The 72,089-nt window shown below is 44.6% G+C and overlaps 1 protein-coding gene across 1 annotated transcript; it reads right to left on the bottom strand.

Annotated features, from left to right (window-relative positions):
* Window positions 1-17,616: 17,616 nt before the first annotated feature.
* On the bottom strand, window positions 17,617-52,797 carry TTC9 (tetratricopeptide repeat domain 9). Its single transcript, XM_069596921.1, has 3 exons — window positions 49,546-52,797; window positions 21,218-21,400; window positions 17,617-19,232 (listed from the first exon to the last, which is right to left on the bottom strand). Exons 1-3 carry the CDS (start codon window positions 49,952-49,954, stop codon window positions 19,153-19,155), a joined length of 672 nt encoding a protein of 223 aa, XP_069453022.1. The 5' UTR covers window positions 49,955-52,797; the 3' UTR covers window positions 17,617-19,152.
* Window positions 52,798-72,089: the final 19,292 nt, after the last annotated feature.

Below are 72,089 nucleotides of genomic sequence, written 5' to 3'. Positions count from 1 at the left end.
GAAGACAAAATCCAAGTGGTTTGGCATTTACAGACATGCATGAGCTTTGGAGATTCAGCTTCATCCTTCTGGGGCCACGTGATATTAGGTAAGTTACTTAACTTCTCTGAGTCAAGCCCCTTTGGTTACAAATAATTGAAAACCATTCAGTTTATCTCGATCAGAATAGAGCACTTAGTTGGAAGAGTAAGAGACAGTCTCAGAAAACCTGGGAGGCCAGGAAAAGCCACTGTGGACCATGGTGTGACCTCTTTCTTCCTCCTCTTCCTTCCCCATAGTTGTGCTCTGCCCATCTGATTTTCAGCACATCTGATTCTTACTTCTTTCTTGCTTGGACTCCATGGTACCCAGGACCACACCTGATGTTCCAGTCCTCCCTTTAGGAAGGACCTTATAGTAATGCCACTATATCCACATCTATATTTCTGGGAAAAAGAAACTGACCCTGCCACAGTGGGGTCAAGTTTCTGCCCTGGCCTGGGGAGTGTGTGCATGCTTAGTATCAGCATGTCAGCAAGGACGCACCTCTGTGGGTAGATGGCAGGATCTCAGAGAAGAGAAAGAGGTGAGAAATCACTCAGTTGGGTGTTCAGGGCAGTCTCTAAGCTTTGGTTTTATCATATAAAAATGGGAATGATATTACCTACCTTGTGATGATGAAATGAAGTACTGTTTGTAAAGTGCTTATCATTGTGGCTGACATAGTAAAGGCTGCCCTTTAAACAACTGCTCTTAACCAAGTTGAAATTCACTGGACTTGACAGGAAGATCTCTGAGTTGGATGGGCCTGAGTAGGAAAGGAGGATCAGGCTAAAGGACGGAGTATGGGGATATGAGGCATATGTCTTCATTCACTGCGTATTGAGAGAGACAGAGCTGGAAACAGTCAGAGATGGGGATGCTCAAATATTGTTATTTCAGGAGGCCTGACTCCTCATTCCCAGCTGGAAGGCAGGTCAGAGATGCCATGTCATAGGCAAACAAACAACCCTTTGCTTCATTCATCCACAGAAAGTTTGGTCAGAGACCTGGGGAAGAACTAGTCTATTCCTGAAGAGCCAGGTTCAATTTTTTAAAATTAATTAATTAATTTTATTTGGAGGCTAATTACAATATTGTGGTGGTCTGACAGAATGTGGTCCACTGGAGAAGGGAATGGCAAAACACTTCACTATTCTTGCCTTGAGAACCCCATGAACAGTGTGAAAAGGCAAAATGATAGGATACTGAAAGAGGAACTCCCCAGGTCAGTAGGTGCCCAATATGCTACTGGAGATTAGTGGAGAAATAACTCCAGAAAGAATGAAGGGATGGAGCAAAAGCAAAAACAATACCCAGTTGTGGATGTGACTGGTGATAGAAGCAAGGTCCAATGCTGTAAAGAGAAATAATGCATAGGAACCTGGAATGTTAGGTCCATGAATCAAGGCAAATTGGAAGTGATCAAACAGGAGATGGCAAGAGTGAACATAGACATTCTAGGAATCAGTGAACTAAAATGGTCTGGAATGGGTGAATGTAACTCAGATGACCATTATATCTACTCCTGCAGGCAGGAATCCCTCAGAAGAAATGGAGTAGGCATCATGGTCAACAAAAGAGTACAAAATGCAGTACTTGGATTCAATCTCAAAAACAACAGAATGATCTCTGTTCATTTCCAAGGCAAACCATTCAATATCACAGTGATCCAAGTCTATGCCCCAACCAGTAATGCTGAGGAAGCTGAAGTTGAATGGTTCTATGAAGACCTACAAGACCTTTTAGAACTAACACCCAGAAAAGATGTCCTTTTCATTATAGGGGACTGGAATGCAAAAGTAGGAAGTCAAGAAACACCTGGAGTAACAGGCAAATTTGGCCTTGGAACACAGAATGAAGCAGGGCAAAGGCTAATAGAGTTTTGCCAAGAGAACACACTGGTCATAGCAAACACCCTCTTCCAACAACATAAGAGAAGACTCTACACATGGACATCACCAGATGGTCAACACTGAAATCAGATTGATTATATTCTTTGCAGCCAAAGATGGAGAAGCTCTATACAGTCAGTAAAAGCAAGACCAGGAGCTGACTGTGGCTCAGATCATTAACTCCTTATTGCCAAATTTAGACTCAAATTGAAGAAAGTAGGGAAAACCACTAGACCATTCAGGTATGACCTAAAACAAATCCTTTATGATTATACAGTGGAATTGAGAAATAGATTTAAAGGACTAGATCTAATAGAGTGCCTGATGAACTATGGACAGAGGTTTGTGGCATTGTACAGGAGACAAGGATCAAGACCATCCCCATGGAAAAGAAATGCAAACAAGCAAAATGGCTGTCTGGGGAGGCCTTACAAATAGCTGTGAAAAGAAGAGAAGCGAAAAGCAAAGGACAAAAGGAAAGATAGAAGCATCTGAATGCAGAGTTCCAAAGAATAGCAAGAAGAAATAAGAAAGCCTTCCTCAGTGATCAATGCAAAGAAATAGAGGCAAATAACAGAATGGGAAAGGCTAGAGATCTCTTCAAGAAAATTAGAGATACCAAGGGGACATTTCATGCAAAGATGGGCTCGATAAAGGACAGAAATGGTATGAACCTAACAGAAGCAGAAGATATTAAGAAGATGTGGCAAGAATACACAGAAGAACTGTACAAAAAAGATCTTCACAACCCAGGTAATGATGATGGTGTGATCACTCACCTAGAGCCAGACATCCTGGAATGTGAAGTCAAGTGGGCCTTAGAAAGCATCACTATGAACAAATCTAGTGGAGGTGATGGAATTCCAGTTGAGCTATTTCAAATCCTGAAAGATGATGCTGTGAAAGTGCTGCACTCAATATGCCAGCAAATTTGGAAAACTCAGCAGTGGCCACAAGACTGGAAAATGTCAGTTTTCATTCCAGTCCCGAAGAAAGGCAATGCCAACGAATGCTCAAACTACCACACAATTGCACTCATCTCACACGCTAGTAAAGTAACGCTCAAAATTCTCCAAGCCAGGCTTCAGCAATACGTGAACCATGAAATTCCTGATGTTCAAGCTGGTTTTAGAAAAGGCAGAGGAACCAGAGATCAAATTGCCAACATCTGCTGGATCATGGAAAAAGCAAGAGAGTTCCAGAAAAACATCTATTTCTGCTTTATTGACTATGCCAAAGCCTTTGACTGTGTGGATCACAAAAAACTCTGGAAAATTCTGAAAGAGATGGGAATACCAGACCACCTGACCTGCCTCTTGAGAAATCTGTATGCAGGTCAGGAAGCAACAGTTAGAACTGGACATGGAACAACAGACGGGTTCCAAATAGGAAAAGGAGTACGTCAAGGCTGTATATTGTCACCCTGCTTATTTAACTTATATGCAGAGTATGTCATGAGAAACGCTGGGCTGGAAGGAGCACAAGCTGGAATCAAGATTGCCAGGAGAAATATCAATAACCTCAGATATGCAGATGACACCACCCTTAATGGCAGAAAGTGAAGAGGAACTAAAGAGCCTCTTGATGAAAGTAAAAGAGGAGAGTGAAAAAGTTGGCTTAAAGCTCAACATTCAGAAAATGAAGATCACGGCATTTGGTCCCAACCCTTCATGGCAAATAGATGGGGAAACAGTGGCAACAATGTCAGACTTTATTCTTTTGGGCTCCAAAATCACTGCAGATGGTGATTGCAGCCATGAAATTAAAAGACGCTTACTCCTTGGAAGGAAAGTTATGACCAACCTAGACAGCATATTCAACAGCAGAGACATTACTTTGCTGACTAAGGTCCATCTAGTCAAGGCTATGGTTTTTCCAATAGTCATGTATGGATGTGAGAGTTGGACTGTGAAGAAAGCTGAGCCCCGAAGATTGATGTTTTTGAACTGTGGTGCTGGAGAAGACCCTTTTCCCTTGGACTGCAAGGAGATCCCACCAGTCCATCCTAAAGGAGACCAGTCCTGGGTGTTTATTGCAAGGACTGATGCTGAGGCTGAAACTCCAATATTTTGGCTACCTCATGCAAAGAGTTGACTCATTGGAAAAGACTCTGATGCTGGGAGGGATTGGGGGCAGCAGGTGAAGGGGAGACAGAGGATGAGATGGCTGGATGGCCATGAATGGACATGAGTTTGGGTGAACTCCGGGAGTTGGTGATGGACAGGGAGCCCTGGAGTGATGCGATTCGTGGGGTCGCAAAGAGTCGGACACAACTGAGTGACTGAACTGAACTGAACTGAATGGTTTTTGCCGTACATTCACATGAATCAGCCATGGGCGTACATGTGTTCCCCATCCTGAAACCCCCTCCCACCTCCCTCCCCACCCCATCCCTCAGGGTCATCCCAGTGCTCCAGCTTTGAGCACCCTGTCTCATGCATCAAACCTGGACTGGTGATCTGTTTCACATAAGGTAATATACGTGTTTCAATGCTATTCTCTCCAGTTTAAAAAAGTCATCTCTGGCTTTCAGTGAAGCTGATCATCTAGATATCAGTCTTCATGTTTCTGTCCCTCATCAGACGCAAGGTTTTCAAGAGCAGAGACCATGCATCTTTCTCACTTCACATTCTTGATGATAAGCATGCAATAGTGTGGGTGATCCTCTAGCCTTTCAGAAAGTAACTGATGTTAATTGAATGCCAACTCTGTGCTAAATACCATTCTGGTTGCTGGAGAAGCAACAGGGACCCTCATGGTATTTGTATTCCAGTGGGAGAGGAAGACCATTAAGTAAGATAAATTAACCCCGATGGTCCTGTGGTTGGAACTCCGTGCTTCCACTGCAGGGCGCAAAGGTTCAGTCTGTGGCCAGGGAACTAAGATCCTGCGTGCCATAAGCAAAAACATTTTTAATAAAAACTGATCAAAGAAAGATAAGTAAAATATGTAATATGTCACTGCTGCTGCTAAGTCACTTCAATCGTGTCCGACTCTGTGCAACCCCATAGATGGCAGCCCACCAGGCTCCCCTGTCCCTGGGCTTCTCCAGGCAAGAACACTGGAGTGGGTTGCCATTTCCTTCTCCAATGAGTGAAAGTGGAAAGAGAAAGGGAAGTCGCATAGTCCTGTCTGACTCTTTGCGACCCCGTGGACTGCAGCCCACCAGGCTCCTCCATCCATGGGATTTTCCAGGCAAGAACACTGGAGTGGGGTGCCATCACCTTATCCGTAATATGTCACAGGAAGGTGCAAAGGAGAAGAAGTAAAACGGGGAAGAGACGTAGGAAATATCACCTTTTGAGTGTTAGATTTTAGAAGGGGGTAGTCAGGAAGGGCCTTATTAAGAAGGTGTCTTCTGAGTAAAGACCTTGAATGAAATGATAGAGCTAGTCATGTTATTGGAGTGAGGGCAGGGAAGGGGGGTTCAGAGAGAATTCTAGATAAAGGAAACAGTCAATGCAAAAGCCCTGAGGTGGGAACCAGCGATGAGTCATAGGGAGACGAGTGTCACTGGAGATGCAGACAGGTGATGAAGTCAAAGGCTATAGATCCAGATCCTGTCAGATCCTGTTGTTCATAGTAAATGGTTTATAGTTCAGCATTTACTCTGAGTGAGAGGGAAGCCATGGAAGGTTTTGAGCAGAGGAGTTACCTGATTGGAATCAAGTTTTAACAGAATCACTTTGGAACACACTGAGGAAGTCAAGCACAGGGGAAATGGATCTAGTTAGTGTTGCTAAGAGGGTAGAGATCATGTCTCGGACCAGAGTGTTACTAGTAGAAGTGGAAAGAGGCAGTCAGATTTTGAAAATAGAACTGATGAGATTCGTTCAGCTTAACTACTGCTGTGCTCTGATAGCAGTGACAAATTCTAATTCCAAGCCAACTGTAACTTGGTGCGTGGTCTTTCTTGCCATTCAATCCTTCCCATGCCTGTCTCCATCAAATGCTCAGGGGTCACCCCCTTTCCATGGCGACCTAAGACACAGAGAACTGCTAAGACCTCTAAGGTCACAGCCATGGCTCCTGGGGTTGGAAAGCTCTGAGGCTGAGTCCCCCGACGAGGAGGCTTGAGGGATATTTTTATTATAGTGACAGCTCTCTTTCAACTCAGTGGCCTGACAGTGAATCCCCAAAGTCACTTCTTCCTTCTTTTCTTAGGTTTGAGGTACAAACTGAGGGGTTCCAGGATGGAATTCCTACCCTAGGAAACAAGTTGCCAACCTAGAAGTGCATGGAAGGCCCAGGGTCACTAAGAAGTATGGAGCTTGGACTCTGAAAGAAATGAATTTGAGTCCCAGCCCTGTCACCATGAGCCTCCCTCTCTTTATAAAAGGTTCAATTAGATGAGCTCCTTTTAAGCTCTAGAGGCCTGTGAAGTTTATGCAATAAAAGCATTTTGTTATCTGAGATAGTTATTTCTCTGCCTATGGTTTCTTCAGAGTGCTCATTCTTTTAAGATTTAGCCTCCTACAAATCAGAACTCGGTGAATTACATTTTCCCAAAATGGCCTGATGACAGAGGACGCCTTCAAGCTAGATTACCAGGCTAAGGCTTGGGAAAGCTCATTGCCCTGTCAACGGGCCTCGCTCAGCAGCCTGAGTGGAAGATGCTCACCTTTGAGACAAGAAGGAGTAAGTCAGCAGAAAGGAGGGATGAGAGCAGGTGATGCTTGCAGAGTTTTGATTTCTTGTTGCCAGTTGTCTTTATCCTCATGTCTCATATGAATTGTGTTTCAAGAGGCAGATGAAATTCCTCTGTCAGCTCCAGGGCTGTAGCAATGACTGGTTTGCTGGTGACTCTGTAGGGGTTATCGGAGGAGGAGTCACAGACCATAGAGTTGGTTTTTCCCAAATGAGATTAAGTGACTCAAGTGCTTAATCAAAGCCTCTTGCTGTAGGGGGGCAAAGGCTGTAAGACTAGGTGATTTCATGGGTGAAACGCAACGAGGCAGCAGAAGAGGCTGAGGGAAGACCACCTTTCTGTTAGAGCAACTTTAGGGCCTAGGTTTTCCTTTGTCTTTTAAAAAAAAAATTTATGTACTATCTCATATTTTAATTAATTAATTAGGCTGCATAGGGTCTTAGTTGTGGCAGGCAAGATCTTTGTTGCGTCATGTGGAATCTTTCACTGAGGGGCAGGGACTCTCTAGTTACAGTTCCCGGGCTCAGTAGTTGTAGCACCTGGGGTTAGTCGCTCCAAGGCATGTGGACTCTTATTTCCCTGACCAGGGATCAAACTTATGTCTCCTGCATTGCAAGGCAGATTCTTACTCACTGGATGACCAGGGAAGTCCTTTCCCTTGCCTTAAGTTTTGTGCAGGAGTAGGTGGTGCAGAAGTATTTCTAGCTATTCAACTTTTTTGTTGCTCTTGATCTTTATTATGAACTCTTTCCCCTGACTATTAATTGCTGGAAGGCTGGTGGATCACCCACACTACTTACTATATGCCTGTCATCAAGGATGCAAAAGAGAGCGAGACACATGGGGACAGAAACCTGGGGACTGACAACTAGACGATCAGCTTCACTGAACAGCCAGAAATGGCTTAAAAAATTCAACCTGGCTGTTCATAGAATAAATTAGTTCTTTTCTAAGTTGCCCAAGCATTCTGTGGAAGAGAGTCTTTCTTGGTTTAACTAGTAAGATGTTCTACTGGTTAACATCTCTTATCCCACACTTCACAATATAAAAGCTCAGAATTTTTCTTCGAAATGTCTGTGCCATTCAGCTTGCTCTGTGTTCTTATAAGTAGGTTATCAGCCAAGTGTCCCTGGCTCTCAACCCAAGGACAATCCCCATTGTTTCAGCAGATGAGAAGAAACTGACTGTATGGATCCTTGTTCCCTGACTCATACATATGATCCCCTTTTGTCCCCAAGTGCCCATTCCTCACACTTCTATCTTCCATTCTACTGCTGCTAAGTTACATCAGTCGTGTCCGACTCTGTGCAACCCCATAGATGGCAGCCCACCAGGCTCCCCCATCCCTGGGCTTTTCCAGGTAAGAATACTGGAGTGGGTTGCCATTTCCTTCTCCAAGGCATGAAAGTGAAAAGTGAAAGTGAAGTCGCTCAGTCGTATCCAACTCTTTAAGACCCCAGGCTCCTACCAGGCTCCTCTATCCATGGGATTTCCCAGGCAAGAGTACTGGAGTGGGGTGCCATTACCTTCTCCAATCTTCTATTCTAGTCTGGTCTAATACACTTCCATTCACTTGTGTACTAGCATTAACCAATTGCAGAACCTCTCAGCTGTTTGAAATTTACCCCAAAGCTGCTTTTGCTGCTGTCTTCTTGCTTGCTTCTCTCTTAGAAGAGCAGTCACAGGGCCCCACAACTCAGGCAAGCCAAGGGGTTGGAGAGTGAGGGTCAGAGAAATGAACCACACAAAGAGAATGGGCGGAGCTGCCCAATCATGCCCTGGGTTGAACTGTGGTCTTCCCAGCAAAGCTCTAGGTTCTAGTTCCTATCCCCGACAAGACTCCAAAGGTCAGAAGCCAGATTCCAAAGGATTTTACCATGCTTCTAGAAGGAGAAACTATGTAGAGGCCTGAATAACTAAGGGAGTTACTGAGAGGGTAAAAAGCAGGCAACTCCAACCTGTTCCATTCTAACAAATACCTTTGGTTGAAAGCAAGAGATTTCCTCTTGTTTAAGTGGTACCCGGTGGAATGGTTATTTTTACTTTTAAAATACTGAATTAAAGGAAAAATCAACCTACATGGCCAATAGAGAGGGGAAAACAACATGTATGAAGCATATTTTGTCCAACTCTTTTCTCTTAGAGTTGGATAAAGGTTCAGGAAAGGAGGTTAGATTTTTTTCGGAGAGATCCCTCTCTGGTCCCAGTGGACTAAACACACTTAGAGTTGGATAAAGGTTCAGGAAAGGAGGTTAGATTTTTTTCAGAGAGATCCCTCTCTGGTCCCAGTGGACTAAACACACTTTTCTTCTTTAGCGCTTTGTGAACAAACATTTATTGAGTGACTAGGATATGTAAGCATGGTCCTCCTGCCTAGAATGCCCTTTCTTCCCCCACTTCCCTCTCCAGCTTGAGCCTAATCAACTGCCATTTATCCTTGGGACCTAAGCTTTCCTAAACTTTTCCCTCTTGATTAAGTGGTAAGGCTTAAAATGCAAACTTCCTCAAAAAACTCATACAGGTGGAGACACTGAGAAATATTTTCAGATCTTCTAAAAGCCACCTTTGATGTGGAGAGAGTAGAGAACACAGGAATACAGAAGCTCTTGAAGTGAGAAGGAGGAGGGGGCTGTAAGATGGTCCTGTGGAGGCCAGCAGAGAGGGTCAGGAAGAAGAGGCTAGGGATCTCAGACCTCAATCTGGCCAACTTCTCTAGTGTTGAAGATGCTCAAAGGTTAAGCCAGACTTTTAACCATCATTGTGATTTTGATTTGCATTTCTCTGATGATTAGTGATACTGAGCATCTTTTCACGTGCATGTTGGCCATCTGTATGTCTTCTGTGAAAAAAAAAAAAATCTGTCCAAGTCTTCTGCCCATTGAAAAAATTGTGTTCTTTGTTTTCTTTCTGATACTGAGTTGTATAAGCTGCTTATAAATTTTAAATATTACCCCCATCAGTCGTGCCACTTGCAGCTATTTTCTCCCATTCAGTAATTTGTCTGTATTGTAACAATATCTCCAGGTGATTCTTGGGCACAGAAAAGCTTGAGAAGCACTGCTGTTCACCTATCTAGGTCCCTGACTCTCCATGGGGGATGTGTGAACTGCTGGGATTTTTAAACTCTATGCCAGGATATAATGCCATCAGCTGATGCTAAGAACTAGATTATATTCTACATTGAAATTAACTTTATACTTTAGTGGACTCATCTTCAAATAAAGTTCTTGTATAGAAATGAGCAGCGAAAGGGAACCACATCACCAATATGCCTTTGCCGTATCAAACATTCCTGGCTTTGGCATATAGACACAGTTTAAATCAGCAATATTTAGTATGAGGTTTTTTTTTTTTTTTTAAAATCACCAGACATAACTCTACTGTCAGTGAATTCACTAGACATTTCTTAATGCATACCTTCTATTCATAATCTTATTCAAAATTTTCTTATTGGTACCTGCCAACAGACGCAGGAAACCAATGGAAGCAACTTCTAGCAGTCCTAAAGAGAGACTCGAAGGTCTCTGTGCAGCGAATCCCAGAAATGAAGACCAGGCTAGCAACATGCTTGGTTTCATCGGTGCTCTGTGCCTCAGTCTCTCAACTGCAAAATGAGCAACCTGATTGACAAAACGAGTTTTCGTTTCTCTCAGCTCCCTTTCCTCTTCTGTTTTACCCTTCGTTTTTCTGAATCTCAGAACACACTTCAATTAAGATCTTGGTTTCTTTTAACTAGAGGCTGGTGCAAACCTGGGCAGGTCTAAGATTAGACCCGGGCTAGGAAAGTAGGGCGTAGTGGCTTAAAGGTAGCTGTGGCTGCGAGCAGAAGGAGAATGGAAGAAGTGAAAGAATTCAGCTCTTCTACAAGTCCAGTGATGGCTCTGATGGTACCTAAGAGGCCTGAGTAACCTCATGAGTGCTCAAAGGTTTCAGGCAGATCCACTGGGGATGGAATGTCAGTACCTTGCTTATACTAAATTATGTTTCCCCGACCAGAGATTGAACCTGGGCCGTGGTGATGAAAGCCCAGAATTCTAACCACTGGGCCACTAGGGAACTCCCCTGGCATACCTTTTTAATCTCTTCATTTCCTTGTCATGGAAGTTTCCATCAAATATCAGTCTACCATGAACTTGCAACCATGCCTGATGGTCAGACACTCCATTGCCACTGTCTTTATGTCTATCCCTCCATCTTGTCCAGAGCTCTGAAAAAGGAAAGCTTTCTCACCTTTGACTGATATGCATATTTGACTATTCATGGCTGTGCTGGGTCTTCGTGGCTGCGTGGGTTTTTTCCTAGCTGTGGCAAGAAGGAGCTGCTCTCTAGTTGTGATCCGATGGCTTCTCTTGTTGCAGAGCATGGGCCCTAGAGTGCACGGGCTTAGTAGTTGCAGCACGTGGGCTCAGCAGATGTGGTGCACGGGCTTAGTTGCCCTGTGGCATGTGGGATCTTCCCAGACCAGGGATCAAACCTGTGTCTCCTGCATTGGCAGAAGAATTCTTTACCACTGAGCTACCAAGGAAGTCTCCAGTATGTATACTGATTCATGCAAATTAATGAAACAAATACACGGACCAGAAAGGATGGATTCTGTTTGTGTTAGCTAGCTTTCTTACTACATATTTATAGACTATTAGAACTGTCAGAAACCTTTCAGGGAAGCCCTTTCAATAGTTCAGCAATTCCCAAATATGACTCTATGAACCACTACCAGAATTTTCTTGTTTTTGCTCACTCAGTCTTGTCTGATTCTTTGTGACCCCACAGACTGCAGCAAGCCAGACTCCCCTGTCTTTCATCATCTCTTGGAGTTTGCTCAAACTCATGTCCATTGAGTCAGTGATGCCATCAACCGTCTTGTCCTCTGTCGTCCCCTTCTCTTGCCAGAATTTCAGCTTCTTAAAAATGCTATTTCCAGGACCCCACCGTCTGTATTTTCTAAATGTTGACTGGGTGATTACGATATCCAGACAGGATTCTGACTTTTATTAACCCATTTATACATGAAGATAAAGTCATTTTCTCTTTTTATTTTTACCTTTTTAAGGCTATTAGAAAATGTAAAATTATGCAGGTGGCCCACATTCTATTTCTTATGGACAATGCTGTTCTAGAACAAAGAGCCTGAGAACAGAGGGGGGAAAAAAACTATGGAATATATCAAAGGTCCGCGTGACATGATGCCTCTGGGGCTACATTCATGAAACCTAGCGTAGAATTTTCACCTACTGTGGAAATCACAAGTCTTGAAGAGCTTCTGATTGAGCTCAGAGATAACTGGTGTACTTGTCCCTACTCTGCACAGAGGGGGTTTAATCAGATAGAGTCTGCAGAGTTTTCTGTGGCTTCTCGGCCCCTGAGCCTATACGGGCAGTATAGTGACATTACCTGAACCGAGGCATGAAACCCAGAGAAAGGGTAAAGAAAGACAGCTCATAATGACAGCCCCAAATCTTTTCATATTGTATCCAGGAAAAGGAGTAACAGCGCTTTGCCACTGACCCTGGTCTGAAGTTGACTCCTCTCTCACCACTTCTGCCCCTCCAATTGGCACTCCCTCGGGAAAATATTCCTTGATCCTCCAGGATTGCTATAGATGCCTCTTCTCTTGGTGTTTCTATAACATTTATTACACAGTTTTGAAGTTGCCTGTTTATTTTTCCTTCTTCCCTATAGACTGAGTTTCACAAGCAGAGACAATACCTTGTTAACCACCTATACTAGAGTGATGGGAATGATAAGTTCTGAGCGAGAGGGTGATTGCATGAGTATTATTTTCCTTCTTTCATTAGAAGAGAGTAACATCACAGCATTACATTCAAAGAAGAAAGTTGCTTTGTAAATGTATGTTGATTCAGTGGACAGAATATAAATTTGTTGTTAGAAAACTGATGTGAGTTCTAGTTCTGGCTTTGTTCCTTACTAGCTACGTGACCTTGAAGAAGTCACTTATCGTCTCAGGACTTGATCCCTCATCTATAAGATGAGAGTTTGAATGATCAAACTTTAACATTCTTTCCAGCTCTAAGATTCTGTGAGATGTTGAAGACAGGGCAAATCTGGCTTTCAATTGTTGGCTTTTTTCCAGACAAGCAATTCAACAGAACAGCTGAGATTCCCAACCTTTTGCAGGGACCTCTACCTTCTCCCCCTTCTCTGTGTCTTAGCAAATATTAATAGCCAAGGGCCTCGCTGAATGTGGTTTTTAATAGAATCCAATTTCAGTCCATTTAGAGGGAGACTTTTCATGCTGACTTGGTAATTTGAACTCTGTCATGCCTGATGGACTGAATGCATTTTCCCAGTCTGTGCTGCCTGCCCTGGGCTGGTGGGGAGAGCAAGTGTAGGCAGTGGGAGTGGGCAGCAGGGGCATCTTAATCTAAGCAGCTGCAGATCAGCTATTTTGGCCTCACGGCCAGCTTTGTCTTTCCTGTTCTGAGGCATGTGACCAGGGCACTGGAAGGAGAGTGGGCAGCGGTTATCCTCTTTCCTGACAATAGCCTTCTCCTTGCAGCCTAGAAGCTGCCAGCCTCTGGGAGCAACTGCAGCAAGAAAACTATGTTGATCTTTGGATGTGACTAGGAAACACTGGGTTCTGAAAGCCATCAGAATTACTCCAACCGATTGCTGCGGAGTCTGATATGCTTGGAGAAGGCGTGCGATGGAGGATGGGGCTTCCTCTGCTCCCCTAACCCCCAAGTAGCTGTTCTATTTGATCAGAGATTAACCCACAGGACTGTTGAAAGTCTCTTTTCTTCTAGAATTCAGTCTGGGAAAATACCCAAGCTAAACATACAGGTATTAGTAGCCACACTGTAAATGAGGAGGACTTTCCTGGTGGCTCAGACATTGAAGAATCTGCCTAAAATGCAGGAGACTTGCTTTTGATCCCTGGGTGGGGAAGATCCCCTGGAGAAAAGAGTGGCAACCCACTCCAGTATTCCTGCCTGGAGAACTTCATGGACAGAGGAGCCTGGTGGGCTACTGTCTATGGGATCACAAAGGGTCAGACAGGACTGAGCATAAAGCGAGGAAGAAAATATAAATGAGGAAGCTGAGGCTGGGGAGGGGGAGGATATTACTGTTTATGTCATGTTTACTCTGTGCCAAGTACTGACCTAGAAGACAGGTATTTCTTAATCCTCCCAACAGCCTTTCAAAGGATAAGACAGTATCCCCTGTAAAGGTCAGGAAAATGAGGATCAGAAAAGTCAAGTAACTGCCCCAAAGTCACACAGCTAGTAGACACCAAACTGGTGTTGAAACAAAGCTCCACCTGTCTCTGCCAAAAGACATCCATGCTGAAAGATCACATGATTTGATAGCGTGGAGCTGGGTGTTCTGATTTTCTGCTGGTCTATTTCGGCCCTGGCTCCTTTACCTGGCTGGTCAGCAGAAACTCTTTAGGATGTTAAAAAACTTTTGTATCTTGAGCACCATCTCCATGATTCAGTGGATCTAAGGCTGAGACTGAGATTATGTATTTTAAAACAGCTGCTTCAAGTGATTCTGATGTTTTGGAACACATAGCGCTAGAATGTGTAGCTTCTCTTTTGAACCAAGTCTCTTAAGATTTCTTCAGTTCTTAGAAGGACAGATCCAGTCCAAGTCTGCACTTACTTCAAGTGATATTTGCCACTGAATCCATCATTCATTTCAAGTTCAATGCCCATTGTTTACTGAACATTTACTACGTTCCAGGCATTGTGCTATGCATTCAGCTGTGAAGATGAATAAACCACAGTACCTGCCTTGAGGAACATCCAGGTAGTGGACTAGAGAAACAGACATAGGAAGTTCTAATTCCTATTTGTAGCAAATGCTAGGCAGAGGTAGGCTCATGTTCTTTTAGGAATGCAGACTAAGGAGTCAAGCAGACTTGCAAGCAGTGAGCCTTGACAAGTCCTATAGGAATTAACAAGGCAGAGTGAGTTGGAGGGTGAGTCACAGCCAGCTAGGTGGCTTTGGAAAGCATGGAAAGGCCAAGAGACCTGAGAACAATGGGTTCAGGGAATCACAAGAAGCTATGTATCATTGGAATGCAGGGAACTTTGGCAAGAGGACCAGGAGGTGAGTCTGTGTGAGAAATCATTTGAAAGACCTTGTGTTTTATGCTGCGTTTGGCCTTTGTCCTAAAAGTGATGAGGAGTCAATAAAGATTTTTAAGCTGAAGTGACATAATCAGATTGTGCTTGGGAAGGACCATTCTGATAGAAATGAGAGAGTGAACAAACAGTAGGCAGAAGAAGCTGGCAACAGAGGAACAAATTAATTGCAGAATTGAGATTTATATATGTCAAAAAGCACCATAAACAAAACTTGAAAGCAAAGCACTTGGAAAGCATATTGGCAATGTTTCTTGCCAAAAACAATATTCTTAATAAAAGTACATATTGATAATAAAGATAAACATACCAGTATCAAATAAATAGAAAAAATCACAAATAAAGAAGTACAAATGGCCAATAGGCACGTGAAGGTGCTATTCACTAATAAAGGAGTGTGAATTCGTGTAATGTTGATACACTGTTATTTTCCTATCAAATTGGTAAAGATTTGATAAGTGATAATACCCACTGGTAGTGAGGGTGCAGGGAACAGGGCACTCTCAAGCCTGCAAAAGAAGAGTACTTTGGTACAAACTTTCTGAAGGGCAGTTGGTAACGTATATCAAATTTCTTAAAGATAGCCAAATAATTTCCTTCTTGGATTTTATCCTAAGGAAATAGTCCTAGATATGTGCAAAATTTAGCTACGAGAATGTCTGTTGCAACATTATTTACAGTAAAGATTGGGAACAGATGAAATAGTCACTATTACAAGATTGGCTACCAAATGAAGGTCCACTCACCCAGTGAGGATGCTATTGAAAAAGCTTGGGAGATGCACAAAACATGTTATGTTCATGATATTGTGAATGAAGTACCACAAGGTGCAGAAAGGGTGTCCAATATGCTGGCAATTGTGACATAATAGATACAGACATTTGAAAATGCGTAACTGTCTCTGCAAGGAGATAGAAGTAGTTGAAGAACTAGAGGCTGGCAGATAGAGTGGGAAGGAGATTTACTTTTGATGCTAGAGCTTTTCATACTTCTTGAACTTTGTACCTGTGTATGTATTACATATTCTAAAATATAAATACACATTTTGAAAAGTAGGTTATTAAGGAGTATGTACAGTATGATCCAGTTTCTGTTTAAAAAGGATGTGCATGTGTACATTTATACCAAAAAGAAACATTCAGAAGGATAACAATATCTGTCTCCAGCAGTAGGATTATGGGGCAGAATTTGTCTTTTTTCCCCCCTAATATTTCTACCATACACATCTGAGGCTCTCATAATACTTACAACAAAAGTGTAATTTTTTTCTCCAAAGTCTCTATCACCAAAGTCCTAGCAGGAGATGACAAAGCAGGTCAAATCCAGAGTGAGCACTCCAAGTTCAGCTCAGTTAGTGACATTTGCAAACAAAACCTGTATTAAATCATAGTCTCTGTTTGGGGGCAGGATGAGGAGAAGGAAGCTGAAGGTTTGGTAAGGTGAACAAACCTCATGTTGCTTACCAGCTGTCTGAAGTCTCTGGACAAATGCACAGAAAATTCAGTCCCACCACCTCAAACATCTCCCCAGGCAGCTTCTTCTTTGGGATCACTGAACTGTGGGTCACAGTGAATGGAGTTCCCAGCATGCATGTCTACGTCACTAGACAAGCAGACGACCTGGTTACTTGCTCTATGAGGACCCACAAGGTTGTCCTCACCTAGTTCTAGGAAGGATGGCAATAATCTTAACATCATCTGTCCAGCCCTGCCCCAGCTCTCGGTGAGGCAAGACCCTCTCTTGCTCCACATTGAGAATAGCTCCTCTGAGTCCGTCCTCACTGCGTGAAGACCAAAGAGAGACTCTGCCAATGTGAACTGGTTCTGCGGGCCACCTCTGACCTCATCTTCAGATCCTAACGAGCAGTCTGCCAATTCACAAACTTTCTGGGATGGAGGCTTGGAAAGGGGGGAGGTTTGCGCGTTTGCCTGTACTGTGAGTGCGGTAGCATGGTTTTGAGTTGGGGTCACGTGAAACCATTTTGAGGGAAGAGAAGAGAGAGAAGGATATGGTTGAGGTTGGGGATTACATGGCAGCAATAACAGCTTTTTCCCATTTCCCTTCTCCAGAGGCTGAGCTACCGACAAGCAGCTGCCAGCCCCTGGATATTTCTAGCACCTTCTTGCAGACCCCATTGGAAGCCTTTGAGGAACTGTGTGAATACAACCTGTGCTGCTGGCTTCTATCCTGAGCAGTGATCAGATCCTGCAGTGCCGGAGCCTCTGATTAAATAAATAACCCATAATTAACGTTGTGTTTCCTTTCATTCTCTACCTATAATTGTGACTCTTTCCCAAAGCTGGGGAGGGAGTGAGGAGTGCTTGGTGGGTTGTTGGGATACACACTGGCCCATCGGCAAGCAGAATGAACAATACACGGAAAGAACTGCTGGCTCTCAGCTGTCTTTTCCACCACTAGGGAGTCAAGTGCTAGGGACCTTTTTTCAATTAGGGCTAAATGACAAGAGGTGGCCCATGTACCATCATTGGCATCATCAGGGCTTGTCACACACACACACTGTCCTGCAAAGATCCCCTGGAGAAGGAAATGGCAACTCACTCCAGTATTCCTGCCTGGGAAATCCCATGGACAGGGGAGCCTGGCAGGCTACAATCCATAGGGTCACAAAAGAATCAAACACGACTTAGTGACTAAACAATAACAACTATCCAATATAATATTGAATTGGTCAAAAATTTCATTCCATAACATCTTATGGAAAATCCTGAACAAAACTTTGGCCAATCCAGTACTTTTCAGGGCAGCAACTAACTACAGAGTAGTTAACAGCTGAAACTCTGGAGTCAGACAGACTCAGTTCAAATCCTAGCTATGCCAATTAAGGCCATGCAACCTTGGACAAGTTTTCTGTTTTTCAGCTTCCTTATCCATCAAATGGGAATAGTAGGGTAATTACATGAAAGAAATGAGATTATACATGTAAAGATCTGAGGAGAATGCATTTAATAAATGCTCACTATTAACATTATTGCATCTGTATGTATTTTACTCTGTACAGTATTGTCTCACTGATCACACAAAAAATACATGAAAGTGCTTTGAAAATCTTAAAGCATCATATACATTAAAGGTGTCATTGGTAATAATCTCCTATGACTATCTCTCAACTCTTCCATCTCCTTGAAGACCGGGACTACATCCTTCGTCCCAGGGCATATTGCACAATGACAGGCAAACAACAAGCCCTCAGTAAATGTTTCCTATTTGACTGAAGCTACATGGCATCGCAAAAAGAGCGTAGGTATCTGGAGACGAGGCTGGGATCAAATGAGTTTAAGGCAGGAGAACCAGTCTGCAGTCATCATTCACTCAGTCAACAAATGTTTGTTGAACACATTCTACGTGCTAGATATTGAGTCCAGATAATTTCATCAAAGAGGGTCTTACAGGGTTCCCACCCAGCCAAGTCCCTGGGCGGTCTCCATAATCCCAGCCTACTCTAAAAGCACAAAGGCGCAGCCAGCATTGTGACCACTGGACAAGCGGCCCATTGCTCTGGGGGAAGCCCCATCCTGCCTGGCTGTAAGCAACTCTGACTGAGGGTTGGGGGAGGGAGTAAAAGGGAGGGAGTGGGCTGCTTCCAACAGAAGTGACAGGGACTGCTGCCTGTTCATTTATTTTTATTCACACTTAACTTCGTCTACAGTTCAGTCTCCCAGTCTATACAATGCTCTGTCCCCTAGATGTCACCTCTCCCTCCCCCCAGCCCTACGTGGTCAGTCCTTGGCCCACTCTACCCTGACCTTCTGCAGTCACAGCTGCCTGCTGGCTGGGAGTCTGGGGGAATGGTATGTGTGGTCACCAGAGGGCATTGAGAGTGGGTTTCGATGGCATGTGAATCCTGGCGGAGTCTCAGATCCCCAAGGGGGAGAGGAGAAAGCACAGAACGAGACCACGAAGGAGGGAGGGAGGCAGGGGCTGCGGGTTCTTGGGGGTGGGGAGCGGGCGCGTGTGTGTGTGCGCAGAAATCCAGTGTACAAATTCTCAGACTCTGTGGGCTTAACCGATGCTTCTGGTGTCTGTCTGGCTCCTGGATTCATCACAGTTGCCGTGAGATGCTCCAGGCTGTGAAGAAGCTGTGGAGGGGTCCAGCCCGTGGGCTCCATGTCTGACGCCTCTGGGAGGGTCCACCTGCCGGGCTCTGCCTCTTGTCAGGAGTGCTGGCCCAAGTCAGAGCTGTAAGGGCACTGCCAACCTGTGACAGTCCTCTCTGGCTGTTCCTGCCAAAGCCAGGGCTCTTTCAGCGGCTGCCCCTACTGAAAGGAGGCTGTCTCCACTGTCAGGGCAACCCACCAGATTCCAAATCCGCAGGTCTCCTTCTGTGCCCACGGAGAGTAGATACGGAGGTGAGGGGTAATAGGAGGAGGAAGTGAGGAGAAAGGACCAGAACCCAGGGAGGGGCTCTCCACCACGCGGTGCTTGGATGTCCTGGGCCAGGCACGGCTCTAGAAAGGTGTTCTGGTTACATGGCTTCCTTCTCTCTTTGGGAGCATCTGCTGAGCTTCATCTCCGTCAGCTGGATATATCGAATCACATTGGTGTCTGTGAGGAGAGAAACACACCTTAGGGAACAGCTGGTGAGGGGACTGGTGGGTCTACAGGGGATCAGACCGAAGCTGCATCTGCAGATCATGGACAGGGCAGGCTCACTCAGCCAAGGTCCAGGGCAACCGAGAAGGCAACTGGAGTGCAGTTCCTCTCCTTCCCTGCCTCCATGGGGACAGGTCCCCATGATCCAGAGGACAGACGGGAAGGAGAGGAGAGAAGCGAGAGTTTCTTCCCTTATTTCTGTGCAGCAGCAATCCCAGTGGTCCTCAGTCAGCTCAGTGAGTTGAGACTTTTAGTTTGGAGTTAGCTACTGTTTAATCTCAGGCAACCTACCAGTTTCTTTGAATCTCCTGTCTCATCTTGCAAGAAACAACCTCCATTTTTGAGTGTCTACTTTGGGTCCTGTTTTTAACTTTCATTGCCTCAATGAGCCCTCATTAGAATCCTGTAAGGTATGTCTCATCATCCTGATTGTGATGAAAATTAAAACCGGAGAGATTAAGTCAGATGCCCAAGGAGATAACACAGTCACTGCACCCGACTCCAAAGGCTGCCTCTCCCAGGGATTATAAAACCTTTCTCATAAGACTGCTGGAAGGATCAAAATAGATGTCTAAAAGTGCTCAATCCAAATGATCAGTAAATACTGACTGCAATTTTTTTTAATTGGAGAGTTTAAAAGGACTTGTGCTTCATTGTCCGATTTTGCTCTTCTAGGCAACCACCTGACCACAAATAGAAGAATTCCCCCAATTCCAATCCTCAAGTTAGTGAGTGGGGAAGGACAGAGAATAGCTGTTTAGCCCCATACACACCAGAATATAAGAGTTTCAGGGTTGTCTGAGATGTTTACTTCCAGGAGTAGAAAGGAATCGTGTATAATATTCCAAAATGCCAGGCAGGGCATTCAGAATAGTACTGACATATAGCAGGTACTCAAGAAAATTCTGTTGAATGAATCCCATTCTTGGTCCTCAAGTTGCTTATAGCATAGTTGGGGGAACACAAATTATATACAGAAAACAAATCAACAATGGATAAAGATATTAGTGTTCTTTTTTTTTTTTTTAAAGAAAAAAACCAGTATATTGGGTATTTGTAAATTCATTCTAACAAGATTCCTTGGAAGGAGAATTGCATTTAAAAAAAATCAGCCATATGAACAACCATGGCAACAGCAAGTCAAAGTCAAGGTTTAAAACATGCCTCCTCAGAGAGGGTGTTCCTGACCACCTGGTCTGCAATAGCACCCACTTTAGTCTTGATCCTTTGACTCTGCTTTATTTTCTTTATAGCACTTATTACTATTAAATATTATATTATCAATCTGTCTGTTTACTGTCTGTCTTCTTCCTTGAAGGCAGCATCTTTGAGCATCATTCCCTGCTATTTGCCCAGCACTTGGAAGAGTTCTTGGCCCTGCTTCAGTACATATCTGTGGCATATATAATGAATGGTGGGGCTGGTGGCCGTGACTTAAGTGAACGGTACAGATAACGCATGCTCTGTTATCTGGGATCTGCCTGGAGGAGTATTCTTCCTGGAAGAATGTTGGGTTTACCCTCCAAATTACCCACTTGTATTCTGTCTTATCAACCAGAATGTGAACTCCTCACGTATAGGAACTGCGTCTTCTTACCTACATCCCTGGCAGCCAGCACAAATCTTGGCACGTAGTAAGAACGCAGTATGGATTCAATAAATAAGTAAAGAGGGATGGATTCTGGGATGGAAAAAATGAAGAAATCCATATCCTATTTAATCAGAAGAGGTGCCCAAGCTCCCTGGAACTCAGATCCCAAAGGCACAGACTCTATGTGCTCTGCTTCTTCCAAGACCTAGCACACATCTGATCCCTCACTTGGCCATTTCTACCTCTGCCTGGCCCTGCCAGCCAGAAAAAGCTGACCTTGGCGGTGAGATGATCTGGGAGCTGCCCCAGGGGGCTGTTGGCAAGAAAAGAGCGATTGCTGCCTTACCTGTTGGCTGTCGGGTTCTTGCCTCTTTCAGGTAGTAGAGTGCTTTGTCATAGTCTCCAAGGTGGTAGAAGGCCACACCGGACCGGTAAAGGGCCTTGAAATTCTCCCCTTCTTTCTTCAGGACTTTGAGGCAGTACTCCTTGACTCGCTCATAGTTCACCAGCTCAGCCTGGAGCAGGCAGGCTACAGAGGAAGGCAGCAAAAAGGGAAGGTGTCATCAACACAATAGCGGCAGCCTCTGAACGTCTCTCTTTGGTTCTTCCTCTCGGACCAGTAAAGGTATATATATCACAGGTGCCGGGGCTTTACAGTGGGCTTTATGCCATGGAATCTGTCATCCTGGGTTCTAGGATGCAGTTTCATCTTCAACAAGCCGTATATCCTTCACAAGCAAGTTACTTGGCCTTGCATTATGGGTTGAGTTGTGCCCCCCGCTGAGGCTGGCCAGTGCCTATGTGGGGCCCCTTCAGCCATCTCTGAGTAAACCGTCTCCCCTGGAAGCTTTCTCTCACCAGCCATCAGTTGCAGGGCCAGGGTCAGGGTGAGGAAGCCTGCCCCTGGAGACTGAGCACCCTGGGGCGGGAAGGGGGCTCATTTGCCTCACCCTAATCCCAGCCCTTCTGAGCTCCCTTGGCCTCCTTTCTACCACTCAAGCCTTTAGCAAGCATTAATGGAAGACAAAAAGATGTGTTATACACACTGGAGGGATGTTTCAAAAGGGGGTGGGTGGCATGGGGAGCAGGCACCTTCTTCAAAGCAAATAAAAGCAGAGACTTCGGAGGTCAAATTGCTGCTTCCTGCCAAGACCTGGCTGGTGGGATGGGGGAGGCTGCCGATGCCCTGGTCCTTTGTACCAAGGTTTCTCCCACCATGGAAGAACCATCCTCTGGATAGAGGCAAGTCATGGATTTTAATCTTTAGGGGATCTAACTAGAGCTGTTTTGATTCCTTAAATAACTTCCCAGGGATCTGAACTGATTAAGAGACCATCTTTCGTCAAGCATTTTGGACCAAAAAAAAAAAAAAAAACAAACAAAACCCAAACGAGAAACATCCTTTTGCAGACTGAGTGGAAGGTATGAGAACCAGGAAATGGAACAGAAGCAATCCAGATTGGGAAACTGCCCCACCAGGTTCCGCCAGCCACAAAGGCGGAAAGTCAGACTTGTTGATGGCAGCAGCAGGCTGCTAATCCCGTGGGCGTGGGTGGCGTGGGTGTGGGCGGCTGTGGTCACAGAGAACACGGAGCTGCTGGCACGGTAGGGTCAATCGTGCTAAGCTGATGCCACCGGCACGCTCCCCTCTCCTCCCCTAGCCGTGGGGTCAAGGCCCCTCTGCCCCCTGCCTTGCCCCCACGCTGCTGGAGTCTGCCCTGGTGCTCACACAGCTCTGCGGATGGAGAGGAGTTCTGTCAAGAGCCTTGAACCTCACTGGCTGCTTGCTACCTGTGTGGGACTTGGCTCCAAACGCTGCCCCCAGGGCTAAAGGGGTTCCTATCTGAAACTTCTCTGTGTCCCATCTCATGTCCTCTGTTCTCTGCTGAGAGTCTTCTTCCGGTCCAGCCCTCCATTCTCAGACACTTCTGTCTGCTGACCCGAGCAGTCAAGGCAAAGAACCTTTGCTTCTTTTAAAAACAGGTTTTGAATGTCTAAAATTGAGGGGGAAGCTAAAAGGCCTGAAAACGGGAAGTCCTTCCCCTTCCCACCTTGGGTGAAAGAATGATAGCAATCAATTTCCAGGTCTCATTCGGTGAAAATGTCTGGAATTCCCCTGCTGATTGGGTGTGGGCTGTGAGACCTGGCTGTGGACCAGGGTCCAGACCATGTAGGGGGTGGGGCCAGGCAGGCTACAGGGGTGGAGGCGCTACTGGCACTAGAGGCAGAGCCCAGGAAGATGGAGGAATCTGGGGTTGGCTCTAATTCAGATGGGCTGCCTTTCCAAACATCTGGATGGAGATGGGGAATCCAGGTAAGAAAGAAAGGGTGGCAGGCCAGAGCTCTTAAGAAGACCCAGGGTGGAGGAGGTAAGACAGTTTGGACTGCACTCAGCCCTACCTACAGGTAATTTTTAGGCACCTCTCTTGTTTGGGTGGGGAGTTATCTGGGGTGCATATAACAAGCCTATTGGATAAGTAAGACGAGATGTCGGTAGGCACATTTTAGAGCTGAAGAAGTCGAGAAAGACAGGTTGACTAGCAGTCTCTTGATGTCCCCTCCACATTCCTCTGCCTGCTACCCAGGGCCTGGGGGCTACAGGAGACCCTTAGAATAGATCTAAGGGTCTACTGTCCCCCTGCCTTTCCTTCCTCTCAATTATTAATCTCCTACCTTATGTCAGAGGTGGTACTCATCTTTTCATCTTCACAGCAACTCTAGGAGACAGGTTCTATGTTATGCTTCTTTTACTGATGATGAAATCCAGTTCCAGAGAAATTAAGTAACCTGCTGGAGGTGGCAGAATTGTGATATCCTCCCCCTTCCACCTGGCTGCCAAGACCGTGCTCTTGTCCCAGGTATCTGTGGGTCTGCATGTGAAGCCCTTAGAAACCACGTCACCTGGTAAAAGGGCACCTGTGTAAACTGGCCTCCTCTGTGTCCCAGGGTCAACAAAACAAAAAGTGATGCCTAACTTCACAGAGTACCGCATAGGGCCCTGGGATGAGGTGATGGACCTAACATTCCACTCCATCCTGGAGCTGGTACACCGCGGTGGAAAGCAGATGGTACATTATCTCAAATACTCCCATGTGCCAAGTGCTATGAAAGAGAAGTGATGAGTAGGAGCCTCCTGAGGGGGGAGGGGCCCTAAATCAATATCAAGTGTCATGGAAGGGCTTCTTGGAAGAACTGGTGTTTAAGCTGGGTTCCAAAGGTTGAGTGTTTCTCAACTTCAGCACTATCAATATTTTATTTTTTGTTAGTGGGGTGGGGGTGGGGCAGTCCTGTGCATTGCTGGACGTTTAGCTACATCCTTGTGTTCTACCAACTAGACGCCACTTGTAACAAGCAAAAAAATAAATATCTCCAGATATCACCAAGTGTCCCCTGGGAGGGGCAGGATCACCCTTGTGTGAGAACCACTGATCTAAGTGGAAAGGAGAAGGGAAGCCCTGTTCCTTTCTATAGGGAACAGGGCTTCCCTGGTGACTCAGACGGTAAAGAATCTGCCTGCCATACAGGAGACCCAGGTTTGATTCCTGGGTTGGGAAGATCCCCTGGAGAAGGGAATGGTAACCCTTTCCAGCATTACTGCCTGGAAAATTTCATGGATTTTTCATGGAAGAATTCCATATAGCCTGGCAAGCTACAGTCCATGGGGTTGCACAGAGTTGGACACTGAGCAATTAACACACACATGTGGAAGAGAGAGACAAAGAGAGGGGAAAGGAAAGGAAAGATAGGAAGGAAGGGAGGCAGGGAGAGAGGGAGGGAGGGAGGCAGGGAGAAAGAAAGACTGATTACACCTATTTGAGGAGCTTTGAGAAGCCATGCCCAGCTGGAGCAGAGAGACTGAAGGGAAGGGTAAGAGGGAATAAAGCTAGAAAAGCAAGATGAAACCAGGACACACGGATCCTTCTGGTTCATGTTGAGGGTCTGGGATTTTATTCTTAGGGCAAGAGTGTATTTGAATGATGGAATGATGGTGACTAGGTTGACTCAAATGGAGGCAGAAAGGCAGGAGAAAGGGATTAATATAAGTGGCATCCAGGAGTTAGAAAGGACTAGCATTAGGAACCCCCTGAAATAGGTTTCCTCTGCTGTTACACTCATGTGCTTAGAGCCCTTTATCTCAGGAGATTTTAGACTGCCATTTCGGATTCATTGATGATCCATGAAAAGTTTTCTTCCACATTGTAGCAACTTGATCTCTGTTTGAATTAAGGTTTAAAGTCTCTGTGCTCTACTATGGAGAAGGCAATGGCACCCCACTCCAGTACTCTTGCCTGGAGAATCCCATGGACACGGGAGCCTGGTGGGCTGCAGTCCATGGGATCGCTACGAGTTGGACACGACTGAGTGATTTCACTTTCACTTTTCACTTTCATGCATTGGAGGAGGAAATGGCAACCCACTCCAGTGTTCTTGCCTGGAGAATCCCAGGGACGGGGGAGCCTGGTGGGCTGCCGTCTATGGGGTCGCGCAGAGTCGGACACAATTGAAGTGACTTAGCAGCAGCAGCAGCAGCAGCAGTGCTCTAGTATATAGCAGGGATCAATATGCTAAAGGGTGCTGGGCTGGGAACCAGAGGGGCTGGATTCACTATTACCACTAGCCAACATTATGCAGATCACTTTCCCTTTCTGGGCCTCAGTTTCCTACCTGTAACACAAGGACTCAACCTCATTGAGTAATCTCTACCATGCACTTCAATCTAACAGCTTATGAATATAAATGCTTGCCACCTAATAGAAGGATGAAATTGTTTCACTGGTTCCTCTTCCAAAGGAATTCTGTTCTGTTACTTTGGGCAGGCATCTTCTGTAAGCAATGACCATCAGAACTGGTGGGAAGGGCAAGAAAGGGCTTGTCTAACACAATTCCGCCACTTCCCTGTGGAGATATGTTTGGGCACAGAGACTAGATGATATTCCGACGAGGTCTTCCCAAGCCAACGCCCCGGATTTTTTCCTGCAGGATTTTTCCCTGCAGGGAATGAGTGCTGCCACTGTTGGCCGGTCTCCGCAGAGGAGATGGTGGACATGGGAAGGCAGGTCTCAGGCTGGATGGAAAGGGGGCTTGTCCTTGCCTGTGACCTCAGTGAATATTTGGATCTGAAGATGCAGTTATTAGGTGGGTAGGGAGACAGGTGGAGATGGGCCTGGGCTCCCAGACCACCTTATCTATTGATAGAAGCCCTTTTGAAAGAAATATTTTGGACTTTCTGGTTTGGGGTCTTCTGACAAGTTTGAATAAATGCTGCATCCCGGAACCAGCCAAGCAGGGGAGAATTAAGACAAGCTTCCCTTCATACTCGGAAAGGAGTGCCTTCCCTGAGCCTAACCTGGTGACAGCAGTGGTGGCTAGTGCAACTTATAAGAGACAGGTAAATCTGGAGGACAAGAGCTGGGGTTGTAAATCCTCAGCCACGCCTCCCTTGTGGAGATTCCTCTTCCACTGCCAACCTTGGGGAGTTAGGGTATGGTTTTATAGAAAGAGCTTGGCAGGCTTTCTTAGCTCCATAGAGGAGGCTGCAGTAAAGCATGTTAGAGAATCGGGAACTTGAAGAACCCCTTTGTACAAGCACTCACACATTCAGACAGAGGAAATCATAAGTTAGATGTTGCCCAAGGCAACCACACCGAGACCTCTGGCTAAAACATGTCAGGCTCTCTTGGCTCCAACACTTGTTTTGCTTCTGTTTTTTCTGGTGCATGCAGGGCATGGTGACAGCCTGGGCAACATGCCACTTGTTGGCATGAGATGAAGGAAACTAGATGGGAGGCGGAAGACCCAGTTCATGGAGCCATTGGTTTCCTTCTGACAGTTGATTCACTGCTATTTGCCCTTACCTGCTGGACCAAAGGGGAGCATGGGCTAGACAGGAGCAAAGGAAAGACCTACCAAGGGCCAGGAGTGAGGAGGAGGAGCCCACTCCCCAAGGCTGCCTCGCCATTAGGAGTTGAATTGTGTCCTCCCGACAAGGTATGTTGTCCAAATCCTCAACACCTCAGAATGTGATCCCACATGGAGAGACGGTCTTTATAGAGATGCTCAGTCGCTTCAGTCGTGTCCAACTCTTTGCAACCCCATGGACTGCAGCCCACCAGACTCCTCCGTCCTTGGGATTCTCCAGGCAAGCATACTGGAGTGGGTTGCCATTTCCTTTGGCAACCTTCTTACAGAGACAGTCAAGTCAAAATGAGGTCAGCGGGATGGACCCTAATTCAATATGACTTATAGAAAGGAGAAATCTGGGCACAGAGACAGACCCACACAGGAGAGACGATGTGAAGAGATACGGGGAGAAGATGGCCACCTACCAGCCAAGGAATGCTGAAGGCCACCAGGAGCTGGAAGAGAGGCCTCGAACAGATTCTCCCTCACAGCTCTCGGAAGGAACCAACCCTACCAACACCTTGGTCTTGGACGACTAGCCTCCGGAACTGTGAGACAACGCATCTCTGTTATTTTAAGCCACACAGTTTGTGGCCTTTTACGATGGCGGCCTTAGGAGACTAACACACCTTGCTGGTCTCTTCTTTTGGAAGTGGGCCTGAAAAGTGGCTGTTACATTCCTGGGGGAAATTTTCCCAAACCAAATGATCTGAGCCATTTTCAAATTGATTTCAAGGGGCGCTGGCATAGCAGTCAAGTGGAAAGAGCTTGGATCTGGAGAGAGGAGACACTCAGGACATTTCACAGCTGGTCTAGGTCACGACCACCCTGAACAGGCTCAGGGGACTGTGCCAGTGCTGGCTGCAGATCAGGGCAGCATCTGGAGACAGAGTTCTAGGCTGGAGTCCAAGCTCCAACACGGGCTAGCCCAGGCCCTCGGGCAGGTTACTTCATCTCCCTCGGCCTCCTTCTCATGCGTTAAATGAAGATAATAATACCTATTTTGCAGGAACTCCTGTGATGATAAAATGAGGTAATTAACGTATGTTATATGCCTCACACAGCGCCGGGCACAAAAACTGATTGTCATAAACACTCGTTCTTCAGGAAATCACTGGTCAAATGTGGTTTCCCCAGCAACATGTATGTTAATCAGAGAAAATTTCCATTCCGAATCCTGCACACACACTGCAGGAAGCTACAGCTTAATTTAAAGCAAATTTTCAAGAATAGGTGAGACACATTTTGGAAGGTAATTTAGAGGGTCTTCTTTAGCATCTTGATTCTTTTTTTAAAGAAGGAATTGAGGTGAAGTTGACAAAATATTTTGCTGGTTTCCGGTGTACAACCTAGTGATTTGATATTTGTATACACTGCAAAATGACAGAGGGTCTTTCTATGGCATAGCAATGGAAATTTAGCGTGTGCAGTGAAATGATGGGTATTTTTACTTATTAGACTTCATACCCAGGACTGCTACGACCCACCCAATTTCACCTTTCCATAAAAGTGCTGATTTTCCGCTCAGTGTACATGAATACTTAAGAGTTCTGAAAACAACTTTCTTCTCTTGATTCTTTTTTTTCTTTTTGGACATTTATGTTGCCTCTAAATTGTAGATACTGAACTAGCTTTATGATAAATATACTCATGGAGGTTTTGTTTATGGTAAATATAACCTATAATCCCAGGGTTATAATTACTAGGCCAGGGTGTGTGACTGCATGGCCTTTGCCACGTAACACACTGATCTTTCCCCTCGACAGTGGCTGTTTAGTTAAAGCTTTGGGCCCTCCCAAATGCCTAGGAATCTTCATTTCAGAAATCATCTATGTTTGGCTTGCTTTTATTTCACTGGGTTGTGGGAAGGGCAAAGAAGACAGCTGGGAGGAGATGGGCCATCTCCAGTTGGCACAGAGAATTTAAGAGCAGACCTGAGTTACTAGGGTGGAATCCTGTAACCCACTTTTTTTTTTTTTGATGCTGACTACTCCTGGCCAGTTGTGTGGCCTTAGAAAGTGACTGGCCCTCTCTGAGACTCAGTTTCCCTGTCTCTGAAATAAAGATAGTGACTCTGTCAACCTCACTTCTCTGTTCTGAGGATGCAGTGAGAAAGTGCGCCACACAGCTGGGTGCAGGGCTGCGTGCTCAGTCGTGGCCAACTCCTTGCAACCCTGTGGCCCACAGCCCTTCAGGCTTCTCTGTCCACGAGATTTTCTAGGCAAAAATACTTGAGCGGGTTGCCATTTCCTACTCCAGGGGATCTTCCCGACCCAGGAGCTGAATCCCTCGTCTCCTGTGTCTCCTGGACTGCAGGCGGATTCTTTACCCACTGAGCCATGAAGGAAGCCTGGGCGCAGGGCCAGACCCATGGCACATGCTCGTGGACATGAGCTGATTCAAAGATCAGCCAAAAATGCTCCACCCACAAACCTGTGCAGCAAGGGCAGAGCCTAACCCTAATTTCTCATTTTTTGTTTCCTGGTCTTGGATGTACATAAACTCACACTTGACCCAAACGTTTCCCATATCTAGGTTTGATGCTTAGTCTTACTTACCAGTTTTCTTTTTGAAAGTGTGTTTGGGGGGGAGGTGGGTGGGTATACGCAGAGAGCATAATAAAAGCAGCTTTGTAGCCAGAAAAAGAGGCTTAGGGAAAGAATGGGGAAGGATTCTGGGACTATTTTCTTTTCACTTATAGATTAGATAGCCTCTGAATCCACAGTTGGTTGTACACTCCCCCCTCCACCCATCTACACCCTTAAACTCCAGACAGGAATCCTGCCTCCTGCCTACTCTCAGCCCTTCTCTCATCACGAGTGGATGATTGGAAACCACCATCTGTATTTCACTGATAGCTTTATGGATGGCGTAGCAGACAGACCCGAAGTTGCTGGGCTCCTCTGGAGTCCTAACAATTCGGGAAAGCAAGGAGCTCTTTTCAGAGCTGCCAGATGTGGCAGAAAAATGAACAGGTCTGGTTTCTGACTCTACAGAGCATGAGATGGTCTTTGAGGGAGGAGGGAAATATTTTTAGTAGAGAAGTGGCTGGCCAGTTTCGGTGCCTCTGAGTTAGCTGATTCAAGACAATGTCCCCACCACTGGCACTCACCCGGTGTCCTTGGGTTAAAAGAGCTTGCCTCTCAGAGATTCGGTTTTGAATCGAGTAAAAATAAAGATCAGGCAGTAAAGAATCCCCTTTTAGTGTGGGAGACCTAGTTTCGATTCCTGGGGTTGGGGAGATCCCCTGGAGGAAGGCATGGCAACCCACTCCAGCATTCTTGCCTGGAGAATTCCCATGGGCAGAGGAGCCTGGTGGGCTACAGGCCATAGGGTCACAGAGTTGGACACAACAGAGCAACTAAGCACAGCACAGCACAAAGGTAATTACAGCTGCTGTCTACTTTGAACGGGGGCTTCCCGCACGGCACTAGTGGTAAAGAACCTGTCTGCCAGTGCAGGGGACATAAGGAACATGGGTTCAGTCCCTGGATTGGGAAGATTCCTTGGAGGAGGCCATGGCAATCCACTTCAGTATTCCTGTCTGGAGAATCCCATGGACAGAGGAGCCTGGCGGGCTACAGTCCATAGGATCACGAAGAGTCGGACTGAAGTAACTGAGCGTGCAAGCACATAGGCACACACAAACACACACACACGCGCACGCACTACTTTGAAGGCTTGTGTGCAGGATACGAAAAGTCAGGGTTTCTCAAGTGCCAGACATCTGACAAGTGTTTCTTATTAAATCATCCGTGCTAACTAATCATCATTAGTTAACATGGAGATTCTCAGGCCCCATGTCCAGCAATGCAGCTTCTAAAGGTCTAGGGAAGAACCTGTAATCCAGTTTTTTGCCTTTTTTTTTTTTTTTTTAAATTCTGGTGGGTTTTTTTTTTTTTTGCCACGTTGCACCGATGTGGGATCTTAGTTCCCCATGGAGGGATTGAACCTGTGTCCCATGTGTTGAAAGTGCAGCATCTCAACCACTGGACCACCAGGGAAGTCCTTGTAATCCACAGGTTTAATAAGTCCCCTGAGGGCACCTGCAGGTGGGCCACCTCACCTGAGCTAGTGCTTTACATTCTAGCATTTTCAATGTATGTTTCCTAAGGAACATCCACTGTTAAACCATGAGAGTCCAGAATAGCTACTGGGAGCCCCAGGATTACCCCAAGGGCAAACAGGTCCCAGAAGACCTTCAGTTCAGTTCAGTGCACACGTAAGCAAACAACTGTTTTTAGTCAACATATGACATTAAGGGTTATTTTCTTCATGGTGATTACAGACTTCTGACTGGTGAACAGAGGCCCAGGTCAAGGAAATGAAGAAACAGGGAGAAGGCTGACATGCTGGAGAATCCAGCCCTGCACCAGGAGATGGTATTCATCTATCCTCCTAGAAAGGGTAATAAGAGTAAGAGCAGGTAACCTTGATCAAGCATGAATGGGCCAGGCAGTATTCTGAGCATTAACTTGTTTATTCTTGACAGCACCCGGTGAGGTAGGTTCTAGTATTTTGTCCATTTTCCAGATGGGGAAACTGAGGCCCAAGGACGTTCAGTCACTTGCCAAAGGTCACAAAGCTAAATAAATGTCAGGGCTGAGATTGATTCTAAGCCACTGTCACCTAAGACCATGCTTTTAAGCATTACCCACAGTGCTCTCCTAGAATGTTCAACTGTCTATAATGAATTTTAATTCAGTTCCTTCATTAGGCAGCTTTGAGGCTTGAGTTCTGCTTCTTGTCAGGTGTAACTGTGGAACCCTGATGGAGACTGTGTTCATTTTATTTGCGTACTTTATCTGTATGCATATCATTTGGAAGCTTCCTATGTAACTCTCCAGGACTTTCTACTCCTCTTGTTTCTCTGCATTCAAAGACAAACACAAATAAACAAAACCAAGTGCTGAGTTTCCACCAAGGCTTCTCCCTTTTGTGTCCTAAAACCACCTGCATCTCCGGTTCCATTGAGAGTCGACTGTGATACTAATAGGGTCTATGTGACATGTCTCTGGTTTCTTCCTGAAACAACATCTATCTTAGCTGCTGCTGGCAAGACTAACCCCAGTGATACTATTTTTTTAATTCAAATTTTTATTGAGATAGTTTTAAAGTCACATACAGTTTGTAAGAAATAATACAGAGATCCCTCACACCGTTTCCCCAGTTTCCCCAATGATAATATCTTAATAAAACCACAGTATAATATATTGACTATCATGTTGACACTGATACAATCCTCAGATCTTATTCAGATATTCCAACCTTGTTGTTGCTTCTCAGTCACTAAGTCAGGTCTGACTCTTTGCAACCCCATGGACTGTAGTATACCAGGCTCCTCGGTCCACCATCTCCTGGAATTTACTCCAACTCATGTCCATTGAGTCAGTGATGCTATCTAACCATCCCATCCTCTGCCTCCCCTTTCTCCTTTTGCCATCAAGCTTTCCCAGCCATCGGGGTATTCTCCAATAAGTCAGCTCTTTGCAGCAGGTGGCCAAAGTCCTGCAGCTTCAGCTTCAGCAACAGTTCTTCCCAATGAATATTCAGGGTTGATTTCCTTTAGGGCTGACTGGCACACACTGTGTGTATATGTTAGTTCTATGCCATTTATCACAAACATAGTTTCCTCTGTCTGTCCCCAAAAGTTGTTACAGAACAGTTTCATCAAGAGTCCCTCCTGTATGTCCACCTCCTTTTTCACTGCTGACAACCAGTAATCTGTTCTCCGTTTCTAAATTTTGTCATTTCAAGGTGTTATATAAATGGAATCATATAGTATGAAGTTGTTGGAAATTAGCTTTGATTCACTCAGCATAACCCCCCTTGAGATGCATCCAAGCTGTTGCAAGTATTGATAGTTCACGCCTTTTTATTGCTGAGTAGTATTCAACGGTATGAGTGTGCCAGACTTTGTTAAACTGTTAATTTGTTGAAGTCATTTCCAGTATTGGGTTATTATGAGTGATGCTGCTACGAACAGTCATGGACAGCACTAAGTCTCTTGCCACTTAGTGTGATGTTAGCTTTAGTTTCTTCGGTAGCTGCTTTTTATCAAGATCAGGTAATTTCCCTCTTTTCAAACTTGCTGAGAAATAACTATTTTTCTAAAGCCTGTAAATTATAAATTACAGCACACCCCTGCCTAAGGGTAACAATTTCACAGAACATGTGTGCTTGGTGCTTAGTTGTGCAGTCATGTCTGACTCTTTGCAACCACATGGACTGTAGCCCACCAGGCTCCTCTGTCCACGGGGATTCTCCAGGCAAGAATACTGGAGTGGGTTGCCATGTCCTCCTCCAGGGGATCTTGCCAACCAAGGGACTGAACCCAGGTCTCCCGCATTGCAGTTGGATTCTTTACCATCTGAGCCACCTGGGAGGCCCATGAATACGGGAGTGGGTAGCCTATCCCTTCTCCAGGGGACCTTCCTTGCCCAGGAATTGAAATGGGGTCTCCTGCATTGCAGGCAGATCCTTCACCAACTGAGCTACCAGGGAAGCCCAAAAGTGCAAGTTGACAGAACATGTAGGCAGGTCTTTTCCTAGTGAAGCCAGATCTACAGGTATGATCAACAAGTGGACCCTTTCATTTTCCAAAGAATGAAATCATTTTTTACAGCCAGAGACTCAGCTCATGCCCATCACTGTAATTATTTTGACACATATCTTCTTTGCCTTCCAGACAAGCATGTGTAGGGCATCTTTAAACCCCCACACAGAAAAACTAAACCATACTGGTTTACATACATTGTATTCTCAGTAAGTAGCAATACCAAACATTTGTATAGTGTTTCAGGACTCATCTGACCTTGACAGTGACTCTGGGAAAACAGGTCTTTTGTGTCTCGCATCTAAGAGCTGAGGCTGAAAGAAGCTAAGTGATTTGCTAGGGCCATTGGGTTTTTAGAAAAAGAGCCAGGATTATCTAAGCCCAAGTCCACATTGGCTCTGGTGGGTAAACAGACCTAGACTCACAGATCCCCAAAGGTCTTTTCCAAGTCTAAGGCACTAAGAACCTATGATGATGGGAAGCTGGCTGACTCAGGGAGCCAGGACCCTTCAGGTGGCAGTAGCTTCATTCACACCATAATTGCCCCCCTGCAACCTAGGTAGAGTTCCCCCACTACTGCTGATGCTGCTGTCACAACCACGAGTCGTTTGGCTTTATCTCATGGGATAAATCTCCTAGGATTCCATTCATATTAATTTCTGATCTTGTATTTTTCCAGTTCTAGCACATGCCTGCCCTGGATTCAAATAAACATTGCCAAGTGTTTCTTTCATTTTGTTTTAGCAACATTATTTTTGGAGGTCTCTTCTTTTCACCATTCCCACATTGCCCTTTTTCCCCTGCCCTTTGTATTCTTCAGATGGATGCCCCCAGTGTTCAAGGGCTGCTGCACGCCTCTCACGATCACTGTACAATCCTGGGTACAGACTCTTCGTAAACTTATTTTATGGGAACTCATTCACCACAGGCTGTGCCAGGGCTTCATAAAGAAATGGAGATATTCAAAAGATATTGATATCTTCAGGGAGTTTATATTCTTATACCCTTGTATTCTTTATACCCTTGTTGACCAGTACTTGGCTTACAAAATGGCAAGCAGAACGAAGGTGAAAAGCCACTCTAAAATCTTATAAGCTAAAGGCTTATGTTGACAGTACTTTAAGGTCCCCAACCTTTTTGGCAGCAGGGACCAGATTCACGGAAGACAATTTTTCCTTGGACTTCTTTGGGGGGGGGGGGGTTGGGGGGGTGAGGATGGCTGGGGGATGGTTTCAGGATGATTCAAATGCATTACATTTATTGTGCACTTTATTTCTATTATGATTACATCAGCTCCACCTCAGGTCATCAGGCATTAGAGGAGGTTGGGAACCCCTGTGATGGATATTGGAATCTGCTCAAGAGTTGTAATGTCAAAGTCTGAGGTCAGTTCAGCCTTCTGTTGCCTGTCACGTGCTCCTGTTCATGAAGGAAGTAGACTTGGGTGCTACAGCACCTTACTTACGAGTTATCCCATCCCCAGCCCCCACCTCTTACATGACGTCATTGTGGTATATACGCAGAGAGGAGTGAGCAGGAGGAAGAAGGTAGGCCAGGATTATTGTTTGCCTTCATTCGCACCCTGTTGGGTTAGAAGTGGACTCTGAAAGAACCAGTTGGGTCATTTGGAATGTGATGATGGGTATATACCCAGATAGATTCAGAAGAAACCCATTACCTGAGGTTATCTTTATCTTGTCAGCTCTGGCCAAGTACCCATGTCATGCCCATTGGCAGGAATTCTGAATCAGGATGGGGGAAAAGAATCTCAGAAGCCAAAATGTCATCCTGTACTCTTTTTAGACTTAAAAAAACACCTCTCCTGTTCTGATCATCTCTCCCACCATTCTTCCATGGCATCAGATATGTTTGGGGATAAGTTAGTTAACAGGCACACATATAGCAGAAAGAACACTTCTGAGGCTTCTCTGTGGCAGCACTGTGCATATTAGCAAAGTGTTGGAAATAACTTATGGATCCACCCATAGGAGAGTGGTTAAATAAATAATGGGGACATTGGTATAAGAATATGACATGGACATGAAAATCATGCTGCATAAAAACAGATTATGACACTGAAAAATGTTTTTAGTGAAAAACATTGGTGGAAAAACTTGTTAACATTTGTGCAACCCAAACGTTGCACAACCAAGTACAACCCAAATCTTGTGAAAAAATAAATAAATAAATGTGTGCGTGTGTATCAGGGCGAAGAATTTGTATTAACAGGCATCAGAGCTCCTCTTAGGGGAGAAATGATCTTTTTTTAGAATATTCTCATCAACTGTGCTTTTATTTTTTTTAAGAAACAACCTCTGCCCATTATGTCTTCAAAGAGAGCAGGGAAAGACCCTGGGAGGAGAGACACAGTGAAGGCTGCTGAAGGGTTTCCTGAGCAGAAAGCACTGCCTGTTCGAGAAGTGCCCATCTGGAGAGACCCAGGATCATAAGAGGACCCAAGGCATCATGGCAGAGGAGGGCCTGTAAGCTGGGATTAAAGGGAGGCTCCAAGAAACAGGGCTTCCCAGGAGGCGCTAGTGGTAAAGAACCCACCTGCAATGCAGAAGACTTAAGAGATGTGGGTTTGATCCCTGGGTCGGGAAGGTCCCCTGGACGAGGGCATGGCAACTCACTCCAGTATTCTTGCCCGGAGAATCCCATGGACAGAGGAGCCTGGCAGGCTATAGCCCATGGGGTCACAAAGAGTCAGACATGGCTGAAGCAACTTAGCACGCATGCCAAGAAACACACCTGTGAGAGCTTTTATTCCCAGGACCCCTGATCAAGCCCAGGGGCTTTCCTCATCAGACAGTGGAAGGCAGCTCAGTAAGCTGGCTCCAGCACAGGTCACCAGGGAACAGGCAGAGTGGGCCTGAGGCTGCTGGCTTAGCACCCTCTCCCTCTCCCAGGGGCCTTGACTTCCTCCACAGCCTCCTCTCCCCAGGCCGTCAGTCAGTCCCGCTTTCTTGCTTGCGAAGCTCCCCAGGGAACCCAGCAGATCACAGCATGAATCTTCTCTTCCTGGCACATCCTTGTTCTCTGCTCTCAGACTCTGAACTGGTCTGACTTGTGAGAGAGTCCGAGGTTCTTTCTCTGCTAGTTCAGTTCAAAGAACGGGTCAGAGCATCCTGGCGCGGAGGATGGAAAGGGGTGGAGAACAGACACCATCTATCTGAGGCTTATTCGCCTGCACAATCTCAGGCCAGAGACATGTCTGCCTAGAACCCAGCAGTTTCTAAATGTTACAAGTCAATGGCTTGACTTACACCCTGAGAAAATGGAAGCAGGCACAAACCTTAGGGGTCCCACGGCCCTTGGTCCTGCAGGAGACCAGCTGCCTTTCAGAGGAAGCCTGGTGGATTATTGTTCACCCAGCCTCGAGGGCCCAGGTAGGAAACACCCACACTAAAGGCTGTCGGTTCACATCTTGCTCACCTCCTCTGCCCTGCAGACACTTAAGAGCTGAGACTTGCCCTGATCCCTCTTTTGCTCACTTGCTTCCCATATTCCCCCCGTCTTCTTTGCTGAGTCCTTTGAACTCCCCTCTTGCACACTTTCGTGCCATAGCACTTACTGGAGTAGGAATTAGATTTACACATGAAAGTGAAAGTGAAGTCACTCAGTCATGTCAGACTCTTTGCAACCCTATGGACTGTAGCCTACCAGGCTCCTTCATCCATGGGATTTTCCAGGCAAGAATACTGGAGTGGGTTGCCATTTCCTTCTGAGGAGATCTTCCCAACCCAGGGATTGAACCCCGGTTTCCCACGTTGTAGGCAGACGCTTTACCACCTGAGCCACCAGGGAAACTAGATTCACACATAGCCATCATCTATTAAGCATCAGTTACGTGCTAGGCCCTGTAGTGGGCATGCATGCATGTATCCTTTAATTTCAATCATCACAGTCCGATCTGGTGCATATTATTGCTCCCATGCTATAATGGAAACAGAAGCTTGTCAAGATTGGGACTGTACCAAGGTTAATGGAGGGGTAGATGGGAAGTCAGGGGTCAAAGCCAGACCCTCTTATGCTAAGTAAAGTTCCTTTCCATTAGGCCTCCTTGCCCTTAGGGTTTCTGGGGTCTAAGTCTGCTGCCTGCCTGTTCCTCTGTGTTTCTCTGCTTCCTCGCTTCACCTCCCCCCACCCCATTTTCACTGGCACACACAGGGACACAGCCTTTCTCTCCCTGGAGGTGTCAGAGACACAAGTTCCAATGACCAGGTGGCATCTGCAACCTGAGGTTCAGATCCATTTGAGAAAGGAGCTCTGACTCTGTACAAGCAATAGGCCCAGAATCACATCCTGGTCCAGATATGCTCAGGACCTGGCTGAGACTCCTCAGGGCTCTCCAGTCTTAAGCCAAGGGCAGCAACTCTCTGAGATGCTACAGCTTAGCTAGCAACTGTTCCCTGAAACGCTTGGTCCCGCCACTGCCAGCTCATTTCTTAAAAGCCTTTTACGGGCTCCATCAGAACTTCCTGGTCTAATGGTAGCTAGTTTTTGCCAGATTTCCTAGGGTGAATGACGGCCTGCCAAGAATCAAAGTCTGAATTTTGGAATAATCTGAGAAGATCTAGCAGCAATACGTAATATCTGGTGCCATCACTTTAGATTCCAGAGCCCAGGTAATATTTTACAGAGGCTTCCAACCCCACTCTCGTTCCTCTCAGAGACCCTCTGTCTGACTCTCACTCTGTGAGACTGTGGGTTCCTTTATTTTGGTTTACCTTCAGATTTGCAAGGTTACCTTGGAAATCTTGGTTGAGATCTTTCATGCCTATTTGTCAGCACGTATCAGTAAACTAGAACAAAAGGGAGCTTGTTTCCTGTTTCCTTTCTAAATCTGCTTGCTTCCAGAAGAGAGAGAGGCTAGAAGAGGGTGGGGGTGGGGTGGGGACACTAGACAGTTTTCAAAATCCTAGACGGCTCAACACTTCTGAAGGGGGACTTGGAGGGCATCTGACCCAACACCTTGCTGTTTACATATGGGGAAACTGAGGCTCCGAGTGATGTGACCCTTCCAAAATCACAGTGCAAGTGTGAGCGGCAGAGTCTAGATGAGAACCCTGCTCCCACAACCCCGTGCCATGTTTTGAAGAGAACACAGTGGGTTTGAGATTTGGGCTGCAAACAGCCATGGCAAGCATCCAATAAAGATCTGATGAGTGAGTGAGCTTCCTTCCGGGTGCTGTGTCTGAGCTACTGACAGGGCAGGATTTCCTAGACTCAGGGCCGAAAAGAATCTTGGTCATGGACCCCCGATACGGTCCCTTCCTCCACACCAGAGGCACATCACAAATGCTCAGGACCAGTCTGTATCACAAGCTCTGACTCAACTTTCTTCCCTATCTCACCAGCAGATTCACACCATCACTCACGTGCTACTGAGCGCAGAAGGGCATCCATCCCCCTGCTGTGGGGGTACCATGCTGCCAGGACCTAGCCCTGTGTGTGCTTTGGGGTGGTGGGCACTGCAGAAAGTCTAAGTCATAAGATGGGATAATAAGAGAAACTTTGGGGCTTGGGGATAATTTTGCTTGACATCTTATGTGTCACATTCTGACATGATTAGACAAGACTCAGGTAATATGCAGAACAGCATTAAAAATTATGTGTATAAGGTGGGCTTTTTTAGGGGGAAAATAAAAGCAGCAAAACTATGCATAATCTTTCCACACAGATAATCCTGTCATCGTTTTTCGTTAAAAATAAAAATAATAATGCATATACTTAGAAAAGTCATACACTATAGAAAGATTTAGAAGAAAAAGTTAAAAAAGGAACAGAGAGGAACCTTAAATGCATATGACTAAGTGAAAGAGATTAGACTGAAAAGGCTACACACACTGTATGATTCCAACTATAGGACATTCTGGAAAAAGCAAACGATGGAGACAGTAAAAAGGTCAGTGGTTGCCAGGGGTTGAAGTAGGTTAAGAGATGAAGAGGAAGCACACAGAGGATGTTAAGGGCAGGGAAAGCACTCTGTATGGTACCACAATGACAGGGACATGTCATCATACGTTTGTTTAAATCCACAGAATGTACAACAGGAGAGCGAACCTCGAAGTAAACCATGGACTTTCGGTGATCGTGCTGGGTCAATACAGATTCATCATCTGTAACAAACGTACCACTCCAGGGCAGGCTAGGCATGTATGGGAGCAGGCAGTATACGAGCAATCTCCATTCCTTACCCTCAGTTTTGCTATAAATCTTTAGGCTTAGTCGCTCAGTCATGTCCGACTCTTTGCGACCCCATGGACTGCAGCCTGTCAGGCTCTTCTGTCCATGGGATTCTCCAGGTAAGAATCCTGGAGTGGGTTGCCATTCCCTTCTCCAGGTCTATAAACCTTTAATTGCTCTAAAAACAATGAAGTCGTAATCATCAAAAAGAAAAGGAAAAATGTCCAGTTCTGTATTCAAACGGACAGCTTCACTTGCATAATTTCAGATAATCTTCTTGAAAGCAAATACTGTACTAGTGTATATGCTGATGCTAGTTTATACTTTTTAAACACTGTTCTGCATTCTGCCTTTTTTCCAAAAACAGTTTTTATTTATTTATTTTTGGCTGAGCTGGGTCTCTGTTGCCGCATACAGGCTTTCGCTAGTTGTGGTGAGTGGGGCTCTTCTCTGGTTGTGGCGCGAGGGCTGCTCTTTGCGGTGGCTTCTCTGGTGACAGAGCACAGGCCCGGCGTGCAGGCTGCAACAGCTGCAGCAGCTGGGCTCAGCAGTTCTGTGTACGGGCTCAGTAGGTGCAGCCTGTGGGCTCTAGAGCACTGGCTCCGTAGTTGTGGTGCACTGTGCTCCGTGGGATGTGGAATCATCTTGGGCCAGGGATCAAACCTGTGTCCCCTGCACTGGCAGATGGATTCTTAACCACTAGACCACCAGGGAAACCCCTGCTTTTTCACATAATGATAGATTTTGGAGACTGGTTCCTATCCATCCACACAGACCTCTCCAATTCTGGGTAATGGCCACCCAGTTCAGAAAGAATGGAGAATTATTCTTTGCAGAGCTAGAAAGGACCTCCAAGATTCTGGACTCCAACCCTCGGACATCAGAAAACTTGAGGCAAGATCCTTTGATTCCAGGCAGCTGACCAGTGAGAGACAGAACTTGCTGTCTGTATCACTCCATCAAGCCACACTTCTGCTGTGTTCTCGATGGGGACGTTGGAAGACAAGTGGGGGAACTTGGCTTGCAAAGAACAGCCGTCACATTCTTCTCATCAGAAACACTTTTGTTTTATTAGCCAGTGCTTTTCTTTTTGTGGATGACCTGCATTTGGGGAATCGTTTGAATGTGTGTGTTTGAAACAAAATGGGATAGCTACTGAATGTAGAAACCATGCATCAGGAGATTTCCCTCGTATCTACTAGGGATACTATTCAAGGATCCCTTTTCAAATAGTTAGAATTAGTGGGAATTTCCTTCACTGGGCAGTTCCCATTTCTTATTTCTTTTTATTTTGTTTCTATCTATTATTTACTTGGCTGCACCAGGTCTTCACTGTGGCATGTGGGATCCAGTTCCCTGACCAGGGATCAAACCTGGGTCCCCTGGCATTGGGAGATTGGAGTCTTAGACAGTGGACCACCATGGTATTGCCCCCACTTCTTTTTTTTAAAAAATAATTTTATTTATTTATTTTTGACTGTACGGGGGTCCTCATTCCTGCGTGGGCTTTTCTCTGGTTGCAGAGGGCAGGGATACTCTCCATTTGTGGTGCACAGGTTTCTCACTGTGGTGGAGGCTTCTCTTGGTGCAGAGCATGGGTTCTAGGGCACTTGGGCTTCAGTAGTTGTGGCACACAGGCTCATTCACTGTGGCCCCCAGGCTCTCGGGCACAGGCTCAAGAGCTGTGGTGCTTGGGGCCCAGTTGCTCTGCGGCACGTGGGATCGTCCCAGACCAGGGGTTGAACCCGTGTCTCCCGTATTAGCAGGTGGGCTCTCCACCACCAAGCCACCCAGGAAGCCCCCCACTTTTCTTTTTTGTATTCTTTTGTCTTTCTCCTAAACACCCCCATTCACTTGAAAGGCTAACTTATACTTCAATACTTTATAAAGTACATTCATACATTGTCTTCTTGCTTCTCACCCTTACCCTGTGAGTTAAGCTGGCATGATTATACCCATTTAGCAAGTGAGGAAACTCAAGACTAGAGGTCTTGTGACCAGATTAAGTTCACGTAGACTGTGCCACCAGCTGTCACAGGAGCCTCCTTCAGTTCCCGTCCCACTAGACACAGGGCCAACTGGCCTGCTTACTGCTGGGTTTGGGGGAGGGATTGTTTTCGTTTCTTGGGACATGAGGTTTTGGCTCCCAAAGTTAGAACTTATCAGTCAGGCACAAAAACACAAACTTAAAAATAAATACTACTTTAGAGGATGTTAGGAGAGCAAATGTTCCACGCCACACAGAATAATATTGTGTCCAATCTCATTTAGCACTTAAACTGGAACATATTTTTAAATGATGGAATCATTACTCTCGTGACATTAAAACTGACCAGGTCTGCAGTAATGCATCTGGACACGTCCAGATGCTCCTCTTCTAGTGGGTCATTTCCCTCATTGTATCCACAAAACTGATCACTGAAAAAGTAATGGCTGAAATGAATTCCTACTCTTTAACAGATCCACTTAAATTTCTTAAGACCTCAACTAGAATTCACACACTCTGGATAGAGGGGTTCATTAGAAATTGTGACTCATCAGATTCTTATTCCTCTCTGTCCATATAAATTCAAGTCTCCTTTCTAGTGACATAGAACCTGGTATGGAGTACAGGACACTTTCCCCTTAACCACCCAGGAGGTCATGACATAGGAACCCTAACCATACAAGGCGCATCACGGTAATTAAAAAAAAAAGGGAATAACTTACAGAAGACAAAACTGGAGGATGGGCAAGTGAGTTGCCCTAAAAATGTCAAGGCTTTTCCTTGTTACACTGATGAGACGTATTCTGTGTTGCTTCAAAAGGTAGATAGAATACGAATGGATTGATAGAAATTTCAAGAAGGCAAATTTCTGTACCTAAGAAAGAAACTTCTAAAGATGGAGGGTGTGGGGTGAGTGTTTAGAATTATAGGCTTTCAAATTAGAGACTTGGCAGATGAGAAATTCCAGTTTGCCATATACTAGTATGTGACCATGGGCAAGGGACTTAACTGTTCTGAGCTTGGATTTTCTGTCTCACAAAGTTATGTAGGTATATATGTAAGTTCATGAAAGGCAGTGACCTTGTCTGTGTACCCAGCTCTCAAGCCCAGTGTCTAGCGCCTATTAGTTGCTCGATTAATATTAATGAAATGATTGAATTTCTTGGATCCTTAATATGAGACAAATGCTGGGATAAGCATTTTCATTCTTTTCAAACACATTCATGGAAAATCTACTGGATGCCAGAAACTGGGCCCATTATGGTAGTCTGTACTGCCATTGCTGTGCCTGTTATTACATTGTAGCTATTGTTTTACGGTGGTGGTTGCTAAATAAGTCACTTTAGGTAGTGGTGAGTATCCCTATTTTTGGAAGTGTCTAAGCTCATGTTGATGACAAGGTGGTGATGTTGACAAGGAAATTCACACACCACTGTAAGGGTCATATCCAAATCCGAAATCATAATTCTGATTTTACATAACACTCAAGCTAGCTAGTTAGCACTTCCTTAGCACTTTCATTTTTCACACACAGACACACTGTGGAAGGGAAACCTTTGCTCCACAGTCTTCCTCTGTGTAATGTTGTCTGTAATTTGAGTGCTGTTTTAAACTCCTTTTGGCTGAACAAGAAGAGAAGGTCCACTTGGATATATTTCAACCCAGGACTCTTCTGATTCAAGTCAACTCTCCTTGGCACTACACATCACATTCCACTTCCTTTTTTTTTTTTTTAATTGAAGTATAGTTGATTTACAAACGTTGCGTTAGTTTCAGGTATTATATAACAAAGTGATTCAGATATATATATATATATAATTTTTCAGTATAGTTTATTATAAAATTTGGGAACTGTTGGTTTTGAGTCTTACCAGACATGGCATCATTTTGTTGCTGATATGAAAATGTGTATGTATGCATAAAAGGAAGAAAATGAGCTTTACCCTGCTAATAATTATTTCAAGGCCATATGAAATCCATGAGGAAGACTGTATGTGCCTGCTAAGTGGCATCAGTCATATCCTACTCTTTGCGACCATATGGACTGTAGTCCGCCAGAGCTTCTCTGTCCACGGGATTCTCCAGACAAGAATATTGGAGTGAGTTGCCATGCCCTCCTCCAGGGTATACCTTCGACACAGGGGTCAAACCTGTATCTCTTTCGTCTCCTGGATTGGCAGATGTATTTTTTACCACTAGCACCACATGGGAAGCCCATAAACACTTTTAATCTTATGTAGTATTATCTTCGGCCTTTTCTTTTTTTTTTTTTTAAAGTACCTTCCCCGCTGACACACACATCTCATACCGTGTGACCTGCAGAATCTTACTTTCCCAACCAGGGATGGAACGTTGGTCCCTGGCAGTGAAAGCACCACATACGAACCACTGGACAGCCAGGGAATTCCCTTAGCTTTGGCTTTTTTAATATCGGGTACATTGTCCATGCTAGAGCTGTGGCTGCTGCTATGTGATTGGGAATGGATCGCAGTATCATCTTAGTGACAATCTGGCCCCAGCATGAACATCTCATTTCCCAAAGCCAAATATCTGGAAATTAGGAAACTGCTGGTTGGTTGGGTGAAATACTGGGTTTTCAACATAGTTGTATGCAGGAGGTACAACCTGGTGATGAAAGAAAACAGCTGGCAGGAGAGAATGTTCCATCTCACGGGTCATTCCCAACCTGTGAAGCTCTGGGAACAGTTTCTGGCTGCTCTACATCTTGGCCTTCCTGTCTACCCTGCAGCAAGTCCCTGTGACTTGGATGGGGCACTCCCCTGCATTTTGGCTGTAGGCACTCTTACTTTAAGATGTCCTAGAGAGTTGCTGGCTACAAGCCATCCAACTCACTACTTTTGTAGGTAAACTAAGGAACTTCAGAATCCACTTTAGAAACTCGGCCTGTAGTCTACATTTGGCATATTCTTTTCTTGAAAGCATTCTACAAGTTTAAATTCTCATATTCTTTCTTGGAAGATGATCTTCAAAGCCGTCTACAGGCTTAAGATTTATTGGTCAAGGGGCTGCCCGAGGACCAGCCTCGGGTCAACAATGGCTTGGCGGGTCAAGCTCTCCCATCCAGATGGGAAGATCTTGGTGGAGCATCTTAACATGAAACCCCTCTCTTCTTTCCCCTTCCTTTGCCAGTTCTTATCCCAACAACTCATCTTCTGGTTACCAGGTTACTGCTTGTCTTTAGCTCTTGACCTCTTCTTTTAACAACTGATTCTGGCATTTGTAATTTATCCATCTTCATGCTCAGTCCTTTGGTTCCCACACCGATTTCAGTCAGGTACCTTTGTCTTAGAATCTGCCTCAGAGTCTGTATCTAATTTTGTTCACCTTAGATGCATGCGCTCAGTCATCTACAGGTGTCCCATTGCGAGGTAGCTTCAAGGGTACAGTCACATAGGACCCATGTTCAGAAGGTCCTTGTATTTGATTTAATGCTCTGCTGTTGAGTTCCTGAAATTCTTATTTTATCTTTGAAACTATGTTTTGGAAGGCTTCCCTGGTGTCTCAGAGGGTAAAGTATCTGCCTGTAATGCCGGAGACCTGGGGTTGATCCCCGGGTTGGGAAGATCCCCCAGAGAAGGAAATGGCAACCCATGCTGGTACTCTTGCCTGGAAAATCCCATGGACGGAGAAGCCTGGTGGGCTACAGTCCATGGAGTGGCAAAGAGTCAGACACGACTGAGCACCTTCCCTTTCTTTCTTTCTTTTGTAAGTGAAGCCCAATGGGATAATGGAGCACAAACATGGTCAGAAGAGAGGCACAGACACTCTCTGCAACCCCATGTGGTCCCTAGCATTCACATGCCCCAGAAGCATACAGTGGTTCCACGATGAAGGGGAGTTCAGTGAGCATACGGTAAGGGTGCTCGGTCTATAACTAAGTCAGCACATACACGGACAGCCCAAAGAGGCCAGGCTTTCCATTCAACCCAGAAATTGCTTCAAATGCAGAAAGGAAGCAACAATGTTCTAAGAAACACAAATAACCTAAAACCCCAGCATATCCTTTCTTGCTTAAGTTACTTCCCTGTGCTAGCCAACCACTTAGGCTGAAAATGATGACAGAGAAGGAAAGATTTGGGTGGGAGTAAGGAATAGCTCCCTTTCCTTTCCTTACTCATCAGAAAGGCAAGATTGGTAAAGAGTGCACAAAAAAAAGTATGCATATAAAAAGTGAAATAAAAGCAGTTGAGTTCGTTTTGTCAGCATTTCCACAGTTCCAATAGGAATAAACTACATATGCATGTACCCACTGCAAAACGTGAATTGTGGAACTTACGTGATTTCACATACCAGTTAAGTGCTCTTGTATTTCCACTTAAAACTGGCACTGCACACTATAAAGATGAATGGTTAATTCATGCCAATCCTTTAAAATGATAATTTTCTCATAATGACATTAAATAGCAGATAAAAACACCATGTCAAGAGAGAGAGATCATGAAAGGGGAAAAGCTTTATCTTTTAAGACCGTTAAGGACAATTTTCTCCTGCTTTTTGAAGAAGGAGCCCACATTTTCATTTTCCATTGGGCCCCACAATTTATGTAGCTGGCTCCGGTTCTACGGCTTGAAGATAAAACAAATAGTGATAAAACTGACTTTCATCTAGGCCTTTTTCAGGTGTGACTTATTTAGGCCGTGTCATTCTCCTCTCCTGGGACTTTTAATTCAATAGAAATTACTGGCCCTTTTGGTAAAACAAACAAAACCCCTCCCAAGCATAGCTCTAAATGGATAGGAAGATGGACATAAAATAATGTGGTAGGGACTTATACAAAGTCACAGGGTGTGACAGGAATAGGGGCCTAAGCTGACTCTCATCTAGCCTTCAGATTCAATGCCATAGCCTGTCAGCACTCATCTCCACTGTGGGCATCTGAGTCTTGAACATCATTTGAAAATACCCACAAAGTCATGCATTACAACCTTTTGATCACATCCCAGCTGGGGCCCTCACAATCCCACAGGAACAGATGTAAAGCAAAAGGCTTTGTCCTTCAAGAGGTTTTGCACAGACCATTCCAAGGCCCCAGGGGAGCCCTGTGTCTTGTTCGAGGTCAATGGGAGTCGATCAGTTGGCCAGTATATGCCTCTTTTATAGCCTTGGTAAGAATTACATGTCTATATCTCCCCTGGCAGGTCAGAATATTTTTTCTAATCACTGTATCAAAATTATTAGAAATTCTGAAGGAAGAAGATGCTGCCTATCTTTCCCCTTGAATTTCTTAGCAAATAAGACATGCACAATCAAATTGAGAAGTCTTGCACCACTGGCCAGATCCCTACTAATCAGAAAGAAACTCTAAGCCAGAACAGACCACAACCATAGGCACCTTGCAGATTGCCTGCATACCCTTCAAATGCTCACTTCAAATGGATTTTTAGGTGAATATCTCTTAACAGATTCTAACTGTCCACTTGCTGTTCTCTTGGGGCCTTCCATGCAGAGTGCAAGGACCACCAGAACCTAGATTTCCTCCAGAAGCCTCACAACAGTTTCTGTTTGGTGCTGAGATGCCCTTAGCAACATGGCCTAATCCTCCAGGTATTTCTGAGCTAGTCCATGTTGCTTCTAAACCCCAAAGCTCTTCCTCTATGCACAGCTGTGTAGAAGGACAGATTCTTGAGAGGACCCACATCTTCAGACTGTTCCTACCTGGAGCCCACTGGGTTGCTCAGCCAGCACTGCAGCCCGGATGGAAGGGCCAGTTGCCTTTTTGCCAGAACAAACTTGCAGTTGCTATCTCTTCCCTTCAATCAGGCACAGGGGGAAAGATTATCTTACAGGCCACACTGCATTGCTCTGGTCTTAACAACAATAATAGGAACCATATTTCTTCCTCTTTCCATCAAATGATCATTGTAAATACGTATTTAAAAATTTTAGGTCACCCTTGAAAATAATCTTCACAAAAAGATTTTAGTGAAATATAAAAAATGCTCTGATAGATACAATGGCGACTGGGCATAAAAACAGGATGCAGGAGGTCCTTCACTTTGTAAACAGTTTACATTTAAGTAAAGAAAAAGATAGAGGAAGGAAATATATCACAATGAATTTCTTCAGGTTGCTGTGACTATAGGTAATTTTGCATTTTCTAAAAGAAAATACAGTTGATAGGCATGCATTACTTTTGCAATCCATGAATTATTAATATTAATAAGTGGTGAGCACTGGAACAAGCAGCAGAGGGGGAAATGTGCCGTTGCTACTTTCCATTCTCTCACCACTAAAGTTTTCCAGAGTGTGTGTTGGGGGGGGTGGGGGTGGGCATGGAAGTAGAGGCACTGTCCAGATCTTAGCCCCACCCACTGGGCTGGCCCGACCAAGGAAGACACAGCTTCAGTTTCACCATGGAAATGTAACCACTTCCCCGGTAGAAGGTAGGCTGTGCTAGCCATAGGCTGGCAGCCAATAGCATGGGGTGAGGGGCAACCCTAGAATGCCCATGGAAAATACTAAATAGAAGACTCTACTGCCACTCTGAAATCACTGCATTAGTGATTTCTCCACCCATGGCCACTCTGCCCTTTACATTCATCAGGCAGTAGTGAATATGCCAGTGACTTGCGGGAAAAGGAAGGGAATAACAATGTGCCTTGTGATTGACTGAAATACATCTATGCCATATTACTACTACTTTACCTGCTGCAGTTACCAGTAGGACTGCTATCGGCAGCACCATCCCCACCGTGGCTACTACTATTATTATTAATCCTTTACATTTGTAAACTGCTTAACAAATTACAAAGTGCCTGGCTCTGCCTGATTAAAGATGACACTGGATATGGCTTTACAGAAGCAGAGGTAGGCAGGCACTAGAGACATCCAAGGGAACAGAGCTGACTGACACTTAGAGCACAGTTATCCACATATATTCTTCATCCCCCAAGTGTCTGGCCTCCAGACAAATCCACCATCCACAGCCACACCCATTCTCCTCACCTAACTCTGCTCCAACTGTCCAGAGCTAAAGAGTTTGGGCAACTTCAAGGGTTAGGGGCCAGGAGTGATGGCCTTTAATTTGATCAGAGGAGGTGGGTCATTCCCAAATCCCACCAGATGGGGTGGGAGAAGACCAAAGAGTGCTTTTCGAATATAAGGCCTCTGCCAACCTCTTCCACCTTCTCTCAGGAAGGCCCTGGAATGACCCAGACTCCTCCGTTTTCAGAGACTTTAAAATTTCCTGTGCCGAAGTTAATTTTTTAAAATGCCCGACTTTGACCTTAATCTCCAAAGTGTACTTGGGAATTTCTTATCCCAATAAAAGGACTCTCTTTTCCTCAAAGCCTAGCAGCCAGCTGGTGTGAGAACCAGTGCTACACGGAGTGGGGGGCGGGGGGGGGGGGCGAGAATGTAGCACAGCTCAAGCCCCACCTTGAACTAGTTTCCCTTTGAGATTGCTCTCTTCACCTGGCAACCGAGGCCCCAGCAGAGCTCGGAGAGAAGAAAGTGCATTTTGGAATCCATTTTGCTTGAGATGCTGAAAGCATCGTAGCAAACTGCCCTTTGCCACTGGGGCCAAAGGGACTCGGGCAAGGACTTGACTCAGAGATGCGGTCAGCCGGGGGGAAGGTGAGGGCCAGCTCTGGTGCCAAAGATCCCTGAGGCCAGCAGCCACTGGGCACGCAGTGGGTGCGGGCGGCCCACCCCGGGTGCCGCTTCCCGCATTTGGACCCGGGTCCACTGGTGAGCAGTAGTAGCAGCAGTCGCCGCCAGGCCGGCTGGGTCCCCATCTGTCCGTCCAGCTATTTATAGGCGAGATTTACGAGGATGCGGGGGAGGAATGCGGGACGACCACGAGTTTCAAAAGGTTTAATCCTAAAAGTCACACTTTTTCCAAAGCGCCCGCCCTCCTGGGTTCTCCTTCCCGGAGCGGCACGGTCCCCGCGAGGGAGTGCAGGGCGCGGCGCGGTGACCGGAGGACCCGGCCCGGAGAATAGGGACCCGCTCCGGGCTGGAGCCGGGGAGGGCAGAGGAAGGAGGGGCCGGGAGCGCGGCGCGGCGCGGTGCAGCTCACCTGCCAGGCTGTTGTAGCAGTCGATCTCGATGGCTTCCACCGTCTTGCTCTGCTCCTCCGAGAGGCGGCCGGGGTTGGGAGCCCCGGCCGGGGAGGCCCCTCGCGAGTCCCGTTCCCGTTCCCCGGCGGCCGGCAGCAGCCCCTTCAGCTCCAGCAACGCTCGGTGGTATTTGCCGATGGCTTCGCGGAATTTCTTATCCTTGTAGCACTGCGCCCCTTGGCTCTTGAACTCGTGCGCGCGCCGGATGAACTCGGCGGGCTCGGCCGCCGCCCCAGCCTGGCCCCGCGCCGGGGTCCCTCCGCCGCCGCCGCCCGGGACGCACAGCGGCGGCTGGGGCCGCTGCGCCTCGCCGGCCGCGGGCGGACTCGGGTTCCCCTTGGCTCCGGCCGCCGAGCCCTTCCTCTCCATTCGGCCGCCGCCCGGCGCCGCCGCGCCCTCCCGGCTTTAAACGCGGCGGGCGCCGGCCCCGCGCCTGGAGAGCTCGGCCGCGGCCGTGACACCCCGCGGCGGTCCGTCGTCCCGCACTCCCATTCTCCTCGCCAGCTGCGGGAGGCTGCTCTCTCCTCCTCCTCCTCGGATTGCCTTCCCCTCCTTCCCTCCGCCCTCCCTCCCCCACTCCCGCGCCGCCCGCCCTCCGCCTCGCCCTCCTCCCCTCCCGCAACCTGCGGTCGGCGGCGACCTGGCCCCGGCGCGCTCCGGGGCTAGCGGTGCTGGGGGTCAGGGGCCCGAGGGGCTCGGCGGGGATTGTCGCTGACCCGGAAGAAGCTTGGCTCGCCTGAAGGAGGGGAGGATTAATGACAAAGACGAGCCCTTTCTTTCCCATTCAATCCAGCCCTCGGAGGCGCGCCTAGTCTGAAAGAGACGCATAGGGGAGGGTGCGTGTGTCTGTGTGTGCGTGTGTATTGTGAGTGAATGTGTGTGTGTGTAGGGATGTATTGTGAGTGTGTGTGCGTGCGAGTGTAGGAATGTACAGTTAGTGTGTGGGGGGATATATTTAGTGTGTCAGTGTGTAGGGATGTATTGTCAGTGTGTGTGTGCGTGTGTAGGGGTGTATTGTGAGTGTGTATGTGGGGGGATGTATTGTGAGTGTGTGTGTGTGTAGGGATGTACTGGGAGTGTGTGGGGGGATATTTTGTGAGAGTGTGTGTATAGGGATGTATCATGAGTGCGTGTAGAGATGTATTATGAGTGTGTGTGCGTGTGTAGGGATGTATTGTGTGTGTGTGTAGGGATGTATTGTCGTGTGTGTGTGTAGGGATGTATAATGAGTGTGTGCAGAGATGTATTATGAGTGTGTGTGAGTGTGCAGGGATGTGTGTGTAGGGATGTATTGTCAGTGTGTGTGTGTGTGTATAGGGATGTATCATGAGTGTGTGTAGAGATGTATTATGAGTGTGTGTGTGTGTGTAGGGATGTATTGTCTGTGTGTGTGTGTAGGGATGTACTGTGAGTGTGTGGGGGAGATATATTGTCAGTGTGTGTGTGTGTAGGGATGTATTATCTCTCTCTGTGTGTGTAGGGATGTATCATGTGTGTGTAGAGATGTATTATGAGTGTGTGTGCGTGTGTAGGGATGTATTGTGTGTGTGTGTAGGGATGTATTGTCTGTGTGTGTGTATATGTGTGTGCAGGGATGTATTGTGAGTGTGTGTGTGTGTGTGTGTGTGTGTTTGTAGGGATGGGGGACCCCGGGCTGTGAAGCACATGCAGACTTACCCTCAGTAGATTTTTTAAAAACTGAAAGGACAGGTATGGCGGGAAGCAAGGGACGTAGGCACAAGCCGCAGCTCCTGGTTCTTTGCAGTAAGAACCAGGAGCTGTGTTAATATTTTTGTGTTAATAATTTTAAGGTGGCAAGGCCTCTTTTTTTGTGGCTGCAGGTTGTCACTGAGATGTGTCCCCGTGTATGGCTGCCCAGGCGCCGAGAACACAGTGGGCACTTCACCCCATAGGGCGTTGTATATTCTGAGAGCTGAAGTGCGCTGACGCCTGGGTGTGCAGGCAGCTGTGCAGAATGAATCACAGACATCAGAGATGGAAAACACCTGTTACTGTTGGTCACTGAGGCTGGGCATGTGTCCTAGTTTCCATTTACAGGGCAGTTCTGCCCTGCCTTCGAAGGTTCCATCCCTTACTTCATTCATTCTTTCAGACTGCCCTGGCTGTCTGCTGGGGATGTGCTGAGGTCAAGGGGCAAAGATAGTCCAGGAAGGGACTATCCTGCTCTTTAACTAACTCCCAGTCCACTGGAGGAGATAAACCACCTACCCATATACTCACTCTGCCAGGTAGAAATTGGTAAATATCACCAGAAGGAAAAGAAAGTCCTGTGGAGCCCCGAGGAAGGGAAGATTTGTACAGGAAACATTTGAGGCCTTGAAGGATGGGTAAGATCTGATCCTGAGGAAATACAAGAAAATGACATCTCAGCCACAGTGAGGAAACAGCAGAGGTCCTGATGTTCAGAATCGTAGGGATGTTTATGGCGTTAGTGGTTTGAGTTTAATGGTCTAAACAGAAGTAGCTGAAAATGATTGGGTTAGATTATGGAAGCATTTGAAGGGGTTGCATCTGATTTTGTAAACAGAGGAGAAGGGTGGCCTGTTTTTTGAGTGCTCCTGCCTCCTTCATGATGCTGAGAAAAAGATGTATGTATTTTACATCATTGGTTTTCAAAGCACGGTTTCCAGACCTGCAGCATCAGTGTCACCTGGAAAATAGAGATGCCATTTCTAGGGTCTCACTCCAGACCTACTAAAATCAGAAATTCTAGGCATGGGTCCCGTAATCTGTATTTTGATCCCCACTCCCACCTTGATTCAGATGCACAGTCAAGTTTGAAGACTCGGGCTCCAAAACCTAACTACTCAAAGTGGAGGCCTTGGGCCAGTAGCATCCGCATCACTTTGGAGCCTGTTGGAATTGAAGAATCTGCAAAATCCCAGATCTGCTGACCCAGATCTATTCTCAAGATCACCAGATGATTCATATGCTTATGAAGACTGTGAAAAACCCTGCTCTGGAGGATTTGCAAAGTATAGAAACGTACAAAGAAACCCCCCAGTCTATGCTGTCACCCAGGTATATTCTTTGTTAATATTTCAATATAATTCCTCTCTGTTTTTTTCTAAGCATCTATGTTTGTACAAAGTGCTCTTTTAACAAACATGAGTGGTATGGGATGATATATACAGTTTCCTGTTCTTTTTACTTTACGTTATATGTAATTAAATAGCTTTTTAAAGTCTTGTTTTTAATGGTTTCATAATATTCCTTTTGTGTTTGTAGCATAGTGTATTTAATCATTTTTCTGTGGTCAAATAGATTGATTCCAAGTGTTTGCTATTATAAAGAACACTGAGATAATAAAAATAACAGATACCACTTATAATAATCCAGTGAAATAGGTGGTGTTATTATCCCCATTTTAGACACCAGGTCACAGAGATTCGCCCAAAGTCACACTGCTGATAAATAGAACTGGGGGACTCCACTGGTGGTCCAGTGGCTAAGACTCCTTGCTTCCAAAGTGAGAGGCTGAGGTTGGGTCCCTGATCAGGGAACGAGATCCCCCATGCTGCAACTAAGACCCAGCACAGACAAATGAATAAAAAAATTAAAAAAAAAGAGTCGAGCTGGTATTTAAATCCAAGCAATCTGGCTTTAGTATCTATGCTCTTAACTAACTCTATTCATACTTAGTTTTTGTCCTAATTTGTATTTCTTCACAAGAAATTATGTTAATATCTAAAAATGTCTTGAAACATACTTTCCATTTGCTTTTTAGAAAGACTGTAGTACTTGACCTCTCACCAGGAACATGCTAGTTTCCCAACATCCTTGCCAACATGAAGGATTAAACTTTAAAAAAATATTTTCTAATTTGATACATAAGACCTGTGTATTGAATGAACTGGGATATTGCCAATTTCAAGGGTGAACATTTTTCACGTTAGTTGCCATTTATATAGTACTGAGGGTTTTAATCTGGACACAGCCTTAATATACTAAATTATACCTTATATGTTACAGCACCTTACTTTTCTAAGTGCTTGAACATCTTTAATCTTATTTAATCCTCCTCACAGCCCCAGAGAAGGAAAATGATTCTCTACTCACATGGTGAGTTTGTAGTAGTTTCTGATCAGTGAGAGATCATACTAGTTTAGTGGTTAAGATTTGGGCTTAGACAGGTATAGGTTGGAATTCTATCTTTGCTGCTTCCTGGGCAAGTTATTCAACTTCTGAAAACTTCAAATATCCTTATTCATTAAATAGGGATTCTGTTTACTTCATAGGATTGTGGTGAAGTACGTTGTAAGTACTCAAACAGATTATAACTTTAATTATGACTCATTAAATTCCGTCATGATTAGATTCCATAGTAGATGTTATGGCCGACTCGGTCCATATTTGCTGACCCCTGGCCCTTTTCACTTTACGGCATTGTGTCAGGTAGAGCAAAGAGAAGATACTGGGAGTTGTGTACTCTGAGTTGTTGTTTTTCTAAATTTTTTTAAATTGAAAAAGTGAAAGTGTTAGTCACTCAGTCATGTCCAACTCTTTGCGACCCCATGGACTGTAGCACTCCAGGCTCCTCGGTCCATGGGATTCTCCAGGCAAGAATACTGGAGGGGGGTTGCTATTCTGTTTTCCAGATCTTCCCAGCTGAGGGATTGAACCTGGGTCTCCTGCATTGCAGGCATATTCTTTACTACCAGGGAAGCCCCTTTTAAATTGAAGTACAGTTGATTTACAGTGTCATGCCAGTCTCTACTGAATAGCAGAGTGGCTATACACATACACAGTGACTATACACATATTCTTTTTTTGGTATTCTTTCCCATGATGGTTTATCACAGGATATTGAATAAGTTCCGTGTGCTATATACATTTTAAACTTCCTACTTAGGTAGGAAGAGCTACCGAAGGCAAATATTAGATGGAGATCCAGGCCTGGGGTTTGGTTACTCTCAGTAATAAGGTGTGAATTTGATCGTGATAGTCACAATATTTAAATGTGAGAAGCATGTGCCCAATTGTTGTCTGTTTTTACTGTGTCCTGGCTTAATGGTCCAACATCTCATTCTTCAATGCTGGGTTTGAGATGGAGTGGCAAGAGACATGTAATACACATGGTAACTATTCTCTGTAGGAAACAGCTCAACATAAGAGCTTTGGACTAGATTGGATGAAGGAGAGCAGGAGTGAGGAAGGGAGGGAATGTTACGGGCGGGGCCGGGGGGTGACAGTGTGAGAAGAAACTTACTATGCCCATCTGTCCCACTCTGCAGAGCTGTGTGTGTATGTCTAGACTGTTTTGTTTGCTTGTATTTAGTATGCTTCTGTCTCTGTCTAAACTACTCCCTGATAAGTGTGTGCTGGTTTCTCAGAAATGGCCTCTTCCCTTCAAATGAAATTAAATAGGTGCCAAAGAGAATTTCTCAAACACTCTTTTCAGTAACTATTGGCTATACACAGAGCACTGTCTTAGGAAGTGAGTGAAGATCCAAATGACAGACAATTTGGGCATGGATTTAGGATTCACAAACTCAGTGCGTCTCAAACTTTAACTTGCATGTGACTCTGCAGAAGATCTTTTTAAAAAGCAATTCCCTGATTCTACTGTTTAGGGTGGGACCCAAGAGTGTATTTCTAACAAACCACCTGGGGAACATTATACTGATGGTCTGTGGCCCACATTTTGGGGAGCAAGTATTTAAAAGAAAGGACGTTCCATTTCTTCCCTTCTTTCCTGGCCTTTGCTTTCTCCCAGAGAAGACATATTCACTAGATTGAACAGATTCCAGAAAATTAATTGGTCCACACTTCCCAAGGGCAGGATTCTGAACCTCCATGCAGTTTTCTCTTCTATTTCATGCAGTGGGAATGGGTGAACTAAGTCAGAGCCTCCTCTTGGGGGTCAGGCCATCTTGTTTTCTCTTCCTCAGATGCATAGGCAAGCAGACTTTTTATTGCTTCCATTTCTGGCCCAGTATGGCAGGGCAAACAAATTCCAGAAAAACATCTACTTCTGCTGTATTAACTATGCCAAAGCCTTTGACTGTGTGGATCACAATAAACTGTGGAAAATTCTTCAAGAGATGGGAATACCAGAACACCCGATCTGCCTCCTGAAAAATCTGTATGCAGGTCGAGAAGCAACAGTTAGAAATGGACATGGAACAACAGACTGGTTCCAAATCTAGAAAGGAGTATGTCAAGGCTGTATATTGTCACCCTGCTTATTTGACTTATATGCAGAGTACATTATGAGAAATGCTAGGCTGGATGAAGCACAAGCTGGAATCAAGATTGCTGGGAGAAATATCAATAACCTTAGATATGCAGATGACACCACCTTATGGCAGAAAGTGGAGAAGAACTAAAGAGCCTCTTGATGAAAGTGAAAGAGGAGAGTGAGAAAATTGGCTTAAAGCTCAACATTCAGAAAACGAAGATCATGGCATCCAGCCCCATCACTTCATGGCAAATAGATGGGGAAACAGTGGAAACAGTGTCCGACTTTATTTTGGGGGGCTCCAAAATCACTGCAGATGGTGACTGCAGCCATGAAATTAAAAGACACTTACTCCTTGGAAGAAAAGCTATGACCAACCTGGAGAGCATATTACAAAGCAGAGACATTACCTTGCTGACAAAGGTCTGTCTAGTCAAAGCTATGGTTTTTCCAGTAGTCATGTATGGATGTGAGAATTGGACTATAAAGAAAGCTAAGTGCCAAAGAATTGATGCTTTTGAATTGTGGTGTTGGAGAAGAGTCTTGAGAGTACCTTGGACTGCAAGGAGATCCAACCAGTCCATCCTAAAGGAAATCAGTCCTAAATATTCTTTGGAAGAACTGATGCTGAAGCTGAAGCTCCAGTACTTTGGCCACCTGACATGAAGAACTGACTCATTGAAAAAGACCCTGATGCTGGGAAAGATTGAAGGTGGGAGGAGAAGGGGACGCCAGAGGATGAGATGGTTGGATGGCATCACCGACACAATGGATGTGAGTTTTAGTAAACTCTGGGAGTTGGTGATGGACAAGAAGGCCTGGTGTGCTGCAGTCCATGGGGTCACAAAGAGTCGGACACGACTGAGCAACTGAACTGAACTGATGGCAGGACAGAGAGCGAGAAGCTTTGGGTATGTGATGGAGAGGGCAAGGCTCATCTAGCCTTTACTATTGGCTTTTACTTTGCTCCAATCTTGTTTTTGCAAGAGAACTCTGCACTAAGAAATTGAGCACCTATTCAGGTGAAAATAATATTTGGCCTGCTCATCTGTAGGTGGTCCTTGAATGTATTGCTTGCTCGTGGATTTCACAGGGGAGATCGAAGACTGAGCCACAGTATTTCTGCTACACAGTTGGCTTCATTGATTCTTTGGCCCAAGGTCATCAAAACCTCTCCCTTCATTCCTAACAGGCCAGCACTGGACATAAGACAGTGAATCCTATGGGTGATCTTATCACTAATGTAATAGCTCATTACTACTGAGATGCATTGCAAGATTTCTTAGAGATGTTCATGCATTATTTTGATGGAAAGAATCTGGTGTGAAGCACAGCAGAAGGCACAGTGCTCCTGCTGACTTTATGGGCCTCAGGCTCTGTATCTGCCCTTGGTCCTGACCTTATTTCTATTTCTTTGCGTCTCGGCCTTTCTCACTGCCTCCTGGTCTTAGAAGACTGAAGCTTCCCTTTCTTTCCAATCTCTCTCTGGAGCTTTCATACCTCCTAAACAGATGGCATGTGCTGCTTTTTTCTCTTCCTTCAGCTCAGTTTCTTAAGCATATGTGAAAGACATATATTTGAATCTTCTTTATACTAATCTAAGCTGTTCAGGGCTTGGTCCCATGCCAACAAAACCAACGCTATTTTGGGGGATGTTTTTCTAATTGCATTCAGCTTCACAATTTACCTGAGAAAATTACAACATTTTCATTACCAGCTTTTAATCCATATTCAACCTTCAAAAATCCCTCTGTGGGAAAGTGGGAGATTTTTAACTATATCATGCTCAGATGTAGTATTAACCATATAAGGCTAATGTGAGTTTCATATTTTCATCCCCCACTGCCACCCCAACAAGAAATTCCTCTATCACAGTCTCGTTCAGTCTGGTCTTATTTAGAGAAACAAACCCTCTTTGCCTATCCTTACCCTCTCCTACTACTCAGTCCATTCTGCAACCCTCAGTCCTCCTATTTCCGCTATCAATTGTAGCCCTCTACAGGGGCTATGATGTCAGCTATTTGGATCTGTCAGCATGTCTTCCTTGGGAGATTCTTCCTTCCCCTGTTCCATGAGGTCATGGTAGAGTTGTCAGTCACAGTGTCCGTGATATTATGATGTATAACAAGAAATATACAGTTGATCTTTATCTCTGTTGCTGACACAGAGTTCCTACGACCCTTGAAATTTCCTGAATGAAGAAAGCAGTGAAGGTGTCTTTTTTTATGTTAATGAGATGACTTTTGGAACTCACTTAAGCACAGAAGAATTGATGCTTTTGAACTGTGGTGTTGGAGAGGACTCTTGAGAGTCCCTTGAATGAATATTCAGGACTTATTTTCTTTGAATATTCAGGACTGATTTCCTTTAGGATTGACTGGTTTGATCTCCTTGCAGTCCAAGGGACTCTCAAGTCCAACTCTCACATTCATACATGACTACTGGAGACACCATAGCTTTGACTAGATTGATCTTTGTCAGCAAGGTAATGTCTCTGCTCTTTAATATGCTGTCTAGGTTGGTCATAGCTTTTTTTCCAAGGAGCAAGCTTCTTTTAATTTCATGACTGCAGTCACCATCTGCAATGATTTTGGAGCCCAAGAAAATGAAGTCTGTCACTGAATCCATTGTTTCCTCATCTATTTGCCATGAAGTGATGGGACCGGATGCAATGATCTTTGTTTCCCAAATGTTGAGTTTTAAGCCAGCTTTTTCACTCCCCTCTTTCACTTGCATCAAGAGGCTCTTTAGTTCCTTTTCACTTTCTGCCATAAGGATGATGTCATCTGCGTATCTAAGGTTATTGATATTTCTCCCGGCAATTGCCTCCTGAGAAATCTGTATGCAGGTCAAGAAGCAACAGTTAGAACCGCACATGGAACAACAGACTGGTTCCAAATAGGGAAAGGAGTACCTCAAGGCTGTATATTGTCACCTTGCTTATTTAACTTATATGCAGAGTACATCATGCAAAATGCCAGGCTGGATGAAGCACAAGCTGGAATCAAGATTGCCAGGAGAGATATCAACCATGTGATTAAGGGGTTGGAATTTTCAGTCCTCAGCCCTCCAACCTCTGGGGAAAGGGAAAGGAGTTGGAGCTGGAGTCCAATCACTGATGTTACTCATTTAGTCCATCATTTCTGGGTAACGAGGCCTCCATAAAAAAACAGGGTTCAGGGTTCAGAGAGCTTCTGGGTTGCTGAACATATGGAGATTTGGGGAGAATAGGATGCCTGAAGAGAGCATGGAAGCTCCATTCTCCTTCCCACACATCCTGCTGTATGCATCTCTACAATTTGGCTGTTCCTGAGTTGTGTCCTTTCATAATAAAGCAGTAATCTAAAGAGTAAGTGGATTTTCTGAGTTCTGTGAACCTCTCTGGCAAATTAATCAAACAGGAGGGGAAGTGGGGAGGGGGATCACAGCAACCTTTGATTTATAGCCAGTTAGTCAGAAGCACAGATAACAACCTGGAATTGTGAGTGGCATCTGAAATGGGAGGGAGGGGCTGGTGTGTGTGTGGCAGTCTTGTAGGACCTGTAGAATCTGATGCTATCTCTGGGTAGAGAGTGTCAGAATGGAGCTTAATTGCTGGTGTCTCAAGAACTGCTTGTTGGTGTAGGGGAACTCCCCTTCCCTCATACTGGAATTGGGTGCTCAGTACACCATAAAGAGCATCTGGGCCTCCATCCTCTCCAGCCAGTGCCTCTTCCTCGCCTGGCCAGTCGTATTATTCCATCTCTCTACCCCATAGTGATTGGTTAGGGAGGCGCTCATGACCCAGGCAGAGAGTTAGAATTCTCCCTGAGAGTTATATAGACATTAGGAGACAGTGGCTCTTTAAGTTGGGAGGATTTGAGGTGGGGGCAACTGACGGCCATCTTTCTTACAATCTAGGGAAATCCTATCTGAAAACTGAATTGAAACAGAAGCAAAAATTATTTAAGGGAGAGACAAAGCTCTAGTGTTATCCATGAAGTTCTTAGATCTAGCAGTTTTGTTTTTTTTTTTCATTTTAAAATTTTTTACTGGAGTATAGTTACTTTATAATGTTGCTTAGTTTCTTGCTGTACAGCAAAATGAATCAGTATACATATATACTGATCTACATATATCATATGTATACATATATCCACTTGTTCTTAGATTTCTTTCCTATTTAGGTCACCACAGAGCATTGAGGAGAGTTCCTTGTGCTATAGATTCAGCAGTTTTTAATGCCCAGATACTTCCCTGGACTTCCTAGTGTGTGAACCAGTAAAAATTCCCTTTCACACTTAATCTTGAGTTGTCATTTACAATGGAAAAACTACAGACTTATGTGTTCCTCTAAGGTATTTACCTTTTTCACCTACCACTTGCTGCCACCCTAGCTTAGCTGCTGTTACTTGTGGCTGGTAACCAGTCATGTTCCCTTGCCTAGAAAAGCATTTTTATACTCCTTAAAAGTCCCTAGAAAACATTTTTATACTTTCCAAAAGTGGTTTGCTTGCTCATTTATTCTTTTTTTCTTTTACAAAGGTTTATTTAAAAAAAAAAACTTTTTATTTATTTATTTTGACTGCAATGTGTGGCAGGCAGAATCTTTGCAGGCTCTGAATTCCCCAACCAGGGACCAGGAGCATGGAGTCTTAACCCTTGGACCACCACAGAAGCCCCTCATTTATTCTTAGCTTTGCATTGTGAAAAAAAAATTAAACATACATAGAAGAAAGAACACCATAACAAGTCTTCAACAAACCATTGCCTCCCCAACATAAACAGTTAACAGGAACACGTGATTGTTGGCATACGTTCAGTTTTCTCTGCTGCCATTCCTTCATACCTTTATACCTTGGGAATTCCAGTTCCCTGTATGTTTCTGTATGTTTCATCTTTCTATATTTCTCATTTACTTGCTCTTTGAACATTAGGTCTTTCAGCCAGTGCCACTCAGGTTTGCTTCAAGACTTAGGACAAATGTCTCTTCTGTGAAGCCTTACTGACCTCCATGCATACATTTGGTGTTCTTCTGCTGTGTTCTGATAGCTTCTTTTTCATGCTTTTATATTACATAACATTTATTCATTCAACATTAGTTCAACAATTATCCACTGAAAAATTTTGCCATTCCAGGCATCGGAGATCTATCAGGGAACAAAACAGGCAAAAATTTTCACCCGCAAGGAAGGGGAGAAAACTGACAAGAAATATCATAAGTAAATAAATACATAGGATGTTAGAATGTGATACGTGCAATGAGAAAGGAGTTTAAGGGGCGATTGGTGAGTGTGTGTGTGTGTGTGTGTCTTCAAATTTTGAATAAGGGAACTCAGATAGGCCATACATTACATTGCATAATGGTTCTCTACTTGCTTTTTTGTCACCTAGGCTAGAGCTGCTCGCAAGTAGGGATAGTGTCTTTTTTTTTTTTTTTTTTTTTGTATTCCCAGCACCTAGTATTGTTGTTGTTCAGTAACTCAGTGATATCTGACTCTTTGTGGCCCCGTGGACTGCAGCACACCAGGCTTCCCTGTTCTTCACTATCTTCCGGAATTTGCTCAAACTCATGTCTATTCAGTCAATGATACCATCCAACCATCTCATCCTCTGTCACCCTCTTCTCCTCTTGCCCTTTATCTTTCCCAGCATCGGGATCTTATCCAATGAGTTGTTTCTTCACATCAGGTGGCTAAAGTATTAGAGCTTCAGCTTCAGCATCAGTCCTCCCAGTGGATATTCTGGGTTGATTTCCTAAAGGATTGACTAGTTTGATCTCCTTGTTGTGTACCTAGTAGGCATTGTGTAATGGTTGTGGGAAAATGGAATAAACAGAAGAATATAAGATACTAAATCAAAATACTTTTGGTATCAAGATTATATAATAAAAATTAAAATTTCCTTTTACCCCTGAACTCAATCTTCCCGAATCCTTTCCAATGGTATCCAGTGTTATTTGTCTTTGTAAATTGCTCCAGAGATAATCTATCAACCTATCTACCTATTTCCCTATCTTACATTATAAGTATTATCTGGAGATCATTGTATTTCAGATACAATGTACATATAGAACTACCACATTTTAAAACATACAGTATACAGTATATTATAATATATTAATATATAATATAATTATTAATATTATACATTATATTAATATAATATATAAATTAATAATTATATATTATTATATATTATATTATATATATTATTATATATTATATATTATTATACAGTATTGTTTGTGCAGATGTATCAAATGTTTTTTACCAGGCATCAGTTGATGGGTGTTTAAGTAGAAACAAAGATGTTTTGATGAACCACTCAACTAATTGGGAATTCAGGTAGCACTGTGAATCTGGTGACCAAATTGTCCATGCTTAACTAGGTCAACAGCTCCCTATCAAGGAGGGGCCCAGTCTCCTCACCTCTGTATTTATTTTTTAATTTCACCACAACCTCATGAGGCTGTTATTATGACACTTGCTTTACAAAGAAGAAACCTGTTTTCAGAAGTTAGGTAAATTGCCCAAGGTTACACAACTTGGAAGTGGGGAACAGGCCTACCTAACTCCAGAGGCCATGCTTTTTGTTGCCTTTGGAGGTTTTGGTACATCAGTTAGAAAAGTAAAGAGAATTTACACAGACTTCCTGGTGGTCTGTCCCAGATGACCTTAAAGATTCTTTAAGACTCTAGAAATTTTCTCTAATACTGTGCCATGCCTCACCATCCATTTGCTGTGCTTTTGTCTAGCTTTGCTTTGGGAGACTGACATCTGCACTGACTGGGCTCCTTTGCCCTCTTGCTTCTGGTCGGATTTGCACAGAGGAGAGCCCCAACATGAGACTGGAAGATGAGGGAAGAGAATGGAATACATTTCTTTCCCACTTTCTCCCTCCCTGAGGCACCTGGTTTGGGGGGTGGCTGTGTCCTGACAATATGATAGTTATGATTCTGTGGCCCCTTTTCCTTGGGTCTGCCTGTCAATGGACTCTGGCAGAGGAGAGTGAAAAAGCTGGCTTAAAACTCAGCATTCAAAAAGCTAAGATCATGGCATCTGGTCCCATCACTTCATGGCAAATAGAAGGGGGAAAAGTGGAAGCAGTGACGAATTTTCTTTTCTTGGGCTCCAAAATCACTGCAGACAGTGACTGCAACCATGAAATTAAAAGACACTTGCTCTTTGGAAGGAAAGCTATGAGAAGCCTAGACAGTGTATTAAAAAAGCAGAGACATCAGTTTGCTGACAAAGGTCTTTTTAGTCAAAGCTATGGTTTTTCCAGTAGTCATGTGTAGATGTGAGAGTTAGACCATAAAGAAGGCTGTACACCAAAGAAATGATGCTCTTGAACTGCACTGCTGGAGAAGACTCTCAGAGTCCGTTGGACTGCAAGGAGATCAAACCGCTCAATCTTAAAGGACATGAATCCCGAATATTCATTGAAAGGACTGATGCTGAAGCTGAAGTTCCAATATTTTGGCCATCTGATGCGAAGAGCCGACTCACTAGAAAAGACTCTGATGCTGTGAAAGATTGAAGGCAAAAAGAGAAGGAGGCAGCAGAGGATGAGACGGTTAGATAGTATCACCAACTCAATGGATATGAATTTGAGCAAACTACGGGAGATAGTGAGGGACATAGGAGCCTGGGCTGCAGTAGTCCACGAGGCTGCACCGAGCTGGACCCAACTTAGTGACTGCGGAACAACAGCAAACACAATTTCTGCCTTTTGCCCCAGTATCTTCCTTCTCTTGATGATCTGTGGTAGCTTCAACATTCTTTCTTGATTCTAATAGTCATGCCCATACTTTTATAAGTAGTCTCTGTACTAAAAGGCTTTTCAGATAAACCATTAGAGTAAGATTCTGTATTCTGTCGTGTGTGTGTGGCTCTTTGCGATCCCATGGACTGCTGATGCTGCTTCAGCTTCAGCATCAGTCCTTTCAATGAATATTCAGGATTGATGTCCTTTAAGATTGAGTAGTTTGATCTCCTTGCAGTCCAAGGGACTCTTGAGAGTCTTCTCCAGCAGTACAATTCAAGAGCATCATTTCTTTGGTGCACAGCCTTTGTAGCCCTTGTAGCCCGCCAGGCTCCTCTGCCCATGAAATTCTCTTGGTAAGAATACTGGAATGGGTTGCTGTTCCCTTCTCCGGGGCATCTTCCCAACCCAGGGATCAAACCCAGGTCTCCCTCATTGCAGGCAGATTCTTTACCATCTGAGCCACCAGAGAAGTCCATTCCGTCATGACCCTATTATAAATATTGTTTTAAGATGTTAAGTCTTTAATGGTAAAATTTCTTGTTAATTGTGGTGGTTTAGTCACTAAGTCGTGTCCAACTCTTATGATCCCATGGACTGTAGTCTGCCAGGCTCCTCTATCCATGGGATTTTCTAGACAAGAATACTGGAGTGGGTTGCCATTTCCTTTTCCAGGGTGTCTTCCCAACCCAGGAATAGAACCGAGGTCTCCTGCACTGCAGGCAGATTCTTTACCGACTGAGCTATGATGGAAGCCTTGTTAATAGGGCAAGTATTTGGAGCTATTCGCAACCTTTTTACTCTCAAATTCTATCTGCTTGGCAGTAGTCTATTCAGTCAAATGCTGAGACCTGCTCTGATGTTGGTGTGTGAGGCTGTGCATGTGTGGCTTTTTTGTCATACCATCTTACCCAGTTTTATGTGCACAGTTCAATGGCATTACATTCATGCACATTGTCATGCAAGCATCACTGCCATCCATCTCCCAAACTCTTTTCGTCTCACAAAACTGGAACTCTATACCCAGTTAAACATGAACTTTCCCTTCACATGCATTGCCTTTTTCCTATTGTGGTAAAAGGATAAAATTTACCATCTTAATCATTTTTACGTGTATTGTTCAGATGTGTTAAATAATTCATATGGTTCTAATGCAGATCCCCAGACCTTGCTCATCTTGTAAATCGGAAATTCTATACCCATTAAACAACTTTCCTCCCCCTTTTCCAGACCCTGGTAATCACCATTCCATTTTTGGTTTTTGTGAATTTGACTAGGTACCTCCCATAACATTTTCCTGTAGTTATCACTGCGATTACAAAAACATCTTAAAGTGATAGCATTCTATTTGAAACTGATACAACTTCAATTGCACACAAAAATTCCGCTGTTTTACAGCCTTACCACTCCACTTTATGTTACTGATATCATACTATATTTTTTGATATTATATATATTTTAATACTGATCTATAGTTCTCTTTAAAATGTTTTTGTCATTTAAGTTCTGTGTACCTAAATTACAATAGTACAGGTTACTATTAATATATTTGTCCATGTATTTACCTTTACTGGAGAATCTTATGTTTTCATACATTTTTGTGTTGCTGTCTGTTCTCCTTTTGTTTCAACTTGAAGGACTCTTTAATAATTCTTGTGGAGCAAGTCTAGTAGCAATAAACTTCTTTAGTTTTAGTTTACCTGGAAGAGTCTTAGTTTTTCCTTAATTTTTGTGGAATAATTTTAATGAATATGGTACTCTTGGTTGATAGATTTTTTTTTTTTTCCTTTCAGTGCTTTGAGTATATGATGCCACTGTTCTGGCCTGTAAAGTATCCACTGAGAAATCTGCTGATAATCTTATGAAAGCTCTCTTGCATGTTACAAACTGTCTTTTGTTGCCACTTTCAAGATTCTCTCTTTATCTTTGAGTTTAGACAGTTGATTGCAATGAAGCTCAATGTGGTTTATGTTAGATTTATCCGGACTGATTTCTTTCAGCTTCTTGAATCTGTATGTTCACTTATTTCCCCAGATTTGGGAAGTTTTGCCATTATTTCTTCAAATAAGCTTTCAGCCAACTTCTCTCTTATTCTGTGGATCCCTAATATGTATATTACTCCTGCAGACAGTGTACATTAAGTACCTTATCTTTGGTTTTCTTCTTTTTTAATTTTTTTTTTACTTTTCTGAATCAATGGTTTCAAATGATTTATCTTCAAGTTCATTGGCTCTTTCTTCTGCCTGTCAAGTCTGATATTGAACTCCTCTAATGACTGTTTAGACAAATACTTTGGCTGCCTGATGTGAAGAACTGACTCATTGGAAAACACCCTGATACTGGGAAAGATTGAAGGCAGGAAGAGAAGGGGATGACAGAAGATGAGGTGGTTGGATGGCATCACCACCTCAGTGGGCATGGAGCAAGCTCCGGGAGATGGTGAAGGACAGAGAAGCCTGGCATGCTGCAGTCCATGGGGTCACAGAGTCAGACATGACTGAGCAACTGAACTGAATGAATTTTTCAGTACTTTTGCATTTTTGAACTCCAGAATTTTTGTTTGGTTCTTCTTTTTATAGTTTCTCTTTGTTGATATTCTCATATTGTTTAGGTATCATTTCCTGATTTCATTTAGTTTTCTGCTTGTGTTCTCTTTTACCTCACTGAGAGCATCTTTATACCAGTTAATAATAATTACGACAGCTCATAATTCTGTGTTTCTTCAGAGTCGGTTTCTGGAGTTTCACTTTCATTATGGAATTGGCCAATGTTTCCAATGTTCTTTGTGTGCCTTATAATATTTTGCTAGAATTTAAAAAGAATAACCACCTCTCTCTGTCTTTGTGTGCTCACCGGTCAGTGCCACTACAAGTTGTAGGAAATCTCAAACCTTTTCGGACCTATTGCTCCTCCTAGCGCCTACCTGTGGTTCTGCAGCTCTAACACACTGCTTGCCTCTGTTTTCAGCAGTTTCCAAACTCTGGTACAAGTGCCTTCAGTGGTCCAAGTCAGGCTAGATAGAAACCAGTCCTTCAGGTAACCCTCCAGACAAGCTAGAATGCTAGACATACGGCCCACTCTTTTGATTCCATATTAAAAGGGAGCCTTGGTCTGAGAGATTTCCCAGTTGCTCAGCGCTATGCTGCACAGAGGAAGGACAGGGATGGGTATGCCAAATGCTGTAAATTTACCTACCCCTGTTGTTGAAAGCTCTTCTTGTTTCATAGTGACCTGGGTGCTGTGGCTTCTTAACTGGTCCCTAGAGTTCTCACAAAGGTATTCTGGTCCATGTATTATTAACTTGGTGTCTCTGTGGGGAAGGAGGGCCTGAAGCTTCTTAGTCCAACATCTTGCTGACATCACTCTCTTCCTTCCCCCCTCGCCTTTCAGTTCAGTTCATTTCAGTTGCTCAGTCATGTCCGACTCTTTGTGATCCCATGGACTGCAGCATGCCGGGCCTCCCTGTCCATCACCAACTTCCGGAGTTTGCTCAAACTCATGCCCATTGAGTTAGTGATGCCATCCAACCATCTCATCCTCTGTTGACCCCTTCTCCTCCTGCCTTCAGTCTTTCCCAGCATCAGGATCTTTTCAAATGAGTCAGTTCTTCACATCAGGTGGCCAAAAGACTGGAGTTTCAGCTTCATCATCAGTCCTTCCAATGAATATTCAGGAATGATTTCCTTTAGGATGGACTGGTTGGCTCTCCTTGCTGTCCAAAGGACTCTCAAGAGTCTTCTACAACACCGCAGTTTAAAAGCATCAATTCTTTGGCACTCAGCTTTCTTTATAGTCCAACTCTTAGCCTTTAATCAATCCCTTTTCTATTCAAATCACTCAAATGTGAGCACCTAACTGGTATAATATGGTTGCCCTGATATGATGATGTTGAAACTGAGAAATCATTAAGGTTTGGTGAATGAATAGAACATTTCAGGCCCAGTAAGTGAGCTTTTCCTGAGCAGGCAGCTGTTCTCACGCAACTTCAATCACACTACTGACCACCACAAACGTTTGGACTGCATGGGACTGTCTTGTTGCCTTGTGACAACCACATGTGAAGAGTGGATTCGTTAAGGAGCTACTGAAGATGGACATATTTTCTTTTCCTTCTCTTGTTCTCAAGATCTCTTGAGATCTGCAGAATTGCATCTAAACTTCTGCAGATTCTGCTGCTGTGGCAACAGTCTGTCAGCAGCCAAGCTTATCATTCATTATTTATTTCCTCTCCTTACACTTTGTCTCAGCCTTCCCACTCACAGGCTGCAGAGGCTTTGTCAGTAATTTCAGGGCTGAGGTGTGTGCCTGGGAGGGACATATTTGGACATAAAAGTTGGTAGGGCAGAGGGAAAGAATTAGGATGAACATAAAGCTTCATTTATACTTCTTTCTCTTATGTATATCAGATAATCTTATACAGGGATTGTAAAATGCCTGACGTATTAACACCAGAAATCCAGGGCTCTCCGAACTTTCTCAATAAATCAAAGTTCATGCTCACTGGTGTGGTTCAAGGAGGCTGCCTAAGGGTACTATTAAGAGGGGAACATGTGAAAGCATATATTACACCATATAGAGAAAGCTTATTAACAACTTCTCTTTTTTCTTTACCTCTTTCCTTTTTCATCCTTCCAGTCTTTCTTTACTTCTATTTTCCAGCAACCAAGTTGTACTGTGGTTGATCCATTTATTCCATATTCATCATGTACTTTTCTATACTGGGAAGGTAAGGATCTATATTGTTTTGAGTTGCCTGTTATTTAATTCTTAAAAATTCTAGCATTATCAGGGACACCTTGGCATGTGGGAAAGGAGATCTAGAGAAGAGTTCAGAATCTTCAGCATGAATAGACCTGAATGAGGGGCTTGAAAGGCAATACATAGGTACTATGAGGGCTATCATAGTAGGCGGTGAGGACTACCAGACAGCTAGGGGGCAGGTACAAAAAAGCAAGCCAAGTGTTCATTTCCAAGTTTTGTGCGTTAGCTTGAAGACTTTGGGTAGCACGGTGCTAAGGATGGGCTTCCTGATAGCTCAGTTGGTAAAGAATCCTCCTCCAATGCAGGAGACCCCAGTTTGATCCCTGGGTTGGGAAGATCCCCTGGAGAAGGGATAGGCTACCCACTCCAATATTCTTGGGCTTCCATTGTGGCTCAGCTGGTTAAGAATCTGCCTGCAATACAGGAGACCTGGGTTTGACCACTGGGTTGGGAAGATCCCCTGGAGAAGGGAAAGGCTACCCACTCCAGTATTCTGGCCTGGAGAATGCCATGGACTGTGTAGTCCATGGGGTCACAAACAGTCGGAAATGACTGAGCAACTTTCACTTTTCAAGCTCAGGATATTTTTGAAAAAATCCTTAAAAAGCCAGAAAAAGATGAAATGTTATTTTATTTTGTTTTCCTGGTAAATCTGGGCTCTAGAGTTCCTCCTGAGCACTGCAAAGGTAATCCAGCCAGCTCCATGTTTCTGGAGCCAAAAATAGAGCCAAGGAGAATATTGCTTTGTGAAGCAGAGACTCCTGCTGGTAAAGGTGGCTTCTGCTATGTGGGAAGGTACTAAGCTCTCCAAGCTGTGGAGGGAAAGCCAAGACTCAGCTCTTTCCATGTACCTTCAGGGTTGAAAAATAAATCTCTTGGCCTCACCTTTGTCCTGGGCCAACCTGTGACTGGCTCTACCTGCTTCTTCTTTCTTAGCTACTTCTAGAGCTTAAGCTAGACAAAACTTGTTAAACCAGATGAACTCAATACAACCATTCAAAACCTATAATTTTAATGCTGTAACTTGTGTGAAATAAAATATGATAAGGCTCCATGGTATAGGAACAAATCACTGAATCATTGAATAGGTGGCAGCCGGGGTTAAGTAGTGGAAGAGGGACATCAGAGGCTACCCTGACCAAAGTGTAGTGATTACAGTGAGGACTCTGAAGCCAGGCTTTTGGGTTCAAATCCTGGCTTTGCCACTTATCATCTGTGTGCAGTCAAAAAGTGACAACTTTTATAGGCTTCAGAATCCTTATCTTAAGATTGGAGACTATAGTATTGAGGTAGCCAGAAAGTTCATTCAGACATTTCCACAAGATCAACTTTTTGGCCAACCCAACACTTCATAAAATTGTTGAGAGGATTAAATGCCAAAATTTATGTCAGGTGTATCATTGAGTTTCTAGGGCATAATAAATGCTTGGTATATATTAATTGGGCTTCCCTGGTGGCTCAGTGGTAAAGGATCTGCCTGCAATGCAGGAGACCTGGGTTCAATCCCTGGGTTGGGAAGATGCACTGGAGGAGGGCATGGCAACCCACTCCAGTATTCTTGCCTGGAGAATTCCATGGACAGAGGAGCCTGACGGGCTGCAACCATAGGGTCGCTTGGACATGACTCAAGCGACTATGCAGCAGCAACATATTAATTGTCTTTGTGGTAATTATTGTTACCATAAAGAGTAAGATAATAGAAAATGGGAGCCACTATAGCTAAAGAATGTGGGCTCCATGAGCTTGGGAAAGCTATTTAACCTCTTAAAACCCCAGTATCCTTTCTAGGATCATTGTGAGGTTTACATGAAAAAAAATGTTGTCTGTACTTACCTCAATATCTGAGTAACTGAGATATAAACTGAAATATAGAGAGGTTTGGTGCTAAACTAGAAAACCAGTTTAGTGCTTTCTAAAAGTGGGGGGATATAGAGGAATTTGGGGCTCAGAGGTAAAGAATATGCCTGCAATGCAGGAAACACGGGAGATGCAAATTCAACCCCTGGGTCAGAAAGATCCCCTAGAGGAGAAAGTGGCAACCCACTCCAGCATTCTTGCAGGGAAAATTCCATGGACAGAGGAGCCTGGTGGGTTACAGTGCGTAGGGTTGCAAAGAGTTGGACACGACTCAGTATGCCCATGCATGCAGAGGAGTTTGGAGTTGAAAGAAGCTTACTAAAGTTTGAATTTGATGGTCTAACATGTTTTCTAAACAATAGAGGTCAACCCAACTTATGTTCAGACAGAGGATACCATCATTCTAGTCAAGGCTGGGCTCTTCTCTAGAACACCTGAAGGTTTTCACAAGGATGAATTAGGATCAGAAGAGAGAGTTATGAGACTGTGTCTGTGGCAGCAGTAAAAGATGTTTAGGTGTTACCCTGCTCCAAACACTTAACGCATTAGTTGTTTGTGTTGTTTCTAGCAAAAAATATGAGCTTCCATGCTGCCTTCACTTTTCTCACATGTAGCCCTGGTAACCGCCTGGAGTGAAAAGGATGTAGAAGTGTTGAGCAGATAGGATCTGCTTCAGAATAAACACCAAGCCTTGGAGAGGTCTTGATACAGCAAGTAAGGGCAGGAAGCCAGAACAGAATATTAAATCAACTCAAGCTCATGATGGAACAATAAAAAGTATCCATCATACCTGTTTCTTTTAATATCTTTGATACAGCTGCAGTGTTCTACTTTATACTCAATGATTACCAGAGCTCCTAAATTTATATATGGGATCCATGGATTTTACTTGGCTTTAACTGCCCAGTAGATGTATTCACTTGGACAATTCAGTGGTGCTTGAAATACAACTAAAACAAAACCCACCTATTCTACTTCCTTTCTTACTGTTACTTCTTTAGTGGAGGTCATTGTCTTTTCAGGCTTAGTTTATAGTAACACACTTCCTAATGCAAGCCTGACCTTGTCACTCACTTCCTTAAAATCTTCCCTTAGTACCTTACTGCTCTCAGTTCCTTGATGTAGTTTAAGTAATCTTGCACCTGATTTCTGTTCTAGCCTTGTCCCTCCCAATCTTCACATATTCCATGTTCCAGTCATTCTGAACATTCACTTTCCTGTTCTCTCCTGCCTCGTAGCTCTAGTTCATGCTCCTCTTTCTGTCTTACATTTTCTTTTTTTTTTTTCTTTTTTGGCCACACCAAGTGGCTTGTGGGATCTTAATTCCCCAACCAAGGATTGAACCCAGGTCCTTGGCAGGGAAAGCATGGAGTCTTAACCACCGGAACTCCCAAGGAATTCCCTGCCTTGCTGTTTCCTACCTCTCCTGTTCAGCTGGTGAATTCCTAGTCTTCTTTCTTGTCTCTGCTTAGACATCCTTTCCTCCAGGCAGTCTTCCTCATCTCCCTCCCTTGTTTTGCACCCTCTTTTTATGCTCTCTGATTGCTCTGCTTCCTCCATCATAGCTCTAATTACAATGGAATTTAATTCTTATTTTTTGTCCATATATCTCCACAGCCTGAAATATTGAGACTATGTCTGTCTTATTTACTGTATTTCTCTGTCATCAGCATAGTGGTTGGCACAAGAGGTTACAAATAACTATTGTTAAATAAATTATGAATAATAACACAAAAATATTTTAAAAGTATTACATCTCTCTTAAGGTAAAATCAGCCACACTTAGAGATATCCACATGTAACCAGAAATTGAATGATCTTGAACTTCTCTCTTGATCTGCATCTCCGACAAGTCTACCACTGAGGCTTGTCATCTCATCGCACGCTCAGTCCAGTGCAAGTGGCTGAAGAAAGAGTGAGCCAACTGCTTGATGCAGG

The sequence above is a fragment of the Ovis canadensis genome, chromosome 7 (assembly GCF_042477335.2).
Source record: "Ovis canadensis isolate MfBH-ARS-UI-01 breed Bighorn chromosome 7, ARS-UI_OviCan_v2, whole genome shotgun sequence".
In the NCBI taxonomy this organism is placed as follows: domain Eukaryota; kingdom Metazoa; phylum Chordata; class Mammalia; order Artiodactyla; family Bovidae; genus Ovis; species Ovis canadensis.
This window is presented reverse-complemented; position numbering and strand designations above follow the sequence as displayed.

Coding starts and splice junctions, on each gene's coding strand:
- TTC9 (XM_069596921.1), bottom strand. CDS start 49,954: ATGGAGAGGAAGGGCTCGGCGGCCGGAGCCAAGGGGAACCCGAGTCCG. Junction 21,401..49,545: donor CTGCTACAACAGCCTGGCAG/GTGAGCTGCACC, acceptor CTTCCTCTGTAG/CCTGCCTGCTCCAGGCTGAG. Junction 19,233..21,217: donor AAGAACCCGACAGCCAACAG/GTAAGGCAGCAA, acceptor CTCTCCTCACAG/ACACCAATGTGATTCGATAT.